Raw genomic sequence first — 72,089 nt, 5'->3', positions numbered from 1 at the left:
AAAAAAAGAGCTGGCTGCTCAACCATAAAAATCAAGAAGGAGCTACATTTTTCATGTATTTAAAACTGTAACGATTCAAAATTGGCTGAATATTTGAAAAAGCTGAATCATTTGGGAATAGCTGAATGTCTTGTGAACATTTTAAAGTTTCAATGGTGTTTTCTAGCTGAAAGTATGCTGAACTAGTTAAGTTTGAAAGAGGAGGAAGCGTTTTAATGATTTGAAAGGATTTACCATTACTTTTAATGGGAGAATAAAAAGTATAAAAGTGAGAAATACCAGAAGTCATAGCCATCATCTCCTGAAGGAGCTGAACGTTTTGATACCAAAATTGTAGGAATCGGTGAAAGTATGCAGGACTAGTTAAAGGCCAAAAAAACTACGGAAGAACTAAGAAGTTGGAACTAGAAAAGGCATTTCCTGCTGAAAATGCATTGGAATGCTGAAATCTGAAATTATTTTTTTTAATGGCTGAAAATACAGAAATTAGAAAATACCCTCAAGCTGAAATTAATTTATTCATTATACACTTAGCTACTTTTCTCTTACGTTCTCTGGAGAAGGGTGTGTGATTGTCGCGAAAATAAACTGACCCATGCATGTGACACTGAGGACAGCAAGTGCTTTAACAATTATCATGTTTTCATTTTCAGATTTGACTTGTAAAATCATGGTATGGGCTACAGGTCGATGGACAAAATTTTTTGCGTTGCGTTTGTTTACAGTTTCGTCGTTCATAATTCGGTTCTGCTAGTTTTTGATTTGTTATGTTCACTGTTATGCCGATAAAAAAGCCTTCTACTAACATGTTCCTGTTCTTTAATGTTTCTAACACATTTGACTATATCAGGGGTGTCAAACAGGGCGTCCAGCTCGGCGGCCCGTCGGATGTCTTGGCAAAGTTTGAAAATTACAGACATACATACATTTCATTTTTATAAAGGTAACTGCTATTCAGAATCCAAATATCTATTAATAATATGGAGGTTTATGAGTACAAACATTTTGTAATTTCTGTTAATCGATCCAGTAATTGCTTCAAAAACAGCCTAAATGCAATGTCTGCTCCGGAGACAGAAGCGCTCATTGCCACAGGCAGCAGTGATTGCTGTGCGCTTTGCGACGCGTTTGACGTCAAACGCGTCACAAAGCAAAGGAATCAGCAGAGGAGATCCCGGGCAGATAAACAGTGGGCTGATGTCTGAGTTTTTGGTCTTTATATTTCTAGTTTACTATAGAAAGACCTTAAAATAGGGTTTATCATCTAAAACCTTCACCAATGATTTAAACATCAAGAGATATTGTCGTTATGTATGTGTTATTATGCTATGATTTTACTGGTCTGGCCCACTTGAGATCAAAGTGGGCAGTATGTGGCCCCTTAACTAAAATTTGTTTGACACCCCTGGACTAGATAGTTCAAATAGTCAACTCACCACACGCTCTCAACACTTACAAATAACTCTTTATTAGAAATGAGTTGCACAGCGCCGGTAGGTCTTATAATTACGTCACATGTTAAAGTACAATAGACGTAAACTAACCTTTATACTAAAATAAATACAAAACTGCGCGTACATGGCATGTAGATATTATATACATACCAATATGCACAATGTGCATAAGAATAAAGAATGTTTCTACATGTTAAATCGTCTATAGCTACTAGTTTCATGGTCACTTTCCAAAGTATCGCATTCTCTCTTCATTCAGCACTGCGAAATCAGCCGCAATGGCTGTCAGATCCATGCTATCTACAATGTCTTTGTGCACATGTAGCATCATACAGTTGTTGAGTCGTTGTTCGGTCATTGTGGAGCGGAGGTATGTCAGGAGTCTCTTCAGCGATGAGAATGCCCTCTCTGATGTTGCAGATGTGATGGGAATGGTTAGGTACAGTCTGAGTAGTTTGTGAATCTGTGAAAATGTAGAGTAATGTGACGATGTGGCCATTGCAGAACAGATAGTTTTGATGCTCGTCAACTTCTTCACCCCGGGGAGCGCCTGCTCGATGACGTCGGGAAGCATGGAGAGGTGGCGTGCCAGCTTGGGAGGGTCCAGGTCTTTCCCAAAGACAGAGGTTGTGACTTCCTCTATGCTCCCTGCTACGTCCTCGCCATTGGCAGCATCTAGGAGGACCTTCTCCATGGCAACCAGAGGCTTGAGAACGGCCTGGTTAAACCTCTCTGACAGTTCACCAATCAGGAGGTCACATGACTGGAAGAACACCTGACGATGGAAGTCTTTTGGACTGGCGTGGCTGTGGGGCTCACTTCCATCGTCTAGGCGCCTAGGCTGACGTCAGTAGCGAGGTACTGTTGGCTCTTCGATGTCCAGCTCTCTAGCCGTTTCCTCTGTGGCGCAGATAGTAGGACTTAAGTGTGTTAACCAAGGTCACGGCCTCTTGCACACTTAAGTCCTTTCTTTGCAACAACTTTGATACCTCCTCTGGCGCTGACGCTGGCGGCGTCTGTGGATGACATCTTGTACAGGCCAAGACTGTCCTCGTGAACTTCGTAGTCATTGTCTACATACTGGACACTGATGTTTAGCTGCTCGTTACACGAGACATCAGTTGCCTCATTGGCAATGATAGCAAACCACGCTGGATCACCACCTTTTTACGTGCAAGGACCGACCTCAAGACATCATGACCCATGAGGTTGATCAGTTCGTTGATATGAGTCATGAAGCGTCCTTGACATAGCCACAAACAAACAACTTCATTGTCGTCAGCCCAGGTTTGCAGAAGATGATAAAGGTTACCATCCTTATCATGATGACCTCGGACAGCAAGCCCTTGTCTTAGCAAAAACGTCAAGGCTGACAGTTGTTTTAGGAGGCCATTCCGATGTAGCTGCTGTTTTTCTACTATCTGTGAATTGAGTTGACTTTCAATGGATTGTCTGGCAATGGCAGAGCACTTCAAGCTGGCTTCCTTGTGTGCGTCTGCCCCCTCCTGAATGTCAAACTTCTCAACTGCTTTTTTGTCGTTTTCGAACCCGGTGGTCACAAAGGCAGACTCCTGATGATTCGAAAAGGTGATGAGCTTGTGCTCTTTGGTATACCGACAGGTGGCACAGAACACCTTACGCTGTTTTGTGCACAAAGTGATCCACTTGCGGTCCTTGAACCAGCTTGGAAGGAACATTCTACCCTTGTTCTGAAAGGCGCAGAGAACAGCAGCATCCCTGGGCTGAAATGCATCAGGGCTTGTAATGACACATCCTTTGCAGTCACAACCAGCAGACTGGCAAACAACGGGCTGCGCTTTCTCCGGCTCGGACGGTGCGGGCTGCGCTTTTTCCGGCTCGGACGGTGCGGGCTGCACTTTTTCCGGCTCGGACGGTGCGGGCTGCACGTTCTCCGACTCGGACGGTGCGGGCAAACTCAACGGCGTTTCCAAGACCTGTTATGATACAGGTTGAATGATACAGAATTTGTACCTTTTCTTTGGTAAAAGAAATATTGGATAACAAAAAACTAAACAAAGAAAGTTGGACTTGATTCTTGAAAAACAGGGTTTGGATGAGATAACCTTATGCGAAAGATGCCAACATCGATTGCTTGCAAGCATAACAATGGCAAAAAACGTTCCTGCTCTGTCTCCAGCTCTATTATCTGTGTGTCACCTGGTGCCTGCTCTGCCTAATGACATCCTTATGAAACATTCAATTAGCTTTCACATAATTTTTATGAACATTTTATCAACTAGTCTTTGAGATAGGCCACTAGTGTTCTTACTTTGCGTTTTGGTGTCCTGAAAAATTCTCTCATGTCTGTCTTGCTTTTCTCTGCCATTTTTCTACCACACACAAAATGTGCAGGTTATTCACAGTAGGAGATGGGCTTCTATATTGTATTACCATTCTTATAGAATAGGCTTCGATCTACCAGCTAGACAGTCAGCTAGGAAAGGTGAAACGGATTGCATTGACAAGGATTGACAGCTGTATGAGTGTCATTTTAATATAATTCATGTTTTGGTTTTATATTGGCTGGCTTCCCAGAATAGCTGAATTTGCAGAGCTAGCGAGCACCAATTCCGTTTGTGTGGTATTTGCCATTATCTTTGCTATCGTCAGTTTACTCCAGATCGTGTGCATCAAGTCCCTAGACTGATGATTTTGCTTTTGCAATGAAACCATTTAAGATAATTATGACAATGGTAGAATATAGCGTAGTTCTGTTCAGTATCGCTAACCATTGCAAAGGGATTTCAAAGAACTACAATATCCATGCTGATCTTGGATTAAACAGACGATAGCAAAATGTCCATCTTTTGACGACACCACATAAATGGAATTAGGTGCTAGCTAATGTTTGCTCTTAGTTTGCTAGCTATGCAAATGCAGCTAGTATGTGTGAACCCTGCCAAGTAAACCCTGCAAATACAAAGTGAAATTGCTATGGTGCGCTTAACCGGATTAACCTCACATTGGTAGTCATCAGTCACCTTGCCAGATAAAGAACACTACTATTGCATTGCTAGCTTCTCTCACTGACTTTAATTCAAAAAGCAGGTGATGTTACTTGTATAACTAGCTAACATGACCAATGCAGGGAAAAGTGTGACAGTTATGAATGTTTTATTGTATTGAGTGGTAGAAATAAGTCAAAACCAATCCTTTGTTACAACTACTTACTGGACATCAGCCACCAATGACACAAACAGATACTGTCAGATTTTCACACACGCACCTGCATCACTGAGGCGGCTGTGGATAAAACCATTGTGGGACCAAGGGCGGGGTTCGCAATCTTTTTAAAGTTTTACAAAAGCGCCATTGTGTCCATAATCAGCAAAACACTTTCATTTCGTATTATTAATTTTAGGAAAATTAGATAGTTATGTTTACAGGGATTTATTGGGGGGGACAAATCATACTTTTCCCAGGTATGGGGGGCTCTATCCCCCCCGGGATTTCCGTCCATGTAGTAATCATGATATCACGGAGAGATCTGCTGTAGATTTTCTTTTCTGAGCCATGTTACTATGATGGGCGTGGCTAAAACTTTCCCGGACAGCGCTGGCCTCTGGGAATTTTTTACTTTTCCCGAGAGTTTCCGAGGGGCTCTGATGGACGCCAACAGATTCAAGTTCCATATTTGGTGCGTTGCCTATCACATGACTCCTCCGCACATCGGGAAGGTCCCGAGGAGTTCACAACACGTAAGTGAACAAGGACACTGCGTTTTCCGCGGCAGTGCCGCACGCCGTGAATTTCTCTCGACATTTGCGGTGGATTTTATTGAGGGGGCAACCGCCCCCCCTGTGCCGCCGCCACTGACACATTGAATCCTACTAAGAAAGCCAAGTAAACGCACTCAATGATAGGCTACATCTGCTACTGATATTACTGTCCCAACTATAATCTCAGCTGTTAAAAGTATTATATTCTTGTTACGACTAGCTAGCCTACTTCTTCTTCTATTTAACAATTCAGCTTCTCCCACATTGTAGGCTATTTAAGATCTTAGCTTTGTTGATGCAGTTCAGCTTCCACACTGCCTCTTGAAATTCAACTATTTCTTCACAACGTTCAAACGTATTCTCCTGCATTGTATTTAAGCACTTAGCTTTGTTAGATGATGCAGATCAGCTTCCACACTCCCTCTTTTGTGTGAATCATACATTTTTTAAATTAATTTCAGCTTGCAGGTATTCTCATTTCTGTATTTTCAGCCATAAAAAAATAATAATTTCAGCATTCCAACGCATTTTCAGCAGGAAGTCCTGCATACTTTCACCAATTCCTACAATTTTGGAATCAAAACGTTCAGCTCCTTCAGGAGATGATGGCTATGACTTTTTGTATTTCTCACTTTTATAATTTTTTTTCTAAGGGGCAATTGATTGCAAAACCGATTTTACCTTGTCATAGTTGAATAACGACAGTTCGGTGGGTAAAATGAACATACAGTGAATATCAAAGAAAAAAAAATTCTGTAAAACGCTAGCTTTTCAACAAAGCCACCGGTGTGACGTAGGACCGGGGACCACCCATTTTGGCTCTGGTCTGTATCTTTATCACGCCCCAAAATGTACATCCAGACCAGCCCGAGGTAGCGTCTATCTCTGATACTAGTTTAGCTGCGCGCTGCTCTGTGTAGGCTACTTATAAGGAATTACAAAGAAGAACGTTTTGAATTATAACAAGGATATTGAAAATGGACCACGGTCGTAAATGCTGTGTTCCAGGCTGTACAGGGAAGGCTAACACTCAGTCTTCCCAAGGGGCCAAAGATTCGACAGGCATGGATGCTGTTGTTTATGAGAAGATCCCGGCAAAGTTCGACACTCAATCATTCATTTGCTCTGAACATTTTACCCAAGACAGTTTTGACAACCTTGGACAATTTAAAGCAGGATTTGCGAGGAAGCTGAACCTGGAAAGAGGTGCTGTTCCGACCGTATGCTCATTGCAACCGCAAGCTGTAAGGACAGTATGATGTTGTGCTAACAGTTATTAGCAATGCTAACGTGTCCTGTATATAGCATAGGTAGAATGCTAAGTACGTTTCTACATACATCAAATGGCTCTAGCTAGACTAGCTGTAGTCGGTATTAGAAGGGAAGCTTCCGAAAAAATATTCAGAAAACGGACAGCAGTCTGGCTTCTTGCTAATGCCTGTTTAGATAATCTATTTGAAAGAACTGGAGAAAGGTAGGTGCTAGATACAGGATACATTAGCATTGCTAGTAGTTAACTGTTACTTGTAACACCTAGACATGTAGTAGGCATGTAAACTAGTTTAGCTTGCTAACGCAAGAGCATAGGTAAAATGTGTGATAATTTAGCCTAGTTTATTGGCAATGGGGCTAACGTTGTTTCATGTTCCTGTGTTTTATTCAAATAAATAACCTGTGTCATGTAAATCTACAATTAAAGATGCATGTTTGTCCAGATCTTTGTCAGGTTATTTTTCAGCAAGATATCTAGAGCTAGCTAACTGAAACCGAGTAGAATAACGATATGGTTAGGTTGCTAAGCCTAACGTTCTACCCATCCAAGTCAATCCAGTTTGCTTCAACAACAGAAGTGGAAACAAGTAATGTTATCATTTCAAATGATACATAGTCAATCTGTTGAAAACAGTGTTGTGTAGACATAATAGATTTATTTGCGCGTTTTTATTTCAAGTCTCCACTTTCGGTGTTTCAGTGAGTGCACAATGTCACATTCTCATTGAGGGCTGAGCACCCCTAAAGGTCTGATCCTAGAATCGCCCCTGGGACAATTTCTGGGGAAATTGTGGGGTGTGCCTGGGTCCGTTATTTTACTGTCATTTTTACAACTGATATACAGCGACGCACCATATGAGCTTGAGTTTAAATCCATTATTTAATGTGACATTACGTAGACTACTATGCATGTAAGTTTTAGCTAAATGACTTAAATGTATGATGCACTTTTCGGTCAGTCCTCCGACACCACAACACAATACTTGCTGAGTATAACAGCGCAACAGCTGAAACACAGGCAGGGAGAGAGTAGCAACGCTAGTGCTAAATAATTATTTAGCTGCTAGGCTCCATGAGAAAGGCTCGTGAAACTGCTCACCAAAATAACGAAGGGCAACCCACTTGTCTGGCAGATTAAGACATGTTCGTAGGAACCTAGCGAAAAAAGCCTAAACTTTCCAAGACTTTTAGCTAGGTTTATAGGTACCTTGCGAAAAATAGCCTCAACTTTCCCAGACTTTTAGCTACGGTACTAATGCAGAAGGAACACTGATATTGCCATCTTACTAGAACGTCGTATCTATGCATCGTTGCTAATGTGTGCTGACATTGTACACACCCAATGAATTCAAAATTTGTAGGTTGCACATGCGCGAGTGTTTGTAAAAAATGCTCGCACTGTTTCAAAAACAAGTCGCAAAATGCGACCATTTGGTCGCAGTCTGGAGCCCTGCAGCAGTATCTTCCAACTGCCAATACTTTTGATTTTTTGTTCTCTTTCTGTACTTTTCTGCCTTCATCTTGCTGCAGGTCATTACATTGGTAACCCTTCCTTTTACAGTCCCCTAAGTACTAGGTATTTACATAGAAAGTAAAGGGTATGTTTTGTGTTTTATTGGGTATTACCGATTGGTACCAAGGTGGTAAATACCTAGATAAGTATTTACCCATTAACTAAATACTAACGTGCTGGTCATTACTGGGTAATTTTCACTGGTCCTAATTAGGTAAAGACAGAAGACAAAATTTAGTATTTTCCTGGAAACTTATAAATATTACTATTTAAATACCGCTGGTAGTGAGTTGGTATCTACAGGAGATATATATGGTAAATTATAATGTGTTATTGGGTAAATACCACTGCTACTAAGTAGGTAAAAACGGCCAAGCTCCAGCAGAATTACAAAAAAAATACTCTACTATTACCCTGCAGTTACCTAAGGTTAATGACGTTAACAGTCCACGTCTAATGAGAATATAAGATAGTACTTTCCAATAAAATACCTTTTCAGATACATTTATCGATGATGGCCTCATTTACTTGGCTGGTATACCTACCTCCACGGGAAGAGTTTCCTCTACTATCATGGTAAATCTTCTTGGTTACTGGGTATGTTCCTGCGCATGTTTGGGCTATTTACTCAGTAAGTAATCTGAAACTGGACTGTAAAAGGAAGCCGTGTTTGTTTCCATGGTGTTACCAGGTTCTTACCATATTCTTTGTGAGCGAATACCACTTTGTCAATGTTACCCTTAGTATAAACTTGTACTATACGTTCCAAGGCAATACCAGGTAAAACATTGCTATGTACTAGGTAAGTAATCTGAAACTGGACTGTAAAAGGAAGCCGTGTTTGTTACCACGGGGTTACCGGGCTCTTACCGTATTCTTTGTAAGCAAATACCACTTTGTCAATGTTACCCTTAGTTTGAACTTGTACTATACGTTCCATGACGATACCAGGTAAAACATGGCTATGTACTCAGTAAGTAATCTGAAACTGGACTTTAAAAGGAAGCTGTGTTTATTACCATGGTGATACCAGGTTCTTACCATATTCTTTGTGAGCGTATACCATTTTGTCAATGTTACCCTTAGTATGAACTTGTACTTTAAGTTCCAAGGCAATACCAGGTAAAACATGGCTATGTACTCAGTAAGTAATCTGAAACTGGACTGTAAAAGGAAGCTGTGTTTGTTACCACGGTGTTACCGGGCTCTTACCGTATTCTTTGTAAGCGAATACCACTTTGTCAATGTTACCCTTAGTATGAACTTGTACTATACGTTCCAAGGCGATACCAGGTAAAACATGGCTATATACTCAGTACGTAATCTGAAACTGGATTTTTTGAGGCCAAAATTTGCTTTTTTATCTTTGCTAGCCATTTTAATCTCACGATGCGTGATATCTGCGTCCACAGTTTTTCTCAGTAAGAAAACGAAGCTACTGAGTGCTAATACAACTTAAACTCATTGAACATCTGTTTTAGTAGTATGACATTTACAAAAATATTACTTCAGAGGATGCCTCAAGGCGGTAAAAGCTTAATAAGAAGGCTCCAAGGGGAGAGGCTGCTGGCAAGGAAACACTATGCCCAGTGTGCAACCACTTCTAAAGAACCAAAACTACCACAGCATCCTTGGCTACCACACAGGATACACTCAGATAAATGTGGCAATCGATTATTCTGTATTCTAAAATAAAATAGGTAGAATCTTAGATATTTGTATACTATGTTTTATGTTACAGGAGCTGTAGAAAGACAAACCATAGGGGCCAAACTAATACTGACATGTTCTATGGTATATGAAGTTATTGAATTTTGATTTTTTATATTGAGGTTTGTATAGATTTAACCTTTGTATTTGTTCATGTTTGGTCAATAATGTTAAAATTTACAGAGTGAAGTGTCACGTTTTCCTTTGAAACATAATCCAAGTTTGTGTTTATTGCATGAAAAGGGAATGAACAGTTGAAAAGGATATGGTAAGAGCCTGGTAGCACCATGGAAACAAACACGGCTTCCTTTTACAGTCCAGTTTCAGATTACGTACTGAGTATATAGCCATGTTTTACCTGGTATCGCCTTGGAACGTATAGTACAAGTACATACTAAGGGTAACATTGACAAAGTGGTATTCGCTTACAAAGAATACGGTAAGAGCCCGGTAACACCGTGGTAACAAACACGGCTTCCTTTTACAGTCCAGTTTCAGATTACTTACTGAGTACATAGCCATGTTTTACCTGGTATTGCCTTGGAACGTATAGTACAAGTTTATACTAAGGGTAACATTGACAAAGTGGTATTTGCTCACAAAGAATATGGTGGGAACCTGGTAACACCATGGAAACAAACACAGCTTCCTTTTACAGTCCAGTTTCAGATTACTAAGTAAATAGTCCAAACATACGCAGGAACAAGAAGATTTACCATGATAGTAGAGGAAACTCTTCCCGCGGAGGTAGGTATACCAGCCAAGTAAATGAGGCCATCATCGATAAATGTATCTGAAAAGGTATTTTATTGGAAAGTACTATCTTATATTCTCATTAGACGTGGACTGTTACCGACATTAACCTTAGGTAACTGCAGGGTAATAGTAGAGTATTTTTTTAATAATTCTGCTGGAGCTTGGCCGTCTTTACTTACTTAGTAGCAGTGGTATTTACCCAATAACACATTACAATTTACCATATATATCTCCTGTAGATACCAACTCACTACCAGCGGTATTTAAATAGTAATATTTATACGTTTCCAGGTAAATACTAAGTTTTGTCTTCTGTCTTTACCTAATTAGGACCAGTGAAAATTACCCAGTAATAACCAGCACGTTTGTAAATAGTTAATGGGTAAATACTTAAAATTATCGCTGTATTTACCACCTTGGTACCAATCGGTAATACCCAATAATACAGAAAACATACCCAGTAATGACCAGCACGTTAGTATTTAGTTAATGCAAAAATACTTCGAATTCTCTAGGTATTTACCACCTTGGTACCAATCGGTAATACCCAATAAAACACAAAACATACCCTTTACTTTCTATGTAAATACCTAGTACTTAAGGGACTGTAAAAGGAAGGGTTACCATTACATTTACATTTATGCATTTAGCAGACGCTTTTATCCAAAGCGACTTCCAAGAGAGAGCTTTACAAAAGAGCATAGGTCCCTGATCATAACAACGAGGTAGTCCCAAACACTGCAAGCAGCCAAAACATGAAGCATACATTGTGAAAAACTAAACAAGTGCCAAAGGGAAGACCCATAAGAGCATGCGGTTATACAAGTTACAAATTAAAACAACATGAACCCCAAAAAGTGCAAGACTGTACCTGTAGAAGAATAATCAACAGTGAAATATTTCACAGCGAGTACAAAAGTTCAAGAGTTAACTTTGTTATAACTAACCTACAAGAGCAACAAGTCTCTCAATAAGAGTCATTGTGATCCTGGAGGAAACTAACATCAGGTCCAATCAAGCAAACATTCCGAAGTGCCGTTGTACTCCCGGAACAAGTGTGTCTTGAGTCTTTTCTTGAAGGTGGGGAGACAGTCAGTGTCCCTGATGGAGGTGGGGAGCTGGTTCCACCATTGGGGGGCCAGGCAGGAGAAGAGCTTGTGTTGGGTTTGGGCGGTCTTGAGCGGTGGGACCACCAGGCGGTTGTCTGAAGAAGACCGTAGGTGACGGGTGGGGGTGTAATGCTGCAGGAGAGACTTCATGTAGTCGGGTGCAGTCCCGTTCACTGCTCAGAAAGTCAATACCAGGATCTTGAGTCTGATACGGTCGTTGATGGGTAGAGTTGTGGAAAAAACATCACACTGCTGTAATTATGAAGATGGAGAAAAGGGTATAGATTATATGATTGAAAATGAACCTCTTGGGTTCCGGTGACGTCAGCACAGCGAATGGCTGCTTAAGAACAGAGCTCCTCCAAAAATCAATATATTTCGCCCCAAAAATACTCAAATAATATAATTTTTTACTTATACACGGTCAAAATGTCGGGGCCGAAATCAAGTACAAGGGAAACAACAGGAAAAAAAGGTACTGAACAGCAAACCGAGTTAGTTGGCCGAGTAAATTCTAGCTCACCTCATGGAGATGCTAGCTCAAATCAAGGCACAGCAGCTAGCCTGGCTAAAGTACTAGAGGAGTTTCGAGTTTTTTGTCAAGATATGAACAAACAACTAGACAACATCAAATCTGAACTCACTAAAGTTTACCAAAAAGTTGAGGAAATGGAGAATCGCGTTGGTGAGGTAGAAGACCGCACCCAGAATATGGAACAAGTTGTAACAAAACTGATAAAAGAAGTGACCCAACTTGAGAATAAACTGCTAGACCTAGAAGGTAGATCCAGACGGAAAAATATCAGAATGTTCAATGTACCAGAAGACGCAGAAGGGACATCAATGGTGGAGTTTGTGGAAAAGCTCCTGCGTGATAAACTGGAAATACCAGAAGCCTCGGCAATTGATATCGAGAGAGCATAGGGCACTTGTTCCTAAACCTACTGGGGAAGACAAGCCACGGTCAATAGTGATTCGATTCCTCAGATACATGACTAAAGAAGAAATCCTACAGAAAGCATGGGGATGGATATTGAGATCCAAAGTGAGGATGTGGGACTTATTGATATATGGAGAGAACTATTCCCACAAAGAAGAGATTACACCCACTACTCCGCTCCTCACTCCATTTACACAAGAATAGATTACTTTATAACATTTGGGAGGGATAGAGATAAAATACATACATGTGATATTGGGACGATTGATTTGAGTGACCATGCACCTATTTATCTAACTGTTGACCTTGACCTACCACCCCGAAATACTTTAGGGAAACTAAACTCTGGCCTTCTCAATGATCCTTATTTCAAACAAGATATTAGAAAAAAAATGAGTGTCTTCCTAGAATTTAATGATAATGATGTGGTCTCACCTCTTATATTGTGGGATACTATGAAAGCTGTTTTAGGAAGACAAATTATAGCAATAGCCTCACATGAGAAAAGACAACAAAAAATATAACTGCAAGCAGTAATGGCGGATTCCTCCAAACACTGCGAACCATTGAAAAATGTTTATTCTTGACAAATTGTAACTGTATAGAAAAATGTATGCTGCAGAATTACCAATGGCATACCAAATCTGAAATGCAATACCATCAAGATCCACAAGGGCCTTAATTTCAAGCCAGTAAGTGAAGGAAGGGGGCTTGGTGAGCTTATCCATTCCAGAAAGCCTTGTATCTTTATGCATTAAGGCGTGGCCTGTAGCGCCACCTATGGGTAATGGTGGGCCATTTGTGGTGTGGTAGTTACTCTTGGCCTATACTATTAATGTTTCAGGATTTTAAAAACTTTTTACCATTGCATATAAAATCGGAAATGCAATACCAACAGGATCCACATGGGCTTTGGGTAAAGTGTGGTAGTTACTCTTGGCCTGTACTGTCAATGTGTCAGGATCTGGAGACCTTTTTACTATTTCATACAAAGTAGGAAATGCAATGACACCAAGGTCCTCAAGGGCCTATGCTGATATTCAAGGAATGAGTGGGGGCTTGGTCAGCCCACACAGTCCTGATATATTGCGTGTGTGTCTTGCCAAGCCCGCGCGTGTCAAGGGAAGAATGAGTGTGTGAGAATTTGGAGCATGCGCGGGGAGGAGCGGGGGACACATTTCATTGTAAATTTCCCTAGAAATTAGCCAAGCATGCATGTTTCAAAGATTCACCAAAAATCGACCTTTCATCTTAGAGTCAACTTTTTCTCAGATTTGTGTACTAAACATTCTCAAGAGTCTTCATATGAACTTGTTTGACTGGCTTACGTGTAAAGCATTGCGAACCATTGAAAAATGTATATTCTTGACAAATTGTAACTGTATAGAAAAATCAATGCTGCAGAATTTCTAATGGGATACCAAATCTGAAATGCAATAACATCAAGATCCACAAGGGCCTTTATTTCAAGCCAAGAAGTGAAGTGCTTTAATCTTCACAAGAAGTGAAGTGCTTTGTGCTTTAGGGCGTGGCCTGTAGCGACACCTATTGGTAATGGTGGGCCATTTGTGGTGTGGTAGTTACTCTTGGCCTATACTATCAATGTTTCAGGATGTTTTTAACTTTTTACCATTGCATACAAAATCGGAAATGCAATACCAACAAGATCCACATGGGCTTTTGTTAAAGTGTTGTTGTTACTCTTGGCCTATACTATCAATGTTTCAGGATGTTTTTAACTTTTTACCATGGCAAACAAAATCTGAAATGCAATACCATCAAGATCCACAAGGCCTTTGCAAAAGACCAAGGAATGAGTGGGGGCTTGGTAAGCCCACACTCTCCTGAAATGTTGCGTGTGCGTCTTGCCAAGCACACTCTGATTCAATCACAAGTTCATATGAAGACTCTTGAGAATGTTCGCGTGTGTCAAGGGAAGACCTATGGGTAATAGTGGGCCATTTGTGGTGTGGTAGTTACTCTTGGTATATACTATCAATGTTTCAGGATTTTTATAACTTTTTACCATTGTATACAAAATCGGAAAAGCAATACCAACAAGATCCACATGGGCTTTTTGTTAAAGTTTTTATTTGCCTATACTATCTATGTTTCAGGATTTTGAGACCTTTTTACCATTGCATACAAAATCGGAAATGCAATACCATCAAGATCCACATGGGCCTTTTTTTCAAGCCAATAAGTGAAGGGAGGGGGCTTGGTGAGCCTATCCATTCCAGAAAGCCTTGTATCTTTGTGCTTTTGGGCGTGGCCTGTAGCGCCACCTATGGGTAATGGTGGGCCATTTGTGGTGTGGTAGTTACTCTTGGTCTATACTATCAATGTTTCAGGATTTTTATAACATTTTACCATTGCATACAAAATCGGAAATGCAATACCAACAAGATCCACATGGGCTTTTGTTAAAGTGTTTCTCGGCCTACACTATCAATGTTTCAGGATTTGAGACCTTTTTACCATCGCATACAAAATCGGAAATGCAATACCATCAAGAGCCACATGGGCCTTTGCTAAAGACCAAGGAATGAGTGGGGGCTTGGTCAGCCCACACTCTCCTGAAATGTTGCGTGTGCGTCTTGGCCGCGCGTGTGTCAAGGGAAGGCTGAGTGTGTGTGAGATTTTGGAGCACGCGCGGGGAGGAGCAGGGGAGACATTCATTGGAAATTTGCCTAGAAATTAGCCAAGCAAGCATGTTTCAAATATTCACCAAAAATCGACCTTTCATCTTACAGTCAACTTTTTCACAGATTTGTGTTATGAACATTCTCAAGAGTCTTCATATGAACTTGTGATTGAATCAGAGTATCAGTTTTTGACTGGCTGATGTGTAAAGCATTATTTTAGCGTTAGCGATAAGTTCAATTTGCTTTATATCAATCATTTTTTGAGATATGAATTTGCTTTTGCACATGGTAACATGTTGTAGTGTCTTCCTCCGATCTACCAAGTTTAGTGTTGATATCTCAAAGATTTGCTGAGACATGACTTCACATCCTGTTTGGCGGCTTTTCTGATGAATTTGATTGGCTGTACCGGACAGACGGTTATGAGGATCAAAATTCCTTCGATAACTTTTGTGAGGCTTGGTCTGAAGATCATCTCTGGTGATTTTGAAGAAGATATGACAAAAATTGTAGGAGGAGTAGGCTTTCAAAGGTTTTTGATAAAACCGGAAATGGCGGGAAATCTATATAACCGGAAATTAACGCCATGGTGTGCGTTGAACTCGGCTTGATCCAGGGAATCCAATGGTACCTCATTTTTGAAAATGAGTCATACGGTTCAAAAGTTGCGTGTGTAAACACAAGTCCAACTTTGACCCATTGGTGGCGCTAGAGTGGTCTAATGGGAGACATGAAACTTGGTGTAGGTATAGAAGAAACTGTCCTTAATGAGTGTGCCAAATTTCACCAAAAGTTGTCGATGGGGTCTAGGGGCTGCCATTGACTCCCATGGTACAAGAATTACAAATAATAAAACCACCAATAACAATAGGTTTCCTCCTTACGGAGGAATCCTAAAAAAGGCTCTAGAGGAGCTACAACAAAGTATGAAAGAATTTAGAATCAAAACATAAGACCAGTTCAGATGGAAATACATTTCAGGAAATTGAGAAAATCAGAAATGAAATTAGAAGTTTAACCACACAAGACATTAAAAGAAACGTCATGTATCTGAAGCAGAGACATTATGAAAGTGGCCCAAAATCAATGAAAAAACTGGCATGGAAACTGAAGAAAAAACTAGCTGAAAATACAGTTCATAAAATACGACACCCTAGAACAAAGGAGATCAAAAACAAACTAAGTGAGATTCATGGAGCATTTGAAGCATTTTACAAAAAATTGTATACAAGAGTCCCAGGAGGAGGCATAGCCCAGATTGATACTTTCTTGAACACCCTGAAATTACCCACTCTTAATGAAGAGCAAAACCAAGAGCTAATCGCTGTGATAACAGAAAATGAACTGCAAGCGGCAATTAGCAGACTAAAAGCAGGTACGCCTCCAGGTTCCGAATGGTTATACGGCTGAGTGGTACAAGGAGTTTAAAAATGACTTGATTCCTATCATACTTCCTACACTAAACTGAGTCCTGGAAAAGGCACAAACACCTCCTTGTTGGAAGGAGGCCATTATTTCTGCCATTCCAAAGGAAGGCAAGGATAAAACGGAGTGTGCGTCACACAGACCAATATCTGTTTTAAATATAGATAATAAGATGTTCACTTCTATTATGGCCAGAAGACTTGAAAAGTTTATGACTAAATTGATCCACAACGATCAGACAGGCTTCATACACCAACGTCAAACACAAGACAATATACGAAGGACGTTACATATTATGAATCATATAGCAAAGAACAAAATGGAAGCAATAGTAATTAGTATCGATGCTGAGAAGGCTTTTGATTCCGTCAATTGGGATTTTCTTTACAGAACTCTCCATAGATTTGGTTTCCATGCCTGGATTATTAAAACCATACAATCATTATACAATAACCCTACGGCAAGGGTCAAGGTCAATGATTATTTATCAAATAGGTTTACCCTGGAAAGAGGTATAAGACAGGGCTGTGCATGGTCACCAATATTATTTGCACTTTTCCTTGAACCACTAGCCCACTATATATAAGACAAGACAGAGAAATAAGAGGCATTCAACTTGCGGAAAGAGAGCATAAGCTAGCATGCTATGCAGATAATGTACTAGTTTATCTTAGCCAGCCAACACACTCTTTGCCCCAGCTGATGCTGGAACTTGAGAAATATGGGCAATTATCAGGATATAAAGTTAATGTGGGTAAAACCCAAGTGCTAGCGTATAATTATAATCCAACATCCGAAATGGAGAGCAAACATCCATGGTCATGGCAAGCATAATCCTTTAAGTACCTGGGCATAACTATTCTAAAACATCTGTCAAAACTATCAGAATATAACTACTCACCCATACACAAAAAAATCAAAGAAGATGTCACAAGATGGAACCTCGTACCTTTCTTTAGTTTCAGCTCAAGAATACAATCTATTAAAATGAACATATTACCCAGATTGTTATATCTATTTCAAACCCTACCAATAGAAGTTACTCAGGGCCAGCTTAATGAATGGGACAAAATGTTGTCTAGATACTTGTGGCAAGGCAAGAGACCAAGGGTTTGTCTCAAAACACTGCAGTTAGTAAAGGAGAAGGGAGGGTGGGGTCTGCCATCCCTCAAGGAATACTACTATGCCGCCCAGACAAGAGCTATAATATGCTGGTGCAATCCCTCATATAATGCACAGTGGAAAGACATTGAATAAGAAATATTTCCCATTCCAATACAAGCAATCATAGCTGACTCTAGACTGCAACACTACATAAACAGTTCTGATAATCCATGGGTAAAATTGACCCTTGAGGCGTGGAAAAATATAATTAGAGAATATAAACTAGAAGGAGATCTACCGTCCCTTAAATGGTGTGGATATGACTCAGACTTCACACCAAATAAAATGGACACCAGATTCTAAAAATGGAGAGATAATGGAATAACAGCTTTATGCAATATTATGAATGGAAACATACTGTTTAGTTTTGAAATGATTCAAGAAAAGTATCTGTTAGAGAAACAAGACTTCTTTAGACAACAAAAGTGTTGAGGTAACAGAGGCAAACTCCAGTCTCAGAACTGTTTAAAAGAGCATATAAGTCAAATTGCAGTAAAAGGGTGATATCAGCCATATATAAACGCTTTCTAGATCTTAAGAAATGTTTCCATTCTTTGGTTAACATGAGCTGTAATCTGTTCCATTCTGTAGATTTCTGTTACAATGTCTCTCCATGATGTAATAGTAGGACACTCCGGTAATAACCATTTTCTGGTAATAGTCTTTTTACTGGCCACCAGCATTGCATTTATCAAGTGTCTGTCCCCTTTCAGCCAACTTTGAGGTATATTTCCAAGGTACAGAATTTTAAAGTCCAAAGGAATGTCCTCGCGAAAGATGTCCTCTAAAGCATTGTGTACTGCCTTCCAAACATTTTTAATAATGGGACAGTCCCAGAAGATGTGGTAATGGTTTGCACTTTCTCCAGCAAACAGGAATGTTATCGCTATAGTGAGATGTCTGAGATGGTGTAATGAAATATCTTATACAGTTTTTCCAGTTAAACTCACCAGCTCATTGAACTAGTACATTTCCATTTGATACCCCCATATTAATGTCTTCCTCGGAAATATCTATCCCAGATCCATTTTCCCATTTTGCTTTAATGTATGCTGTTGAATGAGTTTTAAGCAGTGGTGCAATTATGTCACAGATAAATGGCCTGACTGTATTTCTTTACTCTATGGAAAATGATTTCTCCCTGCTTTATTTTTAGTTTTGTTACTATGGTTTTGTTTTTGTTTCATTATTTGTATATGTGTTTGTTTGTTTTTCTTTTACTTCTCTTTATACATAGAATCTGAAAAACTTGAAATATGTGTATGTGAAATTCTGAACACTAATAAAATATAAATAAATGTAAAAAAAGAAAGAAAATGAACCTCTTAATCACCTTTTTACTTTTATATGCTATATTACTGAAAACCAGATGCAAAGCTGTTGACTGATTAGTATTACCACTTAAACATAGAAGACATAGAGGCCAAATGTGGAAGACCAGATAGATAGATAGTTTGAGTGCAAGAGAGAGAAGTGTGTGTGTAGGTTTCTTCCTGGAAGGACTACAAGACCCAGATAGGGAACTACAAGGCCCAGATATCATAGGACAGATTTATGTCTTTAAACTCAGTATAACCTGTGCAGCTGGGCTGCAAGGCCTCACGTGGGCCCTGGAAGGAGAAAGTTAGCGAAAGTCCAGGCTATTCAAATTCTGTGACAATGGACCAACCGAGTGTGAAATGCATACATGAATCTGTGATCACATATAATGTACCAATGATAAAATATCATAAAATAATGGAGAACAAATATACAAGCAAATGTCTGTAGAAAAATTTCAGTCAGACTCCGGGGTCTAATCATGTTTGTTGGAATCAATCCTTTGTGTTATATTCGAATAAACACGTTGCATCATACTTTAATGCCGTTTTTGTGCTGTCTTACATTTTGATATTGTTTAAAAACGTAGGCGATTATTTCGACGACAATTTGGCGAGCTGGCATCCAGGAGATTGATGAGACCAGCCTGGATCCGTGGGGGACAAGCAGTCGGACTACGCTTTGGCCACAAAACTTATAAGGTACGGCAGAACCTTTTCATCTGCTAATTCTATGCATTGTCCGAGTGCATGTTCATCCACGGACCAGGTTCCGGTAAGTCTCTCCTTAAAAAGAACCTATTTATTTTAATTAAATTAATAAACTACAGCACTGAAACCAAAGTTTGATGCAAACATATTTGTTTGTTTGTCATTTTGTATGTCTGTCCATGTATTGTGTATGTCTCGACCGTGTGTAGAAACATAGTTTCGAATATAGCCACTATCATTCTCTCTTCACTGTCTAAAATAATATGTTAAAGACAAGGTCTTTAGGGCTTGGGCTCGAAACATGAATTTTCGCTTATATCTTCTTTACTGTCTAAAATAATATGTTAAAGACGAGGTCTTTAGGGCTTGGGCTCGAAACATTAATTTTTGCTTATATCTTCTTTACTGTCTAAAATAATATATTAAAGACAATAGGTCTTTAGGGCTTGGGCTCAAAGCATATTAATTCTTGCATATAGATTCGCTTGGGTCCTTAGAGCTTGGGCTCAAGGCATATTAATTTTTGTATAGATTCGCTTAGGTCCTTAGAGCTTGGGCTCAATGCATAATAACTCCTGCATATTTTCTTTACTGCCTAAAATAATATGTTAAAGACAAGAGGTCTTTAGGGCTTGGGCTCAAAACATTAATTCTCGCTCATATTTTCTTTACTGCCTAAAATAACATGTTAAAAACAAGAGGTCTTTAGGGCTTGGAATCTGTTGGAAAAATTGAAGATGTAACTGTTATCCTGTAATAAGAAAGATTCTGTGTTCAGCATTCCTTGCCAGCAGAGAACCCTCTCCACACATGACTTATAGACAACACTAGGCTTACGTAGACAAACTGACCTAGGTTGACCATTAGTATGCTAGAGGTGTAATAAATGTGTTAACCTTATCTGTACTGAGTGACTCATATGGTCAAACCTAGGGTCAGAGAACTCTGAAAGTTTCCACGTGCACGCGCACTCTGTCTCTGGGATCGATCATATTGTCAGCTGATATGCAGGGGAGGAGACTTCTCACCAATAAATAGTCTTACTTGAAGACTTGTGAACCAGACAAACTTGTAGCACAATGGCGTGTGATGTTTTTTCTCCTTGTGGGCCGGCCGCGAGCAATAAACTTTCTTAAACTTTTTCACCGACTAACTGTGCAATACTTGATAAAATAATATTTCTGACAGCATCAAAACATATGAATTCTCGCTTATATTTTCTTTACTGCCTAAAATAATATGTTAAAGACAAGAGGTCTTTAGGGCTTGGGCTCAAAGCATATTAATTTTTGCATGTAAAATTTGCTTACGTCTCATATATTACTGTATAGCTTGATAAATAGAGAGGAGCGAACAACCAGACCGGCCGCGTCAGCTGTGAGTTCAGGCGAGACAGCGAACTGATCAGCGCGTCCCGTTTAGGGCACTCACTAGAAGCGGTGTTGGACGGACATTGTCCGTTTTTCTTAATGTATTAAAAGACACATCTAAATTGGTTACAAAATTGACTAACTTTCCCCGAGTGTCCCTTAAGGATTTAGTATTAGCGAGCCAAACCATAGAAAAACAAAAAAACTAATTTTATCCGCCACTAAAACAGCGAAAAAAAGTGTAAAACCCATAAGTTGAGCAGCTTATTTTCGGGCATAGGTTAGGCAAAATATTACCAGGCTACTTCACATGAGAATACTTTAACTATAAAACTGAGAAAATTAGGCTGACATATATCTCCAACGAAAAAAGCTTACATAACATCCCCGAACCGCAAAATATTAAGTTTTAATCACAAGCCGCCCCGTAACCGGCAATAGTTTTCCCTTAAAACCAGAGACAATTATATTTTAGAGCAAAACAACCTGTAAATCGTTGTAACTGACTGGGTGCTGAAACCCCTGATCTTTCTCTCTCTCTCTAAAACTCTCCCACTCACTCAGTGCAGAGCTACACCCAGCAGCTGTCTCAAAACTGGAGTGGTCAACCTCCCACTATGCCCCACCCTCGGAGCAGTCTCTCTCTATCTCACCCACACATACACACTACACCTCCCGAACACAGACAGACTCACCTCTCTCGTAGACTGAGTTAAGGAAGACGGTAGAGTAGGGAAAGACAACATATTTAGATGTATTTGCTGGACTGGGCGGCAGGCAAGCTAGCGTACCTCTCCTGGAACACCACTCTCCACTTAACCGTGGTAGACGTGGCCAGTAGGGACTGGCGCTGCTTGCTTTCTGCACGGGCAGCAGGGGATAAAAAAAGGGGGAAAGCCTGTATCTCCTTACTCCTCCTTACACCCCCCACACACACACCTCCCTCACACCACCCCCCTCTCCCATTCACACACACACACACAACACTCAAACTCACTACACACACACACACACTCTCTCCACACACACACACCCACTCACCACACATCAACACACACCCCTCACACACACACACTCACTTTCCCTCTCATTCACACACCCACACACACACACTCTCACACCACACATCTACACACACCCCTCACACACAACGCACACTCCCATTCACACACACTCACACAAGCTCACTCACATTCACACACCCACACACACCGCACACACTCTCCCACTCTCATTCATTCACACACACTCTCGCTACTCACACATACACATCCTCACACACACTCACACTGAACTCACTAAGCTATGTTTTGATTTTCTGAGCTACAGTAGATAGGAGGCCCGTGTAACACTAACACCAATCCAAAGTCAGAGGAACAGGACAGGGATTTGTGCAAAGTATTGTTTATTAAATGAAGCAAAAAGATAATTTTAAACATATCAAAGACCTGAGAGTTCCAGTTTAAAGACAGTATGACATTACAATACATTTAAATACTAAATAATAGTGATACAATCCTAATTCTCCCTCTCCCTCCCTCGCACATACACGCACACCTCACTCACACACACACACACACACACACACACACTCACTTCACACAAACACGCACACACCCATTCCTTCTTTGTGGCTCTCTACCTCTCGTTTTCCCGTTTTTACTGAAGTTGTAGCTGATTTATTGGGCTGCAATAGATAAGAGAACAAGGACCTTTTATAACAAGTTGAGAGGAGAGACGCTAGAAACTGTGCTTGCATTTGCAAGGTAAATTATCATTGAACATATCAAATACCCGAGAAGATCCAGTGGTAGTCGGTGTGTCACTCTAACGAATTGACATACTCGATAATATTGACAAAATTCTACTTCTTACTTGTTTTACCTTGATTGAAACAAACACACACATATTTATTAATTGAGAACTGAAGAGATGCTCAGCTGAAATACTCAAAACTGTCTATCAAATCATTGATACAGTCCCAAAATACGTTTTTCCCTGGCATGTCTTGGCAACAAGCATTATATAATTGGTTTGATTCTACAGGTCTGGCCCAGAGTTTGGAACAGACTGCAGTAGCTTCTATTCTGATGACTTCCGTTTGAAAGTGCCCGTAGTGCAGACCATAGCAGTACGGGAAAAGCCAGCCACACATCCATCCCACAGTATTACCATTGTTCCCAGTAGGTTAAGCGAGGATTATAAAAGTTTAAGTAACAATATATCAGCTGGTGTAGGACCTCAACCAAGCTTCAGAAAACCTCTTGATTTTCAGGGCCGTCCGTCAGCAATCAAAATGGCCGCCGTCAAAAGAATGGAAGAAACAATAAGAGAAATGAATGAAACACTGAAGAAATTGACGCTAGATATAAAAGACGTTGCAGCAAAGCAAACTGAGATCACAAACATTTTGGCAGAAGTCAAAGAACTCAGAGAAAGTATGGCTGCAAAAGATCGCAGGATTGCTGTGCTTGAAAACAAAGTGTTGAAGATGGATGAACTGGAACGTAAAATCTAAGACCTGGAACTGTTCACCCGCAAAGAACATGTAATAATAAGCGGCCTTGGTGTTAAACCGAGGACGTATGCTGCCGCGGCAACCAAGAGAGACGGCGAGGAAAGTTTAAGCTTGCAAGATCAAGAATCGGTCGAATCGCAGGTAATATCCTTTCTTCAAAGTAGGAACATCCACCTGGACAAGAGCAACATCGCATCTTGTCACATTCTACCAAGTAAGGACCGCGCGATCAAGCCCAGAATCATTTTGTGAGTCGAAACACAAAACAGAGCTATTGATGCAGGGGAAAAAGCTCAAAGGCACGGCAGTGTACGTCAACAAACACCTAACATCTAAAAATGCTGAGATTGCTAGAGTAGCACGGCAGCTATGGAAGGAACACAAAATAAAGGCAACCTGGACTAGAGATTGCAAGGTGTTGATAAGGTTGAATGGCCCCTCGCCTGAAGCGGAGAAAGTGTTGATGATTAGGGAGCTGAAAGACCTGAACCGCTACAAATGAAGATGATGCCAAATATGGTTTTGGGTAATATAGGAATTCCATGCCTAGACTAGCCACGTTTTTGGCTGGATATTCATTCTATTTTCTACTTCTTTTGAAGGGCGTTCGAAAAGCCTCTATCCTCATAGTTCTATGTCTTTTAAGTTTTGAATGGAGTTCTGCACGCCTATTGGAACAAGGTATGAAGCACTTTTCCACCTTCATTATGACTGTATATAGTAGGCCTATATTTTCTGTTAATCGATCTGGATCTATAATGCTTCCATGGAGACGCAGCCTCAAGCTCTATAAACTGTTAAAACCACACTGCCTCTGCTATCGCTGCTTTTTCATAGGCCTATATAGCACTACTTTTGTTTTCTGCCGCGGGGACTTCCCCCAGATCTTTTTTTTTCTTCTTTTTTTTCTCAGGATTGCACCTGAGCCTATTTTTGATTTTCACTTTGGACTTATTGTGAACCAAATTATTTATTTTGTTCTCAACCTGGTTGCACTTGTTGCTTGATGTAGGCCTATATTTTATAGTTTCTTTATGGGACTGTGTGGATGGATGCGGGCAGGAGTGCCTATTTGCGTCGTGGATGCAACAGTTATACCGAAAAGATTCTGGTTTGAGGGAATGGCCTGCACCCGCAGTCTTATTGGCATGGGCATGTTATCTAACTGATAATAGAAAATGATGACTGAGACGGATTTGCCCGTGCCTACAGGGGGCCATATACTGTTAAGATCTGAATACACAGACTACAAGTTATATGATTTTGAATGCTTAATAAATTCATCAATAAACACAATTTACTAACTGACAGCCAATACGGATTCAGACACAACCGATCCACCTCATTAGCAGTCATTGAGCTAATTGAAAAGATTACAAATTCCCTGGACCAAAATAAATATGCAGCTGGTGTATTTATTGATCTCAAAAAAGCATTTGATACCATAAATCATGATATATTAATTAATAAATTAGAACGGTATGGTATCAGGGGGGTTGTATTAAACTGGCTGAGGAGCAATCTACAGAACAGGCAACAGTTTGTGAAGATGGGTGAATACGTGTCAGCTTGTTTGGACATTGCTTGTGGGGTCCCCCAGGGGTCAGTGTTAGGGCCAATTCTTTTTATTCTCTACATAAATGACATATGTAAAACATCAAATATTTTACAATTTGTGTTATTTGCAGATGACACAAATATTTTTTGTACGGGAGAGGACTTGCAGCAGCTTCTGGAGTCAATTACATCTGAAATTAGCAAATTAAAAAGGTGGTTTGACAATAATACATTATCATTGAATTTAAGCAAAACAAAAATCATGTTGTTTGGAAATTGTAATTTAAATAGTGATGTAAATGTCAATATTGAAAGAGTGTATGTAAATAAATTCTTGGGTGTGACAATAGACCACAAGCTATCCTGGAAACCTCACATAAATCATGATACAGTAAATCTAAACTGTCATGAAGCATCTCAGTCCTGGGTAAAGCAAAGCATATATTGGATCACAAATTATTGCATATTCTTTACTGCTCAATGATCTTACCTTATTTAAATTATTGTGTGGAGGTCTGGGGGACCACTTACAAAAGTTCACTGCAACCACTAGTCACACTTCAAAAACGAGCCATAAGAATAATCAACAAAGCTGGATATTATGATCACGCCAACCTCCTCTTTTTACATTCCAGTATCATAAAGTTCAATGACCTGGTTGAATATCAAGTTGCAGAAATCATGTTCAAAGCTAGAAATAAACTGCTACCAGGTAACATACAAAAACTTTTCTTTGACCGAGAGGGGGGTTACAATTTGAGGCAACAGTTAAACTTTAAGACACTGGCGGTACGCACGACTCTAAAATGTAATTGCATCTCAATTGGGGGTGTGAAACTGTGGAATGGGATGAGCACGGAGCTAAAGCAATGTCCAAACATGATCCAGTTTAAAAGAAGGTTCAAATCAATGATTTTCATAAGGTACAGGGATGAGGGTGTGAATTAAGAAGGAAATTATAATTATATGGATATAAATACTGATTGTATAGATATGTATGTAGATATGGATATATTGATTGTTTATAAATATAAATATAGATATATGCATTGTATAAATATATAAAATATAAAAGATTTATAGTATATTGGGTTGTATGTAAATGGCAAGTGTGGTGTGGAGGAAAGGGGCAGGATTAAATAAGTGTAAACTTCTTCCTGCTCCTTTTCAAGCATATCTCAACAACACAGATAATTTGTTTGGTTTTGTTTTTTTGTTTTTTTTTGTGAAAACATTGTTGTATTTCCATGCTTTTCATTTTGTTTTGTATGTGGATATGTCTGAAATAAAACTAAATCAAATCAAATCAAAATCAAACTAATTAGGACGACAAATAAGCTATTTGGTAGAAATTAAGAAAACCAGGGAAACCGATGACAGAGTTTCCCAGGTCCTTGGTCAGTGGAACACAATGTATACGGGGACCATTCACGGGAAAAACAGTGGGAAGGCTTTGGATAGCCAGGTGACGGCTCCAGTGGAGGTAATACAAATAAAAAAATAAAAACGCCACCCAGACCAAAAAGTTAATTCAACAGTTCATGAAGAAAAGCAATTCAGGTTGGCTGAAAGGCGGATCCTTTGATTTAGTGTGCTGTGAGGAGGTGGAGGTCAACATAAAGCCCCATAAATTTAAAAACCAGAGCAATAAGAGATTATACTAAATAACCAAGATTATATAACCAATCCTACAGAGACAGGAATAAAGGAAGTATAGGGACAGAGCCCCACCAGTATGACCATTGGAGCCACCCCATATTTAGACAGTAAATGATTGTTTTCATACCCTTAGTATAGTTTAGACCTCATATTTCAAATTTTAAGATTCCTATATGTTTAATGTATGCACTTTCCTGCCAAAGCAAATTCCTTGTCAAAAAAAAAAAAAAAAAAAACTTTCATGGGATTACAGTTTTTTACAGTCGCTAGGACACATTTCTCAATACTTAGGTCACTTTTTCAAAACTCTTCACACAGTTTTCCCAACTTTCAGCTCGGCACAGCAGTTAATTTCACATTAAAAATGAACTAAAACTACCCAATCACTTCATACATGTCTCAAAATCAACTCATTCTTCCATAAAACTAGCAAAGGTTGACAGCCAAAAAACATACTTTGTCACCCACAAAACAATGACCTAAAAATCACTAACAACAGGTAGCATTATCCAAAGTTTTATGTAAAACAAGGACACCTCTCTACTGTTTAGAATTCACTGCAATATATGTTACTGGAATGAATCAGACATTAGGCAGTATGCTTCAATATGTTGTATACCTTTCTTTTTTTTCTCACTCATTCCAGAATACAATAATTTGTATACACACTGATACAGATTCAATAGGAATGGTACTGTAATCTTCTGCATTTAGCCATAGGTTCTCATCCACATCACATCTTATGTCATCTAGGGCAATACACCTAGGAAAGAATCTTCTGGCATGCCTGATCCATCCCTGGCAATGTCCAGGCATTCAGCATTCATTGCGTCCAGGAGGGACATTTGATCATGTGTATGGTGGTCATACAGTAAACTTTCCACCTCCATGAGGAAAATGATTATTTTATTGGGGGTTGAGGAATGGAGAGTAAGGTGGGAAGAAAAGTGACACCATTCTGGGATGGGCTGCAAACCACGCGGTGACTGCACGGGAGTGGTGAAATGCCACATTGTCCCATACAAATGTTGGCTGATTTATTCTCTCTGCATCCCTTTCCTCACTTATTACAACCCTTCCATAGAGATTGTTTTATAGCATTTTATTTTTTGATTTGAAATATATTTCATTACAATATTACTGTAGAAATTTAGCAAATTTCTGTCTCATTCAGTTTTAGATGATGTTATTGTTTTGAACTGAAGTTTAACAGTTTTGAAAACAGTATGTTAGCATGTGCAAATTGGCCTGTAGGTACATAAAGTTTTGGCAGTTGTTGTGTCGAAGTGTTTTATTTCTCCATGAAGGGGCTTATTTCCCCGATAATGACCGGCGTTCTATACATTATCCCGCTTATTACCCGACTACACAGCAAAATATTCAGTGTAGTTTTGAGTTATTTTTATGGTGTTAATTTTTCAGAGTTGAAAAGTGTTGATTCTGGTGTTGATTTGAATGGCATCAACACTTGCAGAATGAATCAGTAGTCGGAGTCAGCGTAATTACAGCGAGTTTACATAATTGACACTGGTGATGGGTTGATCTGATTTCTGGTTCTTGCGCATCGTTTCCTTTTTGATTAATGGCGGACGCGATGTGGAAGAAATGTAGATTTCCTGTTTGCTTACATGAGAACATACTAACTAGTATCCAATGACTAGTTCTCTTGATTAGTGAATAATGTAAGCACACAGGAAATCTAAATTTCTTCCGCAGCGACCACGAGCAGAGGAGAGTTCAAACAGGTATATTTGATAACCAATTGAGTTTTTACCAATTTTCATGTTTCATTTACGTTTCTCACAATTCAGAATACTATTATTAGTACGTTTCTCAACATTGTCCGTGTGCTAACTTTATTTCCTTTCAAGTACGACGACAGACCATCGATAGGATCTTGAGGCCATTTTGCTAGTTCGCAGGCAAACTGAGGTAAGAGTTGCATAGTTTATTTAAGCTAGCAGTTTTGAACTGTTCTTGTATCTTAGAATCTGTGATAGATAACAGGATAAAGTATTTGATTTAGCTTAATGTTAACTGTTTAACCTGTTAATGAGTGAGTTCTAAATATTTCAGACGCTTCCACCAGAGTGAGTTATTTTTGCAAAACGGAAGCTAGCTAGCTATAGTTAGGTTCCGTTACCTAGCATACTACTCGTGCTATGCTACTACCTGCTAGTGCTGCTTCTTAGCCTCCTAATTGTACATTTTTAATCCATAATATAGCGTTTGTCATAGTTTGTCTACAGAAAAATAGACGGTTGGAATGTTCAGAATCACATGTGTGACGGTACTCTGTGGGGCCCGCTTTCGAACGATCACATGTGTGAAGCTAACTAATTCACAGGTTAATGAGGCAAATTACAGCATCCACACTCCCTTCTCGGTGCTCACGTTATTTGTGCTGCTAAAATAAGGCGTTCAATACAATATTTTAGTATAACTGAACGTTATTTGACGTTTTAAGTGAGCAGCAGTCGAGCAGCTGAGTCGAAAGGCGAAGCTCTCTATTTACCAGTCGATCTACGTTCCTACCCTCACCTATGGTCACGAACTATGGGTAGTGACCGAAAGAACGAGATCGCGAATACAAGCGGCCGAAATGAGCTTTCTCCGCAGGGTGTCCGGGCTCTCCCTTAGAGATAGGGTGAGAAGCTCGGTCATCCGGGAGGGGCTCAGAGTAGAACCGCTGCTCCTCCGCGTCGAGAGGAGCCAGCTGAGGTGGCTCGGGCATCTGATTAGGATGCCTCCTGGACGCCTCCCTGGTGAGGTGTTCCGGGCACGTCCCACTGGGAAGAGGCCCCGGGGAAGACCCAGGACACGCTGGAGGGACTATGTCACTCGGCTGGCCTGGGAACGCCTCGGGGTCCCCCAGGAAGAGGTGGTGGAAGTGGCCGGGGAGAGGGAAGCCTGGGCCTCCCTGCTTAGGTCGTTGCCCCCGCGACCCGATCCCCGGACAAGCGGAAGATGACGAGACGAGACGAGTGAGCAGCAGTAACGCGCAAATCTTTATTTATTTTTATGTGTAGCGTCACTGTGTCCAATCCCGACCGCTGTAAACTAATATTGTCCAAACCCACCCAGTTTCCGGTCTTTTTGCCACCATTTTCTTTTGCAATTGCTAGCAAAGTGTAAGTAATATTATTTTAGGCATACCAAACAATCTACGTGTCAAATTTCATAAACATATATGGACGTTTACATGTCTAAATAATTTAGGAAAGTTACATTGATGAGAGAAAGCCGAAAGACCACTCGGGTGACGCTCGGGTGACGCTTTTTACTATGACATGAGAAGAGTTCAACAAAACATCCAGCAGGTGGTGGTAAACAGCGTCTTTATCGGCTCTAGTAAAGGATAAGCTAACTCAAAAAAAAAATACAGTATTTTGTTCGAAAGGTAAGAAGTTAAAGCTTAACGTGAAATCAGTAAATCCGCTGAAAACGTGATACAATCATTTTTATCAATATTTGAAGTGGTATTTTATCAGAATGTTAGCTAAAAAACGGTCGGGATTGGACACAGTGACGTTACCTAAAACGCGCAGCTTCTGATGGTCAATATTTTACAAGTATAGCATAGTCTATACCTACAGCGATTACACTTCTCTGCAATGTAAAAGGCAGCAGAGATCATTTATCCATCAATCAAGCAAGAAGCGCTTAGCTGAACTCTGCCAGTATGACTTAAGTTATCATGTGCTCATCATATGAGACCACGTGTATACTTCATCTTCAATATGTAGGCTACTACAATTCCATTATAGTAGATACAAATTAATTTGCTCTAATTTCACTTTAATGTAACATTTGTGGGGTGTTCACGGGAACTTCTTTACTATTAACAACGTCAATCATTTTTCTTTTTTCTTTTCTTGACCAACAGCTTTCAACATGCTGGTTAAAGTTCAGTATCAAGGTGTTAAGACATTTGTGAAATAGCTCAGCGATTCTACGTTCCAAGATTTTCTCAATGACACTGTAAGAAGCTTAGAAATGTACTTGGTCAAATATAAATATGCTTGAAGTATACGCCAACTCAAGTACACGAGGCTTGTGTATGTTAACACTATGGTCTAATTTGTTGAAACGTTAAGAATCACTGTACCGATTACGGATGTGCATACACTGCAAAGTTGTCACTTTGCCGTAACATAATAGAAATGCATTGTGAGAGATGTAGTTTATGGTCAATGCACGCTGTAAAGCAGCGAAGACTTATTTCAATACACCATTTAATCTTTTGCGGGCCACATAAAATGACGTGGCGGGCCACATTTGGCCCGCGGGCCTTGAGTTTGACACATGTGCCCTAGAGTGTCAAAGTATATGGGAGCTGTACCACTTAATTTGGGTATGACGTTTACGCCAAAAAGCATAGAATTTCATGTGTTTCTTTACCATTAACTAACTTAAGTATTAGTTACAAAAGAAATAACCTTTTTTTTTAAGTTCATAGTGCATTTATGTTTACAGATAAGCCTACAACTTTTGATTTTTATAATGTATTAGAAAATGTTCACTTTTTTAATGAACATTAACAAGTGCCATTGACAAAAGTAGGCTACTGTTTATTCTTAGTGCATGGTGACTAAAAAAACTTATTTATATTTGTTTTATGCTCTTAACATTACTTTTAAGTTAAGGGCAAATTTGGCTTAGCCATAACTGCAGCTCTTCAAGTCTTTGATGACACCGACACCAATGTGGAAGAGGACATCTTCCATGAATTGATCGAAGGCAGTCCACATTTATGCCTAACTGTAAGATCTCCGGAAAATATTGCTGGTTTGTTTGAGGGTAAGTCTACACCATCTAATTAGTAAAGGGCAGCACAGCACTGGGCCTTGAAAGTTGCAATGATGTAGCTGCCTAAGGATGGTTCAGAAAGCTCTGATTCCATCAGAAATATCTGCCTTTCCGAAGCTGAATGGAGGTATTAAGTAATGTGTGTGAGTAATGACATTTTAATTTTTTTGTTGAACTAACCCTTTAATTTTTATTTGTGATGGAAAATGATTGCTTCAGAAGAACATTCTGATTTTGTTTTTGGATTTAATGCCTTTAGAGAAAACATTAAAATTATGTTTTACTTTTTTCTGTCAAGAGTTTTCACCTACAAGAACCTCAACCCCCAGCACATGCACTGACACACTTTCACTCTCTTCAACTGACCATGACGAGACCCAGAGTGCAGTGGAAAATCAAACGGCAATGGGCAGCATAGACGCTGAAAAGGCAAAACGGGCATGTATGCATGTTTTTCCTTATGGTTAACTTTTCCCTATAATTTCACAATTTCATTAGTCTTCATGTGTTCCCCTGTATTGTGGGCAATGTTTAATCAGACTGTCCAAGATGCACTGGAGAAAAAATCTGGTGGTGAGGAAGTGCTTGAAGAATACCAGACAGCAAAAACTTTAAAGCACAGCACCAGACGTCAGCTTGTTAATATTGTTGTCAGTCACATGACAGAAATTCATGGGTAAGACTTTAAAGCACAGATGCAATAAAAACACACAGCTGTCGATGTAGAAAACAAGACCGTTGACCATATGTATATGTGTGTGTGTATATATATATATATATATATATATATATGTATGTGTATGTATATGTATATGTATGTGTATGTATATATATATGTATATATATGTGTATATATATACATACATACATACATACATACATACATACATGCATACATACATACATGCATGCATGTATGTATGTATGTATGTATGTATGTATGTATGTATGTATGTATGTATGTATGTATGTATGTATATATATATATATATATATATATATATATATACATACATACATATGAAGAGAGTGAAAGTGTGTCAGTGCATGTGCTGGGGGTTGAGGTTCTATATACATATATATATACATATATATATATACATATACATGTATATGTATATGTATATATATATATATGTATATATACACATATATATATATATGTATGTATGTATGTATGTATGTATGTATGTATGTATGTATGTATGTATGTATGTATGTATATATATATATATATATATATAACATTTTTACATTACAGGAGGATCCCCAGCCGCAAACAGCGGGAAACTTGTGCTTTGGGCATTATTTCTCTCTTTCCTAGCCCGAAAGACCCATTTTCAGCAAAAGGCTATGTAAGAATCGTTTGTATTGATGTACTTGAAACATAAACTACTTTGTATGTTATATGCTCCTTTTTTGTGGCATGTAATAGAAATTCTAAATTTTATGCAACATAATGACAATTTGTTCAAATTTTACAGTGTTCTCTTGTCTTTTTTGACAGGAGCATTTCTACGATCCGGGAAAGGGAACAGGGTTCATCTCCTGGCGCCTTAAAACGTTGTCGAGGAAAAACCCAAAACGTGTTCGTTTAGAGATGACTGAAAGTGGAGGACCAAGTCGACGAAAGAGGATAGATGATGTACAACAACTTGAAGGAGAAGCATGCAGAGAGGCAATTTCTTTCCTTGTCCACACAGCTGATGAAACTGAAGCAATGCAGAAGATGAAGGAAACTTTTAAGCATCGACAAGAACTTGTCCATAATCCTGACCGATCAGCTGACGTCCTTGATGTGTTCCCAAGATATTTGGATGTAAAAGGATTGGTAAATAAAACTTTTATTCCACTTTTCAAAGATTGTTTAAGTGTATTTTAGTTATGCCTGCTTTTGGTTACTCTTTAACATAATTGCTACTTTGAGTCATTTGTTCATATATTTATCACTCTGGCTCGTACATGCCTTTCAGACATAGTGATAGACTGAGAAATCATGAATGTGTGTTTACTTGAATTCTTTTAAAGTCTATCAACATGCACACTATCCATTTTGGTGGTAAAGGATAAAAAAAAAGTCCCAAGTATCCTCTTAGAAATTTTGTTAAAATGCTTTGTCATCAGATAAATCAGGACTTTGCTCTGCTGTTCAATGCTGAAACATCCAACAAGTTTCTTAAGAGGTGGGAGACTGCATTCAAGCAAAAGATCATCAATGAAGCCAAGTCTCTTACTTCAACAGCAGAAATTTGGTGTCTTCTCAATGCAGCTGGTGGACAAGGATCTGAAAATGGTTGGCATTATTTGTGAGGATGTTATAATTTAATATTTGCTTTGGTTTCTTGCTTTTGTGAGCACCAAGTCTTTTTTATTTATTTATTTATCCCCCATGTACTCATTCAGATTGGGACAGTGACATGTCATCTGTCCTGCTGCTGTTGCATCTCCTGCCTCCTCCTCCAGGGAGGAAGAAGACCAAGATCAGTCCAACAGAGGCTGTTGACTTGTGCATTTTCATAAGGTAAAACTCACAATGCTGTTGCAAAGATTTGGGTTATAAACCCTAGAATGCAGTGGTTTTCATTAATTGTCCTTGGGACTGAAGCCTCTGCACATTTTCCCTCTGACCTGACACGCATAAGGATAGGATGTCTCACCCAAAAATGTCACCCTCAGGTTGTTCCAAACCTGTATAAATTGTTCTACTGCTGAACACATATTTTGAAGAATGTTTGTAAACTAGCTGCTTTAGGCAGCCAGTGACTGTCATACTACTTTTCCTATTGTGGAAGTCAATGACTGCCCAAAGTGGCCTGTTTACAAACTCTTCAAAATATCTTCCTTTGTGTTCAACAGTACAAAGAAATGTATACAGGTTTGAAACAAGCTGATTGTGTGTAAATGACATTATTTTCATTTGAGCCTTCAGTCTAGTTCATGTATCTCTTCCCTAATGAGGTGAAGATCTGAAACAGGTTAGTTGAATAAGTGAGAAATTCAACATGTGCAGAGCCGTGGGTCACGACCAGGATTGAAAATTGCTGGCATGTGACTGTATAAATGTACCTTTTAGAATTTCTAACTGATTGCTTGCATTATATTGACCTACAGCTCTCCAATTTCCATGTACAACTCTTTGTTCTAATGAAGCAAGTCAGTCACATAGCTTGGTTTGGCTGAGGGTGAATTAGCAAAAAATTCTGGTGGTGGGGGGGGTGTTCCTTTAATGGTTATCCTTTCATTTTAATACACAAAGCAACTGGGTTTGTCAGGCACATAATGGGTTAAGGTGTGTCATATATTTTATTGATTTTAGTTATATTTTAGTTCATTTGAATGTGAGGAAGTTAACAGTAGCAGGTTTAATGCATGTATCATTTCACATTGTTATTCGTTTTTTTCCTGTTTAATCAATTTTTTTTCAGTCCTGCAACAGTATTGAAGGCCATCTCAGTGGGAGGGAGGGCCACCAGCCATTTCTACTGGGATCAGGAAGGATCAAGGGCAGGATCGACCACTTTTATGTTGTTGTGGACAAGCGCCTTATCCCTTGCTCTGGAACCAGCTCCTTAAGTGCCTTTGATGAACTTTTCAAAAGTTCACTATGTCTTCAACTTGTCCTACGAGGAAGCACTGGTCAACTTCTTTACCTTCCTGCAGACCACAGTTTACAACATAGACGTTGGTCTTTCAAGTGAGTCTCCCAGAGTAAGGGAACTGCGTGCAAAGCTTTTAAATTAGTTTAAATGTTAGTGTTTCCTCTGTAAAAGTTTGCATGCAAACAGCCACTCATTGATAGCTCATTTAAGAGTCGCACACAGTTTCTATCCTTCGCTTAAGTTTAAGTTGTTGTGTGCGCAGAGTGGCTGTAGTCGACAGTTTTGCTCATATTCTGGGTTTCGAAAGCATTTGAAACGTTTTCATGCTGTTGATGGCAGTCCTGCTTTTGATTTGTCATCAGGTGAACAGTCATCTCAAAATGTTTATAATAATCAGCCAGGTTCTTTGTTTGTTGGAGAAAGTGATCCCCAAGTTGCTCTCACTGAGAATGACAGCTTTTCCAGGAGAGAGACGGCAGATATATGTGCCTCAATTGTAGACAAATTACAGTGCAGTGGAGTAGCCAATAGCTTAGTATCATCAGTTGTTTCAGACCTTGAGGACCTCACTACAGAAATGCATACCCAAACTCGTCAAGGTGTTATTTCTGTCATTCCTCCTAATAACCCTGTCAGATCAGCTGTCGAAGAAAGTTTAGCTCATTTTGAGAGTCAGTTTTCCATGTTTAACACCAAAACAAAAATAACTAATTATTTCAATGAAAAATGGGGTGTTGTGGAACCAGTTGAAATTGTGCTTGGCATGAGATACAAACTGAGGAGAAACAAAAAAACTGGATGTTATGATCAGGTCCCAGTAAAGATACATATTTGTATGTCCCAATTTTGGAAACTTTAAAATGTATGTGTCGAAATGTAAATGTATGTACTCTGCTGACAGAATTAACAGGAAGGCAGAAATCACATTTTGAGGACTTTTGTGATGGAAGTTACTTCCAGAGTCATCCATTATTCTCTAAACATCCCAGTGCTTTACAAATTCAGGTGTACTACGATGACTTTGAAACCGCAAACCCTCTTGGTTCAAAACGTGGAGTACACAAGGTTAGTGCTCTTTATTTTGTGCTTCGAAATCTACCTCCCAAATTTAATTCAAGACTGATGAATATCCATTTGATTGCTTTATTTCATGCGCAAGATGTAAAAAAGTATGGATTTGACCCCATCCTGGAACCGTTGATCCGTGACATAAAGATTCTAGAGACAGATGGAATTGAACTACCCATATCAACGAGTAGAGTTTATGGCACAATATGCCAAATAATTGGAGACAACTTGGGGATGCACTCAATACTTGGGTTCACAGAATCATTTAGTGGGCATTACTCCTGTCGTCTATGTTTAACTGAAAAGGCTGATATCCAGTTGGTTTACAGTGAGGATGATGTTAAAGTTATTTTGCGTGATCGTTCAATTTATGAACAGCACTGCAGCGAGTTAAAATCTGACCCTCAACTCAAGTCAACACATAGTCTCCAGTATTTTCATGTGTGCCACAACTACTCTCTAGATGTGATGCATGATCTCCTAGAAGGAGTTGTACAATTTGAAATGAAACTATTGTTTGAGTATCTTTCGGAACATTTTGTTACACGCAGTGAATTGCTCTCCAGAATATATTCGTATGATTATGGATATTTGGAGAGAAAAAATCGTCCCACAAAGGTTAATCTAGAGCACAGTGGAAATAGCATAGGGCTCAATTCTATCCAGTCACTCTGTCTTGTCGGAAACATTCCGTTGCTGTTTGGTGATATTGTAGGGATAGGTGATAAAAATTGGCATTTGCTCCTGCTCTTACTTCAAATTCTAAATCTGGTGTTTTCCCCTTGTATTTCTAAAGGCATGACTGTCCTCCTGAAGCATTTAACAATTGAGCACCATGAGTTATTTAAAGAGTTGTATCCACAAAAAAAGTTGCTGCCCAAACACCATTTTATGGTGCATTATCCAGCCTGTTTTCGCAAAATTGGACTGTTAGTCCACATGTGGAGCATGAGGTTCGAGGCTAAGCATAAAGTTAAAAAAAAATACACTAAAGAATTTCAAAAGCATCACCAAATCTCTGGCAAAAAGTCATCAGATGTCAATCGGCTATCTTTGGGAAACGACACCATTCAGTCAAGTTGAGTGTGGACCAATGAAAACATTTTGTTGGAATGATGTTGAAGATGGTGAAAAGTTGGCGGGAATGCTACATAATCCAACACAAACAAGCATGCTTTCCATGAGCTGGGTTAAACTAGATGGGACAGAATATAGACCAGACCTCATTGTATGCAATGAAATTGAGAATGAAATTCCTGTTTTCAGTGAGATTCGAAAAATACTCTTCATTGACAGCACGGTGTCTTTTATTGTCGACAAACTTTTCACAGAAAATTTTTCAGAACATCATCATGCATTTAAAGTAGAGAGATACTGTGAGTTGGGTGAACTTGTAAAAGCCAACAGCTTGAAGTTCTACAGGCCTTTTGATCTGCAATGTACATATCGGTCAGATGATGGGGAGTATATTATACCTTCCTTTGTGTATTTGGTGTAATTGTTTCAACTGTTGTTGAAAATAAAATTTGTTGTGTAAAATAAAAACTGTGTTTTTACTTATTTAATTAAATGCACATTGCACACATGTATTTTTAGGCAAAATACCAATTAAACTTCATTACCTTAATCAGGGTTTGTATGAGAACTATAAGTGTGGAAATAAATCTCTTGGTGTTGGGATATTAACACACCTAGTGTAATTTCAACACTCGGTTTAAATGAGGGGGTGAAACACTAATGGTGTTAATGGTAAACACTTACAGTGTTGTTTTTACACTAAGTAAGTGTTAAAAAAGTAACACTATTTAAAGTGTTGGTTTAACTCTATTTAGTGTGGACCTATATAAACCCCTAAAAAGTGTTAATTTTAGCACTGCGAGTGTTGATTTAACACTTTCAAATTTGCTGTGTACTTGCTAATAAAAATAACTTAACACAGTGTGTATTTTTACAATGTATTTGTTACCATTCATATTGTTGATCAGCAGAGAAATAGTTTGCCAAAGACGTTGAACTTCATAGACTTTGAGCATTACTTAGGCTTCAAATCAGCTGACGTTGCTAAGCAACTGAGTACGCTGGGGTTGAAAAGTTACCGGACTACTTGCGGAGTGCTAAGAAAGACGTGAATCCTAGGCAGAAAGGCCACTTCCCTTGACAGCGGTCAAATATGCATAACAATGGTCAAATATGAGAAAATTGTTCAACGCAGACCGTTGAGAAGCCCTATTTAAGTGAATGGAGCATTCTACAGCAAGAACAGCCGTGTAATAAGACATATTATTATATGGCAACGCCAGTACGAGCTTTCTGATTGACTAATGGGTAGTCATGCCAGCCGCGTATTGCCCTCCTCGCCGGTCAATACGGATTGGTATTGCCCTCTGACTTCAGCTACAAAATGAGCGATATCGACGAGTCAGCTGCGAAGTTTTACTATCCAGATGATGCTGAAAAGATTTGTCATCGAAAGGGAGGATGAAGACTAGACTCTTTGAATCACTTGTGTCGTTATTTTGTGTTGAAATTAAAGCCATTTTAGCAGAATCATGTTGTCCGCTTTCTAATGAGTTGCAAGGCAACACATGAAACAAACCGTGAGAAAACTTGAGAGCTAGCTACAATTAGCCTCGAGGTACCATTTATTTTCGTTTACAAAATGAAAAGAAGCTAAAAATGCCATATAATAAACTACTTACTAACCTCGACCGTTCGGTCATGCCGGGAAATATCAAACCTCGGCTTTGCCGATACGTTCCAGCCTCAGTTTGATATTTCCCGGCATTACCTCACACAAAACTAGGATTGAGCCAATGCCTGTGTGAATACTGTCCCGATTCTGGCACCTGCATTTTAACAGTTTAAGACGTCTGTTATTCGCCGAGTGTTGTTTACACCCTTGGCTACTAACCTGAACTTTAATGCCACAACCTTAACTTGATGTCAATCTGTTCAGGAAAATGTCCTCTAAAGGACTGTGAAACTGCTAACATTTTCCAGTTGGGACTTTTGAGATATTTGAGTTTAAGTCCGATGAGTGCCTGCACCCATTCACTGCAACGAAATAGCTTAATGGAACTCGACTCGGAATCTGAGCTTCAGGGACGCTTGACAAAAAAAGACAACATTTGGCGTGTCAAGCATTTTAGAATTGTTAATGTGATGTGTTCCCATCGTATTTAAAACAAAATATTTTACAAGCAAGAGGTTTGTTAATGTAACTGTATTAAAGTAGTCTACATCCAAAGTCGCTGTCGTAAAACTAGCCTCTTTTTCACAAACTGCTGATTAACGGAAGTAGCTTCGAGGTAAAATTACAAAACCTTTAAAAACGTCTACATTTAGCAAATATTGTTGATATTACTGTGCACACGTATTTTAGTATTGTTAATATGTAATTTACTTCCATAATTTCCCCAGGAATAACTGATAAAACGTATTTCAGGAAAAATGCTCAAACGGGTTTGTCCTCCCTACCTGTGGCTACAGTAACGTCAAAACAAGACGCAGTCTCACTCAAATTCCAAGTTTTACACAAATAACAAACTATGCTGACCCGCTGGCTGTCTTCACAATTGCCATATCTTTAAAGGGGAAATTGACTGTTTTTTTGGGGTATTTCACACTGTTCCTTAAGGTCTCTGAATAGGGTATGTAACATTGGTTGTGTTGAAAATGGCCCGGGTGCTGTTCTATGCCCACTGACAGATCCTCTGAAATGTTCCCGGGAAAAAACACTGGATTTCTCATTTTATGGTGTTCTCATTAATATTTAGATAAGCTTTGCGCTGATTGGTTGGTTTTCAACGACTGAAGCTGGGGAGCAAAAATGCAAAACGGCCAACAGCAGCACTCGCTGAAACACCGAAGTTGGAGACTTGAAATAAAAACGCGCAAATAAATCTATTGTGTCTACACAACATTGTTTTCAACATATTGACTATATATCATTTGAAATGATAACATTACTTGTTTCCACTTCTGTTGTTGAAGCAAACTGGATTGACTTGGGTGGGTAGAACGTTAGGCTACAGCTTAGCAACCAAACCATATCCTTATTCTACTCGGCTTCAGTTAGCTAGCTAGCTCTAAATAACATGACCAAGATCTGGACAAACATGCATCGTGAATTGAAGATTTACATTACACAGGCTATTTATTTGAATGTAACACAGTCAGGAACATGAATCAACGTTAGCCCCATTGCCAATAAACTAAGCTAAATTAGCACACATTCTACCTATGCTCTTGCGTTAGCAAGCTAAACTTGTTTACATGCCTACAGTCTAGGCGTTACTAGTAACAGTTACTAGCAATGCTAACGTATCCTGTATCAATTACCTGCCTCTCTCCAGTTCTTTCAAATAGATTATCTAGACAGGCGTTGGCAATAAGCCAGACTGCTGTTTTCTGGCTATTTATCGGAAGCTTCCCTTCTAATGCCAACTACAGCTAGTCTAGCTAGAGTCATTTGATGTGTGTAGAAACGTATTTAGCATTCTACCTGGTATGCTATATTATACAGGAAACGTTAGCATTGCTAATAACTGTTAGCACAACATCATACTGTCCTTATAGCTTGCGCATGCAATGAACATAAGGTCAGAACAGCACCTCTTTCCAGGTTCAGCTTCCTAGCAAATCCTGCTTGCAATTGTCCAAGGTTGTCAAAACTGTCTTGGGTGAAATGTTCAGAGCAAATGAATGATTGAGTGTCGAACTTCGCCGGGATCTTCTCATAAGACAACAGCAGCCATGCCTGTTGAATGTTTGGCTCCTTGGGAAGACTGTGAGTGTTAGCCTTCCCTGTACAGGGAAGACCAGAGCCAAAAAGGGCGGTCCCCGGTCCTACGTAGGACGGGTAGCTTTGTTGAAAAGCTAGCGTTTTACAGACACATTTTTTCTTTTTGAGATTTGAATAGGAAAGAGGTGTCAATGGACTTTGATATTCACGGTATGTTAATTTTACCCACCGAACTGTCGTTATCCAACTATGACAAGGTAAAATCGGTTTTGCAGTCAATTGCCCCCTTTAAAACACCGCTGTCTATTTAGATGTAGAATTGACCCTGGTACGAAATTAATCAACGTTTTTACAGCAACCTGTATTAAAATCTCACCACCTGGCTGTTTTCACAATAGTCATATCGTCATAACATTTTCCTCTTTCAGTTTTTTAGTGTAAATTTGAACTATAAAATTAGCTACAAAAAATACTCCTATGACACTTTCTAGCATGGCTGCCGCCTAAAAGACGAGGCGGTCTCACGGGCGACCTGCACTCGCTCAAATTTCAAAGACTGTCACGACCTAAATCAAAAATGCAAGATTGCAGTTCCACTCAAAATCGCTTTCTCTACAAAGCTACATGGTTGAGATTTTTTTGGGGTGGTATTTTTCACTTGTAATCCAAGCTCCAATTTGCGAGCTAGAAAGTCTCCATCACGTTGTATACATACGTCGTTGCTAACGTGTGTTGACGTGGTGACGTAGCTAGCACAGGTTACCCTTTGTCGACAAAAGGCACTTTGTCCCCACAAAAACGTTGTAACCTCCTAAACTGTGCAACGGAACGTAAATCCGGATACAAGCAACTCAATCGAGACCAAGACAAACATTTTGGCACAGCCGTTGTCTATGTAGTCCAAATATTGACTGAGCCTTAGGGGGGCAAAAATCTAGAAAAGGCTGTTCCTGCGAAACAGTAGTGAAAATGCTGAAAACCTGAATGGGGATAGCTGACCATGCTTAAAAAGCTGAAAATTGTGTTATTTTTTTGAAAGCTGTTATAAGCTGAAGCTTCAAAGCTCCCGAAAGGTATTTTAAATAGGGACTGGAGCTGGACAAAGGCATACAACTACAGAAAAGATTTAAAAAATCAGAAAGAAGAGAAACAATGCATAAAAATGTGAACATTTAGCAAAAAATATTAGCTGGAGTTTCAAAAGGCCTGAAATGTATGTTAGAAAGGACCTGCAGCAAGATGAAGGCAGAAAAATACAGAGAAGAGGGAAAAAATGCAAAAGTACTGGCAGTTGGAAGATACTGCTGTGAAATGTATTTTTGAAAGGACCTGGAGCAAGACGAAGGCAGAAAATGGAAGAAAATAATAAGAAAAAACAAAAAGGGGAACATTTCAGAAAGATGAGCTGCAGGAAAATTTGAAAATTGAGCAGAAAAACAGTTGCTGAAGTTTGGGTTGAACGAATTTGAAGGTAAGAGGACAACACTGGAATGACTTGAACTTGCTGGAAGAACATAGCAACCATTGGTCATTGGCAACATTTCTAACCTACAATCTAGGTTTCAGGTTCAAGACGGAGAAACTAATCATGCGTGCCTGCACACCCAGTCCTGTTCAGACACTTCCCTGCAAACACGTCTAGTTGGGCCCCACATGGGCCCTCACTTGGGCTAGATGGGCTTAGGCTGGGCATGGGCTCAAAGTGGGCTTTGTTGTTGGGCCCCACATGGGCAGTAGATGGGCATAAGATGGGCTAAACTACGCATGGGCATAAGTGGGTTCCAGCTGGGCTCCACTCTTAACATATTGAAAATGTATTATGGATGCTTTTGTTATAGGCTTATTTTAACAACAGTCACTGGCTAGTTCCACTTTTTTTCAAATGTTTTCAGGCTTTTTAGCTAGAAGTGTAGCCATTGCACTTTAATAGTGGTTTAAGACAAAATATGAATTTCAACAGACAATATTGTAATAAAATACATTTACTATTATTTTATTACATTATTGTACTATCTAGGTTTCCCAGTTCCACCCCATCACGGAGCAAAAAAAAAACGTCACTTTGCCGCCTTTCAAAAATATAGTTTTTTGAATTTGCCGCCTAAAAAATTCCCGCCTTCAGTACCAGTACCAACGTCAGAGCGTCTTTGTCTGATAACTTCTGCAGCAGTCAGTCGCATGACGATCGGATTTCAGACACCATCAGTTTAACACGAAAAAACAGGTAAGAATCTGCCTCTATGTATACTTAAACGGGGGATGTATTTTTCACGCATGAGGTTTACTAAAAGCTTTTTTGGAGAGTGTTCGGTTATCCAGTTTTGAACGTAAACCAATGAGGTTTCAGCCTAACTAGCAGCTTTCAGCTAGCTATGGTAATTAAACCTGGTTAAAGCATGGTGTTGAACATACAAGTCCAATTTATTAAGTTAATATCAAGCATGTTTTGAGTTTATTTTGAGTGGTTGACTTACATATATTGTTTGGAAGGATTTGGTTGTAAACTTGTTAGCAAGGTAGTCAAACAGGCCTAGTTAGCAAGTGGTTAAAACAAGCTGTAGCACAAGCTACAATTTATCGTCTGCTTTTTCCACTTGTGCTTGTTTCTTGTCTGTTGCCTTCCCTCCGGTTTTCTCGAATTGGATGAGTACGTTGTGTAGTTGTTTTGAAGAGGGACAATTTGGTTCTTTTTTGATGGGCTATGGAGAAAGTTAAGGAGGTGAGCGCAGCGCGCACAAACATGAGAAGGAGAGAGATGGTTAGGCTATAGTCTCAACAAGCTAAATTCGCCTCTTTGCCGTACTCTTTTCCAGAAATAAACGTGATTTTAGCTGTGGTGATATTATTAGTTCTTGTTGTAATAGCAGTTCTGTTAGACTGGATATTATTTTCACTTATTATCTTATTAGTCTGCAGAATGTGTGTGTGTGTGTGTCAGCGCTGTATAGGCGTGCTCACACACTCTCATACACACAACGTTGCGCTCCCGCGCGCGGCAAAGACGACAAACGAGAGAGTGTGTGTGTGTGTGTGTTTGTTTGTTCGCTAGCCCGTCGTGTACACTGTACACACAGCTACTACTTTTCTGTGTGAGCAATAAGGAGTGAAAACTGTATTGTTTAGCAGGCTAAGATAATGCTAATCGCTAGTAAATGCTAACGGCACATCCTCTGGGTGTTCCCCAGTCATGAAGGTTAAAGCAGCATTGCATGACGTTTTTGCATGACAAAGTAGTGTGCGGTTGTCAGTGTTTAAAACTTTAATTGTAATCTGTGTGAAAATAATATAGTAAATGGCTGTGGGTCAAACACTAGTTATGTTAGATAATTCAGTTATAATTAGTATAATCCATAGAAGTTTAAAGTAAAAGCAGTGAGACACACAGTAGGTAATTATACAAATTCATAGATTATTCAGTCTGGAGAAATGTGATATTACTGATCTGGGATTTAATTTTTTTTATGTAATTTGACTGTATGTAATACTTACCTGTGTATATATGTTCAAGAGTAATTTGACACTAAAAATAAGTATTTTTGTCGCTAAGGACACTTTTTAAATACTTACCTGTAGTCCCTGTAAGAGCAGTTAATGAAATTAAATTTAAAAAAAGTTCTATTAATACTAGTTTTAACAAGCAGTTTTTAATCATAGCTAAAAACTTAAATACTTTCTTCTTCTTTTTTAGAAACAATGGCGTGTTCAGAAAGAACTAAAAAGAGGAAAATATCAGCGAAAGTGGAGGAACATTTGCGTCTTGTTGAAAATGAGTTGATGATGGATGATTTGTTGGCAAAAGACTCTGAAATCGATGAGGATCGCTGTGAAAGGGAATACCCACAAGATGATTTGTTAAAGGACTCTGAAAGAGAAGATTCCATGGATACTTTCTAAGATGCTGGTGATCAGAACTGTTTTGAGAAGTCATCAAATGATTTTGAAGAGAATTCCTCTGTCTTTTATGATTGCAACATTTCCTCATTTGATGATTTGGATTCTGAAAACTGGGTGCCTGCTGGTGATAGTGACTGTGATTCGCATGGAGATGCATGTTCCGACTTGGAAGAGGATAATGATGATGATGAATGTGGGCTTGCAGAATGGGCTTCAGAATTCAACATACCACAAACAGCGCTGTCTGTACTTCTTAAAATCCTAAGGAGGAAGGGCCTTGATATCCCAATGGATGCCAGAACTCTTATGTCTACTGACAGATCTTGCGATGTTTTGGCTGTGGATGGAGGGTCCTACTACCACTTTGGAATCGAAAATGCTCTCATAGCTGAACTAACATCTCTTGGACATTTAGCAAATATGACAGATACTCTCACACTTCGAATTAATATAAATAGATTGCCCTTATTTCGTAGCTCCAGTATGAGTCTGTGGCCTATTCTGGGAAAGATGAAGGAAATTCCAGTGTAGTCTGTTTGTAATCGGAGTGTACTCCGGTGCGTCCAAACCCAAAAATGTCCAAGAGTATTTGCAAGAATTCACTGTAGATATGAAAGCCGTTTCTCAGAGAGGTATTGTGTACAATGGTGTACATTTCAGTGTACCATTACCCGATGCTTTTATTTGTGATGCACCTGCGCGGGTCTTTCTTAAATGCTCCAAAGGCCACACTGGGTATTACGGGTGTGAGAGGTGCACTCAAAAAGGCCAGTACATTAATGGGAAGGTGGTTTATCCTGAAATATCAGCAGAGCTCAGGACAGACGAGCAATTTGAAAGGCAAGGCTATCAACAGCACCAACTGTCAGCCTCCCCCCTAAATGATCTGGGTATAGGATTAGTTAGCAGTTTTGTTTTAGATTATATGCACCTTGTGTGCTTGGGCGCAATGCGCAAGTTAATATTTCTTTGGTTAAAGGGGCCGCAGAAATCCAGGCAAGCTATGCATTTTTTTATTGTAATGTATGCTTATATGGTGTCTATCAGGCAATATATACTTAGCAATTTTGCAAGGAAACCACGATCCATGTTTGAATTTGGTAAATGGAAAGCTACAGAGCTTTGGCAATTTTTACTTAACACTGGCCCTGTTGTTCTCCTCAATAATATTCCCAGTAGAATGTACAGAAACGTTTTACTTCTATCTGTGTCTATGAGAATTCTTCTGAGTCCTGCCTTATGTTCTCCTGACAATTTAGACTATGCTGAGGAGATTTTGAAACTCTTCGTAACAGATTTTGCTGCAATTTATGGCAATGATTTTGTCAGCTATAACATGCATTCATTGATCCACTTAGCTCAAGATGCACGGAAATTCGGCCCGTTAGATAGTATTTCAGCATTTCCCTTCAAGACATTTTTAGGTAAACTTAAACGTGTCGGTCGGCCTCAAAACCCTCTCCAACCACTAGTCAGGCGGCTCCATGAGAAACAGAAAGTGGCAAGCCAAAAGAGCAAATCAGTTTGCAGCCCACTTAAACAGCTCCACTTTTCTGGACCTATGATTAATTCAACTGCAACATGGGATCAATACAGGCGTTACAATGATGGACAGACAATGATCTCCTCCTCTCGTGGCGATAACTGTTTTTGTGGGGGGAAGGGTTCTTATTGTGCGGAACATTTTGTCACATTCTGGAACTGTTGAAGTCCTGTGTAATTTCTTTGAAACTGAAAAAAACTTTTTCAACTATCCAATGGACTCCTCACGTCTTGGAATACTTGCAGCTGTTACCTGATGAGGAGTTCAAAACAAAAATGGTTTTGTTGCCATTCAAGACTGGATACGTGGCATTGCCACTCCTGCACTAGTGCTATTTTTTTATTTTTTTATTGTTCGTTTTGATTTACCGATTTGTTTTTTTATTCACATTTGCAAGAAAAAGTATGTGAACCCTTTGGGATTACTTGAATTTCTGCATTTTCACTTTTTCTCGCAACTGTATGTATTTTATGTTTTTTTTTTCTTTAAGCATGTTGCCTTTCGCCGTAGTGGCATTTGAAAATAATGGCGGATTGGCAGTTATTCCAACGAAATGGTTTACCGGGGGTGAGGAGGACGAATGTTACTGGCCACCAGCCAAGATCAACATGGCAAAGGCGGTCGCAGAACAACTGGAGCCGCACACTGATTGGGCAACATTCAAGTTGACGGTCAAGAGAAAAGCTGGTAATCTCAAATTCATGTGTATTAAGTAAGGGATTATGTATAGAACGCCTGTCATCATTATTCACTGCCACACATTTGTTTGTCTCCCACAGCAACGTATGGAGTTGCCCGCTCAAAATTGGTTGAGTACGAGGAAAATACAGATGTCCTGACCGAGTCTGATTCCGAGAACTTGGGAAAAGGACAGCGCAAAAGGAGGTGAGTCTATTTGAATCGTGAAATGGTACATACTCAATGGATGCTGACACTCTCCCAATGATACAGGGAGGGAAAGTTTTGTGAGACTTTTGTTAAGTGTATTGTGTTCAAATCTGTCAAAATGAGGGATGTATACTAGGGCTGTCACTTTTTCCAAAACTGACAAAATACAAGAGATATATGATTAAATAATAGATAATATTAAATGTAATAAATTAATAAAAGTAAACATCACATGTTTAAAATGCTTTAACTCATTGATTGTGCTTGTATTAAACATTTCTAGGAAAGTCATTTTTACAAGTGAGGATGAGGATGATGACAGCCCCATCGGACCTACCGCTCCATCCAGCCTCAGGTCACCACCTACCGCCACATCCAGCCTCAGGTCACCACCTACCGCTCCATCCTACGCTCCATCCAGCCTCGGGTCACCACCTACCGCTCCATCCTACGCTACATCCAGCCTCAGGTCACCACCTACCGCTCCATCCTTCGCTACATCGAGCCTCAGGTCACCACCTACCGCTCCATCCTACGCTACATCCAGCCTCGGGCCACCACCTACCGCACCATCCAGCCTCAGGTCACCACCTACCGCTCCATCCTACGCTACATCCAGCTTAAGGTCACCGCCTACCGCTCCATCTCCAGTAAGAGACTCCATGTTCGTGCGCATCTTAACCCTCCTTGAGGAGCTGAAAGAAACACAAAAGATTCACGGGAGGATGCTGCAAACGCTGTTACAACAGCGTGGAACCACCGTCTCTTCTACCTCAGAGGGTTTCCCCTTAAAGACGGTTCAAGATGTCATGAACATGGAGGAAAAACTGTCGAACACAAACGTCATGTCTGAACTGGTATGTACTATATGTTAAGTTTAGGGTAGTACAACTTAATTCAATTTTATTAGCGGGCTAGCAGTGAATTTCATCTGAAACTTCCCAAGTGTGCTCACACCCATGCTTATGGTAGTTCTTTCAGGTTGATACATTTGCTTTGTATTGCCTTTGTTTCCCCTCAGGTCGCAGCTGTGGCTGACATTGGGGGGGCAACTATTGATAAGGCCACAAGAAGGATGATGGCGTTCCTCCTAGACCACGGCCTGTCTAGGAATTACAACCTTCTGGGCCGAAACGGGAAGAGGGAGTTTAAGACCTTGAAGTTGTTTGAAGTGATATATGGTAGGTGTGCATGTGGATAATGTTTTAAGTGTTGTACAGATACTGGAAAGTTGTTTATAATACCTTAACATTATGTAATGTTTGTTGTCCTGGCTGAGCAGTATGTTTGCTCATGTCTCCAAGATGCCTAACTGGTGTGTTAAAGAGTGTGTATAATCTTAATTTATACAGCGCTTTTCTTAACATAGTTGCCTTTACAGTCCTGGTGGAGAGTTGTGTTGGCACATACAGTAAGTAAATGACCGTTATATTTATTTCTTGCAGGAGGCATGAAGAAAAACCAGATGACCAGCAATATTACCCGTAAAGATGCAGAGAAGGCCATCTCCAAATGGATCATTGGTTCTAGGGCCGGGGGGGGGTAATCGACAGGTCCGACAGGCCACCCCTCAACAAAGACTTCAGACATTTGAGGAGCCATAATATGATGAATACAAGTCCACTCACACTAGTGCGACAGGTTGCTAATGAGCAGATGCTGTCTCTTTGACAGCGCTGTTTTATTTCCTAGCAGATTTTGTAGAAAATAATTATAACATCCATAAGTAGGTTTAATTTAGTGCATAATAGCTGATTATTTTTTTTTGAATTATTATTTTTTCGCTTATATATGTCCATATTTCTGCATATTTTGGACCAAGGCCTAGTGCCGCCATCTTGAAAGTGTCATAGTTGGAATGTCATCAGGTGCATTGTTTAAAATGTAGAATTGTTCTTGTCCTTAAAAGCCACTGTAGCTTCTGTTATTATTCGAAAGGGTTGGGGTTACCCAGGGAATGTTGCATTCTAGAACGTTGTAGAACTTTCTTGATGATGTCATATTACACAGTGCACCTTTAAACATAGCCTATTAAATGTGCAGTGTGTAATATTACATCATCAAGAAAGTTCTACTAAGTTCTAGAATGCAAAACTCCCTGGGTAAAATATATAGAGGTTTGAATAACATTTCTTGATCAAATGATGAATAAGTTGAAAGACATCGATAAAAAACTTGTAAAAACTGTAAAAATAGTATTTGACTTGGAGCTGAACTACATTGATGGCTTGAATGTATATGAATCAGCTAAAGGAGTATGAAGATGTGGAAAAGTAAGAAATAGTCTTAACTATGAACTTTAGGGAATTGTTGAACTCTAATAGAAATGATGTGGAATATTTTAACATGTATAGATAAAATTATAATTGAAAGACATGAAAAAAAAATCTAATGTGTGAAATAAGGTTAAGGTTTATGCAAGTTTTCGATCATTCTTTGTGTGGTATCGAATTTATGTTTGTGCTACTGATTTTTTTTTGCATTCTAAAACAAATAAAAATGTAATTAATTGTATTACTGGTCTCTTTGTTATTGTAACTTGTTTAAATAAATCACCATAGGGTACGTAGTACTATCAGGGACCCATAATCAGCCCACATGGGGCCCAGCTAGTGGGTCCTAGATGGGAGTAACCTGGGTTGCCCATGTGGGATTTAGCTAGGGCCCACCCGAAGCCCACCTTCAGCCCATATGGGCTTGCCCACATGGGGCCCCTATGGAACCCCATGACAAAACTGACTGGGCCCCATGTGGGCAGCCCATATTGTGTTGACAGGGTTAATTTAAGATGACATCAAAATAATAATTCATAGTGCAGGGTTGCCGATGTTGTCTTGTCCCTGCTGAGTTTTTTATACGTAAATAACAAGATGATGCTATATCTAACCAGCGGATCATTTCTTGCAAGTGTGTCAAAGTAGTATGTTTTAGCACCGTAGGCTTGAATAATAACCGAAGGCGGGAACCCAGAGAGAGGATGCAATGGAAGATTTCCTACATTAGTAGATCTACAACTTCAAATTGAAAAAGAAGAAAATATTTAGAGTAAAGACAAGTTACTTTACATGTATTCAATATCGTCAATTCAAAGTAAAAACTTTCCAGTTATGAAGCGTTTGTTCGTAGGATTAACGCCAGCTGCAGCAAACATTTACCCCAGCCCTGGTTTGGCTGTTCATGACGGTCAGCTATGACAGTCGAGCCTTGATGTTTGCAGATTTCTGTAAAACTTGCTAAAATAAAAATGATCTAGCTAGATTATTTACACTGTAAACTCAATGTAGGCTACATACCTTGTTTGGCCAATTTGGTCGATTGTGGAAAAAAAGTCGAAACGTTATTAGTTATGGAGCGCCATCACGCTAGCTCGATTATGAGAAGTGTAGCTAGAATCCACACCTCAAACAATTTAACCTAGACGCAAAACTGTTCGTCCAATCCCAAAAATAATATTTTCCGAGACCCAAGACTCTGCCGAAACCATTGATATCCTTTATGTGTCTGTGCGGTCAGAAATACAACTCTTTTGGCAGTTTCCAAAACGTCACCCAATTCTGCTTTCATCGTGCGTGTCTGTTTGGTTGCCACGGTGATGGCGCAGCTGTGATCGCTAACAAGCTGGGCAGAGAGAATCACATCAATGCTTAACAGCATTCTCACAATAATAATAATAAGAAAGAGAAACAGGAAAACAATATTCTCACGACTAGCCACTTTACGTTAGCTCACAACGTAGCCTAGTTAGCAAACCTACCTTATAGCAAAGTTCAATGGCAATTGACATTTATTTTGAAATGTATTTAGCTAGAATGCATTCGCCTTGGTAAATCCACCTAGGTGAATGCATACAAAAGAAATGCCCATTTTAACGAGGGGATCTAGCTATTGTTATATTTTGTTAGATAGCTAGTCTAAGTGTTACACTAAAATGATATAGCTAGCTCTAGCTAACATTGAGGGCTTGATTGACGCATGTATCTCTAGACAGTAAATGTTTATGGTTAAAAACGAATTAATCATGCAAACATACCTTGATCTTGGTCTTTTTTCTCTTTCTGTATTAATGTCATTGTTTGTTTGTTGTTTCAGAGATGCCCTTAAAGTTTAGGCCCTCAGCACAAGGATGCAAGGTTATGTGGGATAGGTAGAGGTGTTATTGTTAACTGCCCCTTACTTCTGCAGGGTACAGTAACATACAAGACCCTATTGCTCACAAGCCCATCATAGGACCAACAGACCTTGTGTGAGAGATATTAGCTGTCATGATGAAACATAAACACTTATGCTCATGAAACGGACCAATTTGATATGAGTAATAGGACCTTAGTGCAGAGCTACTTGGTGTGGATGGTGAATAAGCAGGAAGGTACAGTATGACGACTAGCAATGACTCAGTTTGTCACATATACTTAGGTAAAGGCTGGAACAGATACTCATGTCGCATAATAAGCATAGTTGACCCTGATGGCTCGCGCTATGCGTGTCATTAAGGTTACGGGGAGTTTCTATTTCCCCACACCTGTAAACTTTCACTCCCCCGCTATGTGTGCAATAAGCTGGAAGCTTTAGCGAGTGTAGTAAAGAAGTAAAGACAACCAACCTAGGTTGAGCTTTGCACATGATTACATTTATATATAAGATGGAAATTAACAATACCCTGTTCTGTATTTATGATGGTTCTACTGTTACAATGCATACTCAGGAAGTGTATGAATTAGTAGCCTAAGGTGTTATTGAAAGGTTTGTATTCTATCAGTAGTTATATTCTTCCAGTTCTGCTTCTATTGAATATTTACCGTAGTGTGTTGGAACTTTGTCAGTCCCACAGGGGGAAATGTTGTGGAAAAAAACATCACACTGCTGTAATAGGATTTTTTTTAATATATTATATGATTGAAAATGAACCTCTTAATCACCTTTTTACTTTTATATGCTATATTACTGAAAAGTAATATAAGTAATATGTTTTTGACAAAGCTGTTGACTGATTAGTATTACCACTAAAACATAGAAGACATAGAAGCCAAAATGTGGAAGACCAGATAGATAGTTTGAGTGCAAGAGAGAGAAGTGTGTGTGTAGGTTTCTTCCCGGAAGGACTACAAGACCCAGATAGGGAACTACAAGGCCCAGATAGGGAACTACAAGGCCCAGATATCATAGTACAGATTTATGTCTTTAAACTCAGTATAACCTGTGCAGCTGGGCCGCAAGGCCTCACGTGGGCACTGGATGGGAGAAAGTTAGGGAAAGTCCAGGCTATTTAAATTCTGTGACAATGGACCAACCGAGTGTGAAATGCATATATGAATCTGTGACCACATATAATGTACCAATGGTAAAATATCAAAAATAATGGAGAACAAATATATAAGCAAATGTCCAGAGAAAAATTGCAGTCAGACTCCGGGGTCTACTCACGTTTGTTGGAATCAATCCTTTGTGTTAGATTAGAATAAACACTTTGCATCATACTTTGCTGCTGTTTCCGTGCTGTGTTACATTTTGATATTGGTTAAAAATGTAGGCGATTATTTCGACGACAATAACTATGATGATTTTTCAGTTGGCAATTTTGGTGCCCTCTCAGGACTTGGCACCCTACGTACAGCGCGTAGTGCGCGTTATGGGAGCGGCGGCACTGACTACACCACTGGGTGTGGTCCGCAGTCCGTGCCAACGATTGCTTGAGTTGGAGCCTTCTATGGTCAGTTCGCTCCTTCCTTGTGTTCAAATTATAGCATTTCTCTTCACAGTCCATATCAGGAAATGTCGTTTCTAGGGAGGTTCTGATAGTTGCTTTGACTTCTCTCATGCACTTGTATAGTTTAAGTACTTTTATTTAGTTGGGATAGTTTTGGCAAACAGTTATTTAAAACAACATGTTCAAACCGGTAATAATATTGTTGTTGTTTTATTTTTTATTTCTACAGAATTATACAATATAATTCTACAATTAATTATACAATAGTCTTAATCTATCAAATAGTATGCAGGTATTGCTTTTTAGTAGTCCAAGTTACTGAAATGTGACAGGGTGGCATTCAGTAGGCGCAAATGTGAAAACAAAACATGCTGCATGACAAATTCTGTGAAAAAATTGCTGAACATTTTCTAATTATCAACCTTTCAACTACAAAATAACTACCGGTAGTTAATTTAACGCCAATTAACATTTCCAACAACGACATGTTGAGTAGAACAGTCTTGTCTCTAATACATGCAGTAGTGCAGTGTATTGATCAGCATTTGGGTTTTATTTGTTGTATCTATACATTTCATCTGCAACAGTCTACTGTTTACCCTTCGATATACCCTGCGCTCAGCTCATCACACCTGGGCAAAGTAACAATCACACAATGACTTTGAACTGGATTGTGTTTTGTTTTCCATTGCCCAGGCATGACAACTAAATCAGTGAAGAAGTCAAGCTCATTTCAACTCTATTTTGGCCAGGTGTGGTGTGGCGTCTGAAGTTCAACTGAGTGGTCTCTTCGTGATGTCCTGCTCCGTCAGGTAGAAGTTGAGGTACCCTCCCAGTGCACTCACCGCCACACCAGTCATGTGACTCGAGCAGCCGTCTGCAGGGGGATAGAGGAGGCCTCAAATAACTATTACTCTGAATACTGATAAGCAGTAGAGTGGAGGTAACTGGGATTTCCTGTGTATTTATGAATTTCTCTAATCAATAGAACTAGTCATTGGATACTAGTTACTATGTTCTCATGTGAGATTGCTATTGATAATTGATGATTGTATATATTTGTCAGATTGAATAGATGTTCAGGGTCAGAAGAAAGTACTGGGTAAACGTCTCTTGTGATGACAACAGGGAGAGCTCCACCTATGATTTCTTTCCGCTCTGAGAGTGGTCATGGGCTGGGAGCTGTGAATCTTTTTCTCTGTGACTCTTGTAACACCTTTACTGCCTGACTGTCACTATCTATGTTTACTTTCTTGTGCCCTATAATAGATGGTCCTCCGGCCTTTAGAGCAGAGAGACATAATTGACACCTAAGCCTGGTGTTATGTTGCCATTTATTGTCAGAGGTCTGTCTCTAAATCTGCAGATTGATAATAATTATAAAAATCCAGAACTCAACTGAACATAGTCACTCCGTTAATAAAGAGACGGACAAAACACTTTCTTCATCAGTAGTTTCTATGTGAAAGTTTTAAGATCTTCATTCAACACGCACCTCTCAGTGTTTTCTCTCTCCTCTTCACTCTTCGTTGTGGTTGCAATGCCTCCAGCAGCTCCTCTCCAATTATCTGGGAGATCACTCTTTCTGGAGAGCAAGCCATAGGAAGACTTCACAAAACACTGTCACTTGACAGGTTACCTCACACACACATCTGAAACCTATGCAATATTTGTTTTTTGCTTGAACACTTATTTTAGATGTCTGTTGGATATTATGTAAAAGTATTTAAATGGCTTTTGACACAATTTCCCCTACCACACACACCTATATGATACTATGGTACAAGGACTGTTAATGGCTGTTAATTATGAAGGTAATCTGGTCCCCTAATGCAATCAGAAGGCAAGCTAAAGTGTAGGTAGAATATTGTGCTAAATACATCAATCAAATCTATACAAAGCAGAACTAACAATTACATTACAATTAAATGTCACAGTTGTCAAGCTGCATTTACCATCTTTCCCAAAGCATCCAGTTTCCTGGTCTTGGAAACTCAGAATATGCTTCAGCCAATCAGGTTTGTAGAAATCAGAGAAGCCAGCCAATCCACACAGAAGTACTGGGAATAAAGATAAAAGATAACAACACACTTTTAAGCATGGGAAATACACATGCAACACAACTATTTACGCAGAATAGATTCTCCTCCTGAAAAGAAGTAGAACCACAGTTTTTCCTTCACTGCAAATTTTTCTGCTTGCCAAGATATAAAATCTTAGTTCTGGAAATATAATATTTATTATCTTGTTTAAAAAATGATTTACTAGTTTCTATCTTTTAATTTGTGGTATATTCTTAAGCCTACTTATTTCTAGACTGGAACCAACTTATTTAAGATATTTTGTCGATTAAAATTATCTGTCCATGCAGCAAGATAATTTCACAAGTCAATTTCTCTTTAAATGTTGTTTATTTTAGCAGACCTTTTTTGCAGTGTTGGCATTTAAACACAAACTATTCTCTTCCCTTTTTAGCATTTTCAAAACACTCACTGTTTTCGATAAAGATGTCCTGGCTTTGGCCGGTGAAGCCATTCTTGATAATGTCCTGATTGCTCTTCATCATGTTGGAGCAGAAGATCCTCTGGTAGTCTTGCTCTGTCAGGTTGGCACGTGACGCCCGCATATCTCCCTTCAACATGTTTGAGCAGCCTTTCTGAGGGAGCGAGAGGACTGTGAGTTCAAATAAAACAGGTAGCTGGAACAAGTCCTTCAGCAGGACTACTGAAGCTGAGTAACTTGATATGGGCTGGGCAAAATGTATCATCTTAACACCATCATGAATCTCAACCACACACTCTGTCTGACATTCGACTGTGTGTCAGAGATATTAATGTGGGAAATTCTAATTTGGAACTCATTCTAAAGTTTGTAAGATTCTAGTAGATTCAAGATTCCAGTGTGGGCATCTCACCATGGACCCAATCATGAAATAGAGGAGCTGGTGGGAGAGGGAGTAGTGAGGGCAACCAAAGTGTGTCATTGTATCTCGGCAAGACTTTGTCACAATGCAGGGAGTCCCGTTGTTTTTCCTGTCCACAAAAAAGAAGATGCAAATCAGTCTGAGATAAGTCTTCTTGGGATAATATTCCACTCTTTCTTGGCCCTTGTGAAAGTCGATGGCATTCGATAGCTGTCTGAAGCTCCATTTGTACAATGTTCTTGGCATGAAGCAACATGTCGAACTTAGTCAGTTGATGCTGTGTGTGTTCAGGCTTGTGTGTGTAAGTGTGTGTTTATAAATGTGTAAAAGAGAAGTGTTTAAATGTAAGAGGGAAGTGCAAGACATATATGGAAGTACAGTCTATGTGTGTTTACCATGTGCCAAGGAGCAGTGTCATGCATTTGTCGCTGAGCTGCTCATCATAACACTCCATGGCCCTGGTGGAGTGGTAGGCCAGGGAGGCGTCTGTGGAGCTCCACTCATGTGGCACTACCCAGAAGGTCCAGGTCAGCAAGGGCTGAAACTCTGCATGGGGAACCAAGAGAATGGACAACTATAACCTAGCCCAGTGTTTCTCAACTGGTCTAACCTCAGGACCCACTTTTGGATCGGAAATTCTGTAACTTATAAAAATAAAAGTTGGTCGCGACCCTCTCCACACCAGCTCGCGACCTACTTTTTGGTCGACCCACCAGTTGAGAAACACTCATAGCCAAATTAAATAAATATTGAATATTCAGTGTGAGAGAAATTACGTAGTTTATGATACATTTATCTGAAAAGTTGACAAAAACAGTTCCAGGTCCCTGATGTAAAAGTCAAAACCCATTTCAGCATAATCAAAGAAGAAGGTTGTCATGTGTAGGCCTATTATTACCTCGGTAGTATTTTGGATCGTTTTCTGCTAGTGCCGAGACTGCTTTCTCGATACTCTGATCCAGCCGCCTAACCAGTGCTACCGCTGAGGTGCGCTGAGCCCAGCTGACCGGGTCTGTGTGCGGCCATGTCCGGATTGCCTCTTTAAATTCAGCTACAGCGGGACGAGACAACATGGATTTACCATAAAAGAGAAGGGAGTATTACCAAAATATGCAACACTGTTAAAAATAGACTGATTGATATAATACTAGGGCCTATATATAGCCCTAGCCATTAAGGTAAACATCTGTAAATCGGACAGGATACAAGCAAATATGCGTCGTTGGCTAGCGCAGAGCCAACAATAGTCAAGCAATCCCATGATGAAATGAGAGAGATAGGCGTATGTTTTAATACGATTGAGTAACCATTCAAATACACCTTCTCAAAAATATTTAACTTACCCTGTAATATCAAATAGCCAACCACTCCGTCGAGATTTATATTTTGGTGCTCAATCTCCAGGAACAATGCGCCCTTGGCTAGACTGCTTAGGATGTCATCAATGACCTCTTCATGCGAAGCAGTGACTGAAAGAATAGCAAATAGGCATGCAATTAGGTAGAACCTTGTCATCTTTTAACAAAATTCTATCATCGATATGGGAGTATTGCCACTTCGAGAAATGGGGTTGAAAATGAGACTTCTACAAGCCAAATGTAGCCTATGTCTGTGTGGGTTGTAATAAACCGTAGCCTGTCACGTGAGCACGCATACACTGAGGGATGAATAACATTCTGCAGATTTATAAATTAAAAATATCTTTGTAGGTTATATTGTAAATATATTGTGAATTAGGATTGATTCGTTCATTGACTTCACACACGCGGTTCATGAAATTTGTGATGGTTGACAATAGTTAATAATTTATGCTAGGCTATGGCAAGATCGATATTTAAAAAAACTGACATTGATCTGTGAAATTAACGTTGCTGGGTTTAAAAAAATATATTATTTATTGATAGCCTACATGCAACAGATGTTTGCTTTAGGCTACAATCTCCTACCCACTTGCAAAAAAACGTAGGCTGACAGTTATGACCAGAACTACATCGACTGTGCAAGCATTTTTTCAACATATTATTTTGGACACTAAAGAAACTGCTAAACTATTTTCTACATACGGACGGGACATGGACAATACATGGACAGACATACAAAATGACAAACATACAAATATGTTTGCATCAAACTTCGGTTTCAGTGCTCTAGTTTATTAATTTTATTAAAATAAATAGGTTATTTTGAAGGAGAGTCTAACAGGTGTTGACTCTCTGGATGGCACCCCTTCGCGGGAGCGCGCGCGATTCAAAGAGTGAAGGATTTCGTCTTGATATCGCATCCAAAAGAAGGGGAGACAGAAGTCTCACGTTATACCGTCTTTGTTGTTGAATTCAAGAGAAGGATGTCTGTTATCTGTGTAAATATCAGATGCTATTTAACACAATCCTTAAAATTCGTCATTCAAACGGTATACGCGAACCAACATTCTTGCTCCATGACATCGCATTCTGAGGAAATATACCCCCCCCAGTATGATCATGATTATTGCTACACGGTTCCAAGTATTTCACATGGCTTCATACTAATGTATAGGTTCAAAGGCATGCGATTTTAATGCAGTTAGCCTGTGCATAGGGTGGGTTACTCAGACAGGTCGAAAACAACAGCCTTCTGATCCAGAATCAGCTGTCCTGAAAAGGGACCAAAGGTTCACATGCCTAGCTTTCAAAAGACAAGTGCTAAAAACAATGTATCAACATCAAAAGAACCATCAAATCCTTTTTTAAGATAGGAAATATTATTCTTATTGTTTAAGTCAATGAAATAAATGGGAAAAAAATCCCTCACCTACCATGGACTATTCTGTTTTCAGACCTGTCCACCCTATACATACACATGTATTGGTATTCAATTTATGCTATTAAATGTACATAATGCTGGCGTAAAAGGATAGAATTGTATGCGGGGGGAGAGCATTTCATGGCAGGTTTTCCATGGGATGTAAGTGCAATGCACCCCCTGTTTACCCTGACTAGGACAGTGTGACATGCCTGAAACTTACTGTGCTTACTCATACTAGTGCCCTCAGTGTACAGTAAGAATCATTTGATGCTGGGATATACAGAACTGCCTTAACAAAGAAATACTTTGTGAAGATGTACCTCAATAAACATTAGTAACAAAGAAAATACACGAAACAACAGGGGATGCATTGCACTTACATCTAATGGGAAACCTGCCATGAAATGCTCTCCCCCCGCATACGTTTCTATCCTTCTACGCCAGCATTATGTACATTTAATATCATAAATTGAATACCAATACATGTGTATGTATAGGGTGGACAGGTCTGAAAACAGAACAGTCCATGGTAGGTGAGGGATTATTATGTTTTATTTTTTCATTTATTTAATTGATTTAAACAGTAAGAATAATATTTCCTATCTTAAAAAAGGATTTGATGGTTCTTTTCATGTTGATACATGGTTGATACATTGTTTTTAGTACTTGTCTTTTGTCGGCTAGGCATGTGAACCTTTGGTCCCTTTTCAGGACAGCTGATTCTGGATCAGAAGGCTGTTGTTTTCAACCTGTCTGAGTAACCCACCCTACGCACGAAGAGCCATGCGAAATACTTTGAACCTGCTACACAAAATACAATAATCATTATCATACTGGGGTTTATTTCCTCAGAATGCAATGTCGTGGAGCAAGAATGTTGGTTCGCGTTCTTTACTATACCGTTTGAATGACGAATTTTAAGGATTTTGTGTTGAAAATAGCATCTGATATTTACACAGATAAGACATCCTTCTCTTGAATTCAACAACAAAGACGGTATAATGTGAGACTTCTGTCTCCCCTTCTTTCGGATGCAATATCAAGACGAAATCCTTCACTCTGAATCGCGCGCGCTCCCGCGAGGGGGTGCCAATCCAGAGAGTCATGCATCGGGTGATACAACACCGGAACCTGGTCCGTGGATGAACATGCACTCGGAAAACGCATAAAATTAGCAGATGAAGAGGTTCTGCCGTACCTCATAAGTTTTGTGGCCAAAATGGAGTCACACACACACTTCTCTCTCTTGCACTCAAACTATCTGGTCTTCCACATTGTGGCTTCTATGTCTTCTATGTTTTAGTGGTAGCCTAATACTAATCAGTCAACAGCTTTGCATTATAGTAATTGTAATGCCGATATTATTTCAGTATAGAAATATTAGGCACCTTTTAGGCATGTATATCACAAAACAGGCAGAACAAGAGATATATTTAATTGTCAAAAAAAGTTACGAGTGTGCCCCCCCACCCCCAGAACAAATACACATTCAACTTCCCAAGTTCGCCGTTATGGAACGCAGAGTTAGTCAAAATTAAATAAATAAATAGGTAAATAAATAGATAAATATATATATAAATAAATATGGCTATGAAATAAACTCTGAAATAAAAAAAGACGGCAATTAATATATAAATATAGCATTATATAATTATATAGCTGAATCCATTTACCGACATCAATAAATAAATACATTTATTTATCTCATGAGACTTTTTTTCCCTAATGTCACATTTATTTATTTTTTGAGACTTTTACGCACCACATTTATTTCTGTGCTGTATTTATTTCCGATCTCACATGCAAACGAGAGGGGCGTGGATGCACACCTAGATTCCTAGATAGCTAGGCTACCTGTATGGGAGGTGACAGTGGCATCGCACTGCCGAAAAGTATACAATGTAGACAATCTTTGCCCATAATGACAATGTCGTCTCTGCCTTTTTATCATTGGTTCCCAATGGGAGTGATGGTGGTGACCTAGTAGCCTACGTGTGGGGACTTGGTCTTTGATAGCTACGAGGTAGCGCTGAAGTTACCTTTGTAAACATTGCTTTTGCTCGTGTGACGTGTAACTGGTCTGCAAAGCTAACAATCACTGCCACCACTACGTCTTCCTAGGTGGTATGTTGGCTATCACCGGTCTTGAAGTCGGCAACTGTAGGCCAAATGGCTGGCTAGCTGGCAAAATAATAAAGAACGACATCAGTGTGGCCATTTCAGCTAGAGCTAGCTACTGTAGAGCTAGTAGTGTTGTGCTGTTTGGAGTCTCGTGCTAGTGGTTTGATTTAATATTGAATAATTCCATAAATTATAATATCTGGGTTTGGGTATTTTGTACCGTGTTGAATGGGTCTTGGTCTTTTTTGGTGTCATTTAGCAGACACTCTTATCCAGAGCGACTTACAGTAAGTACAGGGACATTCCCCCCGAGACAAGTAGGGTGAAGTGCCTTGCCCTAGGACACAACATCATTCGGTGTGGCCGGGAATCGGACTGGTGACCTTCAGATTACTAGCCCAACTCCCTGAACGCTCAGCCACCTGACTAACCCTTGGTCTGGACACTTCTTGGTTAGTTGCAACTTTAAATTGCCAATAATAACAAAGCAATGGTAATACCGGCATGGCATAATGGTGAGGCTAGATAGCTATAGCTAGGTGCCTTATCGACCTAGTACAGGACAAAGAACCTCCTCACTCCAACCGGCAATTTAGTCGCTGTCCCGCCCCCGTGCCAAGAGTCAAAGAGAACGAGGATGAGCTGAGGGAGAAGCAGGAATATTCTAGCTAGAATAGCAGAGCAATGTAGTGGTGGTAGTGATTGTCTTCTTTGTTAGGCGTAGCGACGGTTGCTAGCTGTGTTAGCTAACATTACCTGGCACTAATCACCCCCCACTACCTGTACATCTTGCACACGAACAGTGCTCGATAAGTCTCAAACTATTTAAGACTTCAATATCTATGTTCTGTAGAGCACTTATCCGCCCACGTACCTCTACAAAATCTACTATGTGTGTCAAAAATATATCCTGACAAGCCATGCTGATCAATTTTATCTATAAGGCCAGCATGCGATCTCTGACAAATGTCTTCCATTATCTACCGAATCTAGGTGTCCTTATCTGCCTTCGATCTTGTGTGCAGCTGCTTTGGTCTGAAGATAACCACGCCCCTCTCGTTTACATGTGAGATCGGAAATAAATACAGCACAGAAATAAATGTGGTGTGGAAATAAATGTGGTGTGTACACGTCTCAAAAAATAAATAAATGTGGCATTAGGAAACAAAAGTCCCATTAAATAAATGGTGTCTTTACAAAAACGTCATTTTGAAATAAATAAATGTATTTATTGATGTCGGTAATGGATTCAGCTATATAATAATATAATGCTTTATTTACATATTTATTGCAATCTTTGTTTTATTTCAGAGTTTATTTCATAGACATTTATTTATGTATTTATCTAGGCCTATTCATTTACCTATTTATTTATTTATTTAATTTTGACTAACTCCGCGTTCCATACGCCGTGGGTGCCCTTTCCTATCTCAGTGGCCTGACAAACTTTGACAGTGTAGTCTAGGTCAAGTTTTCGAAAATGGCCTCAAAAAGACATGAGGAGTCAGGGGCAGAAAAAAGAAAGAGAAAGAAACTGCCAGATTATTAGTGATGGGGGAAACGAAGCTTTTCGAAGCAACGAGCTATTTGACACAATTGTCTCGAAAAAGTATCGCTTTTTCGAAGCGTTCGATACATCTTCTCCATAGGGACATCTGCTGGTCAGTTTATGGTATGGCGACTGTATCGAGCGATGGAAGGACTCAAGTGACGTCAAGTCCTCGAGACGTCAGTCTCATAATCGTCATTGACAACTTGATAAATTAAGGTTATGTGACAAATGTTTCGATTTGCAAGTGTCAAAAATATGTTATCATATATCTTGTTGTATTATAAACAATGTAACGTCTTTGCTAGGCTACTTTACGTTTATGATATTTATTTTTAGGGTTCTTTTAACATTAATTACACATATTCCTCAACTGTGTATGGCCTCGTGGTAAGAGCGCAGCCCCTCACTCAAATGTAGTGAGATCGCATCCCCTCATCCCGTTTTAGTAGAAGTATATGATAAAAGAATATATTACTAGATGATAATGTAAGCTAGCGGGTAAGGTTTTGGAACATGCTTTTGCAACCGGGAAAGGGATGGCCACATTTGAAGGCTGGTAAAACTAGAGAATGATGTAGGCTATGTGCTTATGTACACCTACTATCTCATATTTGTATCTATCTTTGTCTATCTAGCTCTGGCAATCTACCTGTATCTCTGGTTCTGTCATTGAATGTAGTGTCCTTAAATAGGCCTATGTCTCCTCTTTATAACCTACGAATATTAGTGATGTCTGATGTCTTGTAAGCGTTAGAAAAAAACGCCGTTTGTCTCAGCTGCTCGTGTGACCTCACTTCGACACTTTGACTCTGATCACGTGGTTTTTGGCAATTTGAAGCTACGCTCGACACGTTTGTATCGGTACAAATTGTTTCGAAAGGTCGATACCGCTTCGTGAGCACGGTATCGAGCGTAACATCACTACAGATTATGCCCGTGCATCACTTTCAGGTAAGTCCGTGTTTAATCATTGTTAAATATGGGAAATGTGCTGCTAATTTAATCGTTAGCCTATGCATACACCTCGAATTAGCTGACGTTATTGCTAATGTTAGCATACCCAAATATGTTAGGTGCAAGCTAAATTGAGATTTTACTGTTAAACATTATCTATGCATTTTACAAGTAACTGACGCCAGCTAGGTCAGGGTATATTGTGGCCAATCGTTTTTCCATCACATTTCGCAATTGGCAAGCTATATATTTGAGCCCTGCGCTCAGTGCCGCCGCTAGCCATTTTGGTGCCCTACGCATAATTCCCCCCCCCCCCCCACCACCACCACCACCACAGCTGCCCTGTCAATGCATCCACATTCAGTGTTTGATATGATGCTGGTTACGGAGTTAATGCGAGCGCGCAATGCGAGCGCGCAATGCGAGCGCGCAATGCGAGCGCGCAATGCGAGCGCGCAATGCGAGCGCGCAATGCGAGCGCGCAATGCGAGCGCGCAATGCGAGCGCGCAATGCGAGCGCGCAATGCGAGCGCGCAATGCGAGCGCGCAATGCGAGCGAGCAAAATTTCGGGGCCTTTATTTGAGTGCATGATGTATTTTTGTCTCTTAATTTTTCAGCCCCACCCTTACATTTCTTAGCATGGTTTTCCAAATTAATTATAAACATTTAAAACTGAAAGCATGCAGCCTAGGAGCTCTCCACCTTTATTACTCATTTTAAAACTATTTGATCAATCGAATATAAAAGCATCATAGAATGTACAGTAAAGTAACATCTAGCTGGTGTCAGTTATTTCAAATGCATAGATATTGTTTAACAGTAAAATCAAAATTTAGTTTGCACCTAACATATTTGAGTGTGCTAAAATTAGCAATAACGTCAGCTAGTTTGAGGTGTATGCATAGGCTAACTATAAGTTAGCAGCATATTTCCCGTATTTAAAAATAATTAAACATGGACTTACCTGAAAGTAATGCACGGGCATCATCTTGCAGTTTATTTCTTTTTCTGCCCCTGACTCCTGTCGTCTTTTTGAGGCCATTTTCGAAAAGTTTACCTAGCCTACTGTCAAAGTTCGTCAGGCCACTGAGATAGAAAAGGGCACCCACGGCGAACTTGGGTGAAGTTGAGTGTGTATTTGTTTTTTTGTGGGGTGGGGGTGGGTGGGGGGCACCATCGTAACGTTTTGAGCAATTAAATATATCTCTTGTTTTGCCTGTTTTGTGATAAACATGCCTAAAAGGTGCGTAATATTTATATAGGCCTACTGAAATAATATCGGCATTATAATTATAATAACTATGATGATTTATCAGCAGGCAAATTTTTGGTGCCCCCTCAGAACTTGGTGCCCTACGCACAGCGCGTAGTGCGCGTTATGGGAGCGGCGGCACTGCCTGCGCTACCAATTGACACTTGGTAATTCGCGAGACTTTAATAGGGTTCCTCCGGTAAGAGGGAACCCTATTAATTAACCCTATTAGGTTACTGATTCATTTCAGTAACCTAAGCCAGGACACATCCCCACTGATGCTAGGCATGATTTGAAATTCCCTTCCATGACAAGTTATGGCACTCCAAACAACCTTTAAAAAAAACTATAAGTAAGTTATTCTTTACAGCAGCAACCCAGTCATCCCGTTGTCCCATTTTTGTCCCATAGGAAATGTACAAGCAGTTTCAACTTTGGCTGAATCTAACAACGCTTACCACAGGATAAACATCTTACTTTTTAATACAGTTACTGAACATGACACTATTCAACACTGAGAATAGCTCAATGGGCTGGGATGGTGACCTGTAAAGTATAAGGTAGTAGGTTGGAATCCAGCCATTATCATTTGGCCTGTCATCATTTTGATTATCTGTTTAGTTAAACAGGATAACATCATTCTGAAATACCATGCACAATTTCATGCAATTTCACCTTGAAATGTCAATTGTTTCTTAACCTTTGTCCCAAAGCTGACCAAAGCTAATACTCTGCCTTTTCTTTTCATACAATCTCAACAGTTGGTGTGTAGCAGAGAGGATAGAGAGACTGGCCTGTTGTTGGCCAAACATGAAGTAGTTTTGCTCTTTTGTTGTCCAACGCTCGATCTTCTACAGTGTACATGTTTATAATAATTTGCCATTTTGCGGAGGAACCCGCATCGCTGCTTGCAGCTATATTTTTGTTTTTATTTTCATATCAGGTTGTAACAACATGTTTTTTAATTCAAAATAAATCTTAAAACTTCAATCGCTTTTTCGTCATGTAACCTATCATCCTCAAATCTATTTCAGTGTTCATTGACTATGCATAATGTTGCACAGCCTTTAGTTTTTTCATTTTCACCTCACACAATTTTCAGTGAATTTCTAAAAGTTTGAAACTTCAATAGCTTTTTGGTCATGTGACCTATCATCCTCAAATCCATTTCAGAGTGTTCATTGACTATGTATACATGTTGCACAGCCTTTAGATTTTTCATTTTCACCTCAAACTATTTTCAGAAAATTTTTTAGTATTTCAAACTTCAATAGTTTTTTGGTCACTTGACCTATCCTCAAATTTCATTGACTGGGCATACATGTTGCACATTCATTATTTTGTTCATTTTGCATGGTTGTACTCAGAGAGACTAAAACACAAATTTTCTGCTAATCACACTGCTTCTGTCTGGAGAGGGCTCGGGCAGATCACCAACTACTAGCCCAGAGCCCCCCACATTTTTTACGACTCCCAGCTGACCAACGACCTGAAAGAGTTCCAGAGTTTCTACAGATTTGAAAAACAACTGGACTGTCCTGAACTGCACCTCCCCACCAAAGAGCCCCCCCCCCACCACAGTGACAACTCTCTCCATTCAGGAGGGAGAAGTTAGCAGACTTTTCAAGAGGCAGAACCCTCGCAAAGCAGCTGGGCCGGACTCTGTATCTCCAGCCACCCTCAAGCACTGCACTGACCAGTTGTCTCCGGTGTTCACCACCATCTTCAACACCTCATTGGAGACATGCCATGTGCCAGCCTGTCTCAAGTCCTCCACCATCATCCCTGTGCCCAAAAAGCCAAGGCCAACAGGACAGAATGACTACAGACCCGTCGCCTTAACCTCTGTGGTAATGAAGTATTTTGAGCGCCTGGTGCTGGCACACCTCAAAGTCATCACAGACCCCCTCCTGGACCCCCTGCTGTTTGCCTACAGAGCCAACAGGTCTGTGGACGACGCAGTTAACATGGCCCTCCACTTCACCCTACAGCACCTGGACTCCCGAGCATTCTACACCAGGATCCTGTTTGTGGACTTTAACTCTGCCTTAAATACCATCATCCCGCCCTGCTATAGTACAAGCTCTCCCAGCTGAACGTGCCTGACTCCACCTGCAGGTGGATTACTGTCAGACAGGAAGCAGTGTGTTAAACTGGGAACACACGTCTCTGACTCCCGGTCCATCAGCACCAGATCTCCTCAGGGCTGCATCCTTTCCCCTCTGCTCTTCTCCCTGTACAGCAACAACTGCACTATCAAAAAAGTTTGTGAACGACACCACCCTCATTGGGATCTTCCCTGACGGGGATGAGTCTGATTACAGCTGGGAAGCTTACATTCTGGTGACATGGTGCAGCCAGAACACCTTAGAGCTCAATGGTCTTAAGACAGTGAATATGGACTTCAGGAAGAATACAGCCCCACTCACCCCCATCACCCTGTGCAACTCCCCAGTCAACACTGTGGAGTCCTTCCACTTCCTGGGCACTATCTTCTCCCAGGACCTCAAGTAGGAACTGAACATCAGCTCCCTCACCAAGAAAGCACAACAGAGGATGTACTTCCTACGGCAGCTGAAGAAATTCAACCTGCCAAAGACAATGATGATGCACTTCTACAAAGCCATCATTGAGTCATCTTCACCTCCTCTATCACCGTCTGGTACGCTGCTGCCACTGACAAGGACAAGAGCAGACTGCAGCGTATCATCTGCGCTGCTGAGAAGGTGGTTGGGTGCAATATGCCTACCTTGGAGGACCTGCACACCTCGAGGACCCTGAGGCGAGTGAGGAAGATTGTGGCCGACTCCTCACACCCTGGACACTGTTCCAGCTACTCCCCTCCGGCAGAAGGCTGCGGTCCAATCAGGACCAAAACCTCACGCCACATCAACAGTTTCTTTCCATCCTCTACTGGCCTCTTCAACAAGGCCAAGGACTCCCACTGACATTTAACTATAATCTATTATTAGTCCATCCGAAACCTGTTGCATTACGTGCAAGCCAACTTATTTGCACTATTGCCCATACATATTCTTATTATTATATGATTATTTTTTTATTTTTTTATTTATATTTTACCTTTTAGAATTGTTATTGTTTCATTTTTTCGATTGTTATTTCCTAGGATTAGTTAGACTACTGTAGTTTTATACTTTTTGATTGAAGATCCGTGTTTATTGTTTTCATCTTCCGGCCACAGTAAATTCCGTGTTTGTGTAAACCTTCTCGGTGAATAAAACCAAATTCTGATTCTGATTTTCCTCTCACACTATTGTAGATGGATTTCTGAATGTTTGAAACGTCAAAAGCTTTTTGGTCATGCGACCTGTATATTTCAAAGGCCTGTTTAACTGCTAACAAAGTACATTTGCACATGTCCATTTAGAGGCTGAGACTTTCTCTCATCCAATCACAATTTGTGTTAATGTAATGGAGGCAAATGTAATGAACATATTTGGGGGTGGGACAGCCTGTCTTCTGTGGATTGTGTGTGTGTGCTTGAGACGCCCCCCTGCAGGTGTCCCCGATTGTGTAGCTGATTGGCAGCCTATGGGATTGGTTGCGGCTGCCCATTAACACCTGAGGTCCCTGACAAACTGGGAGTGATTTCTGGGCGATGACGAGCAGTGACGGGCGCGCGAGAGAGAGACATACACTCGTCAAGAAACGGATCGAGCTACTCACCCTGTAGAGCGCCGAGCATCGGCCGAGACGACTACATCCCGTCAAATCAACGCACGCATCTTCCACAGCCTAAAGGGAAGTTACTACACACGCATCCAAACATTTGGGCCATCTCAGAATGGTTTAGTGTGCTAATTCTTGCTTCCTTACCTCCAGCCGGGACGGAGTGGTGAGTGCACGGAGAATTACGCCGGGACCATAGGCGTGGCCGGACGGAGAGCCTCATCCACCCAACCTCTGGCGGAATTCTGATTGGCTACGCCGTGGGTTGGGTCAGGGGAACCCTTGACATTGCTGGGCTGCAAGCAGTCCCACTGTTTTAACTCTTGACATTATAGTGAGTGACGACTAGACGCCCCACTGGCTGCCGCAGTGCCTTTGTAAATTGTGTGTTGCATATTCCCGTGCCCAGAGCCCTAGACGCCGCACTGTAACATTGTGCGGTGGGGTTCGCCCGTTAATGAATTGGTTGCACCGTTGACACACAGGATTGAAGTGCCGAATTGATTGCACCTGTTTCTCTTTCACATACAATTGCAGTGCGCATGGCTATTTGGGGTACCCTGGCACTTTCTGCAGCTTTCACATATAGTGTACATTGTCACTGCCGGCGCCTGGTCTAGCCGTCTTAATTAAGAATCCCTCCTTATGTCCCATTTTATACGATTATTACTTTTAAACCGTTTCAATAAAAGCCTACTTTTTTCTACGATCACGTCTCTGTATTGTTGTGTACCCAAGGGTCAGACATTTGGAACCTGTACGGTTACATTAATGACAGTGACATATCCAAACCCTTCGACTCCTAGGAATTGGAGTAAGGGGTAAAACCCAAAGGCCAACTGTAAAGTCAAATAGGCCTGGACTGGTAATTTGTCACACCGGGCAAATGCCTGGTTGGCAGAAGCACCTTTTGGGCCGGTGTAAAATAAAAAAGTAATAATAAGAATAACAATTTGCCCATTGACCGGCCCATGAACCAGGGACGGCATTGGTTCTTTTTATATGCTGACATTGGGATAGCCTAATAATTTATCTTACAAGTCCCCACCCCTCCCCCTTATTAATATGTTAGTTTCAGAGAAGCATAAGCTACAAAAGAAACTGCTTTTATTGTTAAATTGTTGGTATTAAGACACAATAATTAAATATTGTATCTCTTTACACAGGAGATAATGTGACACATTCTCCATACTTTGTACATACTTAAAAAGTTTACTATTTACTTAGTCCTACTTTCATTTCATTACATAATTTTAAATTATACTTTGACTTTCAGTAAAGCATCTTTGACAATTACTTGTACTACTACTTGAGTATGGAGATTGTGTGGGCCTACTCCACTGCCCCCTCTCATGACCAGGGAGTCAGTCAAGAGTGAGTGAATACAATTGTCAACTTGCACCAGCACAATTGTACACCGCACTAACTAGGTACAGATGCTGCTGTTAAAGCTGATCACTAGATCCAGCTCTTTGGAGTCTGCTGTACTAAACTATGAACTACTATCCCGTGGGTCAACTGGACACCAATGACATCAACACTGCACAAAACTGGACTCCTGGCTTCACCTGTCAGTTGGAACAAGCACTCACTAAAATGGTGTAACCCTTTGCATTGCTCTTGTTTTCGTCATATCTCTGATTATATGTCCTATCATCTAGCCTTTTCTATAGATTATCATTACTTTTGTATTTTTATTTGATGTGTATTCTTGTAGTTTAGTAGAAAAAAAGCTCCATAGTATTAGTTGTTGGGCAGCCTTATCCGAAAAATACAGTATTCTGTAATGATTACAAGAATCTTCTGCCTTTTAAAATAGTAATTAGTATTGATAATATTATCATTTATTTGGTTATTCAACATGTTATATCTTGGTAATAAAGGGGTGGATTTCTTAGTCCTATTAATAATCACATTCTACACATACTTGACTACACTACATGACAACCTCTGTTTTAGACAGTAGGCTACATATATATAGCTTACATTTAACACCAAATATTTATTGACAACACAAAAAACAGTATTTACAAACATACAAATACACTGCAGAGTGTGTTGTCCACACGAGTAAGGTGTACGGAATTCTATGTTGCATTGGATAAGAAACTGTTTTTCAATAAAGTAATTTCTTTGTCTGTTGATGTCTTGTGAGATATCAAGCTTGACCATTGATAATATTTCATAACAACCAAATTGACGCGGCCGCCATTTTGGATTCAATGGAAAAGTGTAAAAACCTTGTGCACGCCCCAAATTATGTCCAATGTTTACTAAATTTGGCACAGATGATCTTCAGACCAAGCTTCACAAAGGTCTCGGATGGATCTTCCATTTTCAAAACCGTTTGTTTGGTAGAGCTGATCAAAGGCGGCGGCGAAGCCGCAAAAGACACGTGAGAACATAACTCAGCAAAAATGAGTCAGATCATCACCAAACTTCGGTTACTTCATTCCCATGAGGAGCAGAGGAGGCCTGTGGTGTTATACCAGAAGAAAAAAACAATTTGAACACTCAGTACTCTTGAACGCAAACAGATATTTCAACCAAACGTGGTGTGTTGCATGAGTGCAACAGGTTGTGATGAAACAAAGGTTCTGTACATCTTCAGTCACTTCTCAAAATTTAAAAACAGCACTGGAACTCAGTAGGGTTGATGCAAAGTGTTTTATTGGTTCTCAGGTAACAAAGATTGCCAATAGAACGTGAGCGTGATCCCGGGATCAGACTGAAGTTTTTCTCCGTACAATTTAACTTATATAGTCTTTCTCCCCATTGTATGTTAATATGGTACGATATTTTGTTGGTTTCGCAGACATTAGGTAATCTTACAAAGCGGATCCCTTGTCTCAGGGGATTCAAAACAGGTACTTTCCTACGTAGACACTTCTTCCAATTAGGCACTTTCTGACCTTGAACAGCCAGCTGCATTAGGCTTCTGGGCGTAAGGCCACAAATATGTCTCATAAGTTACAGCTATGCATCCTGGTCCTTTATGAAGGCATACACATGCTCCTCTCCCCCACTCATCCTTTAATTATTTAAACCTTATTTTTGGGCTTCATGTCTCCGACTATTGTTTAGGAATAACAATAATCAGCAAACAGCTTTGCATCTGGTTTCCTATAATATAGCATGTACTACAAAGGTGATTACAAGTTTCATTGAATCCATAATCATTAACCATATTCATAATTACAACAGTATGGTGTTTTTTTCCACAACATTCCCCCCTGTGGGACTTACAAAGTCCCATCACAACCCTACTTGAAACACTACTGTAATTATTCAACAGAAACAATACTGGACGAACATAAGTTCTGATAGAACACAAAAACTTTCAAAAACACCTTAGGCAACAAAATCATAGACTTCCCAATTGTGCATTGTGACAGTAGAACCATCAGAAATACAGAACAGGGTATTATTAATTTCAATCTAATACATAAACATGTCATCATGTGCAAAGCTCAACCGTGGCCTGGTGGACTTTTCTACTTTCCAAAACTCAATTGAAATATCAATTTATTGCAATGCATAGCGGGGTGTTAAGTAAAAGGTTTGGGGTAACTAGAAACTCGTCGTAGCCCCAATGACATACATACCGCGAGTCATCAGGATAAACAATGCTCATAATGTGACATGAACACCTGTTCCCATCATTACCTGAGTATATAAGACAAACCGAGTCATCGCTAGCT

General features: G+C 39.8%; 2 protein-coding genes and 2 pseudogenes across 2 annotated transcripts; 3 read left to right on the top strand and 1 right to left on the bottom strand.

The window, feature by feature from the left end:
- Positions 1 to 31,740: 31,740 nt before the first annotated feature.
- LOC146253692 (uncharacterized) lies at positions 31,741 to 37,685 on the top strand (annotated as a pseudogene).
- Positions 37,686 to 44,775: 7,090 nt separating this feature from the next.
- Positions 44,776 to 47,377, top strand: LOC146253691 (uncharacterized; annotated as a pseudogene).
- Positions 47,011 to 49,429, top strand: LOC146253690 (uncharacterized). The gene is made up of 5 exons (XM_084676916.1): positions 47,011 to 47,206; positions 47,299 to 47,404; positions 47,691 to 48,264; positions 48,429 to 48,588; positions 48,853 to 49,429. The coding sequence occupies exons 1-5, from the start codon at positions 47,011 to 47,013 to the stop codon at positions 48,951 to 48,953; spliced, it is 1,137 nt and encodes a 378-aa protein (XP_084533042.1). The 3' UTR covers positions 48,954 to 49,429.
- Positions 49,430 to 53,248: 3,819 nt separating this feature from the next.
- Positions 53,249 to 57,684, bottom strand: c17h16orf89 (chromosome 17 C16orf89 homolog). Its single transcript, XM_084678269.1, has 8 exons — positions 57,378 to 57,684; positions 56,933 to 57,085; positions 56,430 to 56,580; positions 56,026 to 56,143; positions 55,605 to 55,767; positions 55,067 to 55,171; positions 54,607 to 54,696; positions 53,249 to 53,988 (listed from the first exon to the last, which is right to left on the bottom strand). Exons 1-8 carry the CDS (start codon positions 57,547 to 57,549, stop codon positions 53,885 to 53,887), a joined length of 1,056 nt encoding a protein of 351 aa, XP_084534395.1. The 5' UTR covers positions 57,550 to 57,684; the 3' UTR covers positions 53,249 to 53,884.
- Positions 57,685 to 72,089: the final 14,405 nt, after the last annotated feature.

Source organism: Hypomesus nipponensis, chromosome 17 (genome assembly GCF_054491055.1).
Source record: "Hypomesus nipponensis isolate SF chromosome 17, ASM5449105v1, whole genome shotgun sequence".
NCBI classification, from domain to species: Eukaryota; Metazoa; Chordata; class Actinopteri; order Osmeriformes; family Osmeridae; genus Hypomesus; species Hypomesus nipponensis.
The sequence above is the reverse complement of the archived record's forward strand: the minus strand, read 5'-3'. Positions and strand labels throughout refer to the sequence as shown.

Excerpts from the sequence above, each read along its gene's own strand:
- LOC146253690 (XM_084676916.1), top strand. The coding sequence starts at position 47,011 with ATGTTGCCTTTCGCCGTAGTGGCATTTGAAAATAATGGCGGATTGGCA. Across the intron at positions 47,405-47,690 it reads AAAGGACAGCGCAAAAGGAG|GAAAGTCATTTTTACAAGTG; the intron begins GTGAGTCTATTT and ends AAACATTTCTAG. Across the intron at positions 48,589-48,852 it reads GTTGTTTGAAGTGATATATG|GAGGCATGAAGAAAAACCAG; the intron begins GTAGGTGTGCAT and ends TATTTCTTGCAG.
- c17h16orf89 (XM_084678269.1), bottom strand. The coding sequence starts at position 57,549 with ATGACAAGGTTCTACCTAATTGCATGCCTATTTGCTATTCTTTCAGTC. Across the intron at positions 56,144-56,429 it reads ACACTGCTCCTTGGCACATG|GAAAAACAACGGGACTCCCT; the intron begins GTAAACACACAT and ends TTTTGTGGACAG. Across the intron at positions 55,768-56,025 it reads ATTTCATGATTGGGTCCATG|AAAGGCTGCTCAAACATGTT; the intron begins GTGAGATGCCCA and ends TCGCTCCCTCAG.